The sequence below is a fragment of the Mytilus edulis genome, chromosome 12 (genome assembly GCF_963676685.1).
Source record: "Mytilus edulis chromosome 12, xbMytEdul2.2, whole genome shotgun sequence".
Lineage (NCBI taxonomy): Eukaryota > Metazoa > Mollusca > Bivalvia > Mytilida > Mytilidae > Mytilus > Mytilus edulis.
Window position 1 is genome coordinate 13134920 of NC_092355.1, and position 72089 is coordinate 13207008.

The 72089-nt window shown below is 31.4% G+C and overlaps 4 protein-coding genes across 9 annotated transcripts in view; 3 read left to right on the forward strand and 1 right to left on the reverse strand.

Moving 5' to 3' along the window:
* Window positions 1-1823, reverse strand: part of LOC139499185 (uncharacterized) — a 2060-nt gene extending 237 nt beyond the window's left edge. Inside the window, exons 1-3 of the mRNA XM_071287866.1 lie at window positions 1367-1823; window positions 608-856; window positions 1-46 (exon numbers count right to left, since the gene is read on the reverse strand). The exon at window positions 1-46 is cut by the window's left edge and continues 237 nt beyond it. Coding sequence (XP_071143967.1) covers window positions 1-46; window positions 608-856; window positions 1367-1522 — 451 coding nt within the window. The 5' untranslated portion in view covers window positions 1523-1823. The remainder of the gene's footprint in view (window positions 47-607; window positions 857-1366) is intronic.
* A 1920-nt stretch (window positions 1824-3743) lies between these two features.
* Window positions 3744-5829, forward strand: LOC139499186 (uncharacterized). The gene has a single exon (XM_071287867.1). It carries the CDS (start codon window positions 3994-3996, stop codon window positions 5746-5748), a length of 1755 nt encoding a protein of 584 aa, XP_071143968.1. The 5' UTR covers window positions 3744-3993; the 3' UTR covers window positions 5749-5829.
* A 23042-nt stretch (window positions 5830-28871) lies between these two features.
* LOC139497162 (fibrinogen-like protein A) lies at window positions 28872-57586 on the forward strand. Of its 2 annotated transcripts, none has more exons than XM_071285250.1 (9): window positions 28872-29152; window positions 30168-30236; window positions 33725-33796; window positions 39549-39620; window positions 45511-45570; window positions 45894-46036; window positions 53315-53411; window positions 56576-56740; window positions 57188-57586. In XM_071285250.1, the coding sequence occupies exons 1-9, from the start codon at window positions 29086-29088 to the stop codon at window positions 57400-57402; spliced, it is 960 nt and encodes a 319-aa protein (XP_071141351.1). In that variant the 5' UTR covers window positions 28872-29085; the 3' UTR covers window positions 57403-57586. The 2 variants fall into 2 exon arrangements, with proteins under 2 accessions (XP_071141351.1, XP_071141352.1); XM_071285251.1 differs by having other exon boundaries at window positions 28951-29152; window positions 30171-30236.
* Window positions 57587-68289: 10703 nt separating this feature from the next.
* Window positions 68290-72089, forward strand: part of LOC139497163 (fibrinogen-like protein A) — a 14029-nt gene continuing 10229 nt past the window's right edge. For 3 of the 5 annotated variants that reach the window (XM_071285253.1, XM_071285252.1, XM_071285257.1), the window contains exons 1-2: window positions 68346-68543; window positions 69698-69763. In XM_071285253.1, coding sequence (XP_071141354.1) covers window positions 68477-68543; window positions 69698-69763 — 133 coding nt within the window. In that variant the 5' untranslated portion in view covers window positions 68346-68476. Of the gene's footprint in view, window positions 68557-68813; window positions 68917-69697; window positions 69764-70610; window positions 70685-72089 lie in introns of those variants that run through there. The other 2 variants (XM_071285255.1, XM_071285256.1) reach the window with 2 other exon arrangements.

The window sequence follows — 72089 nt, forward strand, 5'->3', positions numbered from 1 at the left end:
TTGCCAGCTCCAAAACAAGTTCATCTAGGACACATTGCTGGAAATCCTAGAAATAAAGAAGATTATTTATTATTTAATGTATTTTTCAAAAAATACAAATATTGTAGCATAAATATTATACCAATACAGTGTCAAATGAGAAATGTCAAACCAACTACAATGAAAGCTTTACAGCACAAGAAAAGAAAACGGTGGAAAAAATGTAAATCATATAATGCAGACAGATTGTGCAACAAGAACAGTATGCCGACAGAGATGACACTAACAAAAAGAACAAGTGAAACTGCGAGCTACTGCTCACTGATGATACCCCCGCCGCAAGTGGATAATATTAATAGTGTAAAAATATGCAAGTGTTCGGTAAACAGGAAGTTGTCGAGTGATGAATCTGAAAACGCATCACATGGCATAGCTGACTTATATAAATCCTGAAACCAAATTTCAGAAATCCTTGTATTGTAGTTCCTGAGAAAATGTGATGAAAATTTTCACAGATCCTAACAAGAGTAACATCAAGGTGCAACAGAAAAGGAAGCAAGCTATATTTTTCTCTATTAATTCTATTTTTTCTACAAGTCAAATTGTATTTATGTTACTGTAATCTTACCGGTAACCTTGAATGGCAGTTCACAGGCTGTCTTTTGCAACAGAGCCTCTCCTGCTGTGTTGGCATCTCTCTGCAATTAGAGCAGGAGCACCATGATGGCTGGTCTGGTTTTGGTGGTTCTGGTCCAGCTGGCTGCCCATTGCCAACATTTGAATTGTCCAGGATATTGAGTATGAAACTGGGCTGTGCCTTTGCAATTTGTTTGAGAATAATGCGCATGTCATCAACGGACATTGAATTGACTCTATTCTGAAAAAAAAGCGATTAAAATTGAAAGTAGTACAGTCCAATGTTACAACTATTGAGGGTCACTATTTACAGATGATCAGACTTTGCTGATTTACCTCCATGAAAGTTTAAGCCGACGAATCACCAAAAAATAATGTTTTTGTTTCAAAATCATATTAAACACAATGTTTTTTTCGAAAATTTAAATGGTAAATGATTAACGAGCGTACGTAAAATGTTTCCTGGAATCCATAAAGATGCGTGAAACTAAACACATACACAGAAACATCAATATAGGATTTTACAGATGTAATAATTATAGATTGTATGTTTCTGATCACTTTGAAAATAACTTTGATATGACTTTTTTTTCCTTACAATATAAATAAGAAGATGTGGTATGAGTGCCAGTGCACATTTCAAATCCAATTATTATAAGTAGGAGCTGAGAAAGCTACAGGACATTGGTAAGGCGGGCACAATAATTTGAAGATAAAGATTTTGGTACTATTTTCTGTTGCTGATCAATACCTCAAGTTGAGCTATCCTGTTTTCTCTATTGACCTCTTGGAGCTGGCCTCTGTTTCCCTGTCCTCTGCCTCTTCTGCTGCCTCTCGCCTGACCTCTACCTCTTCCACGTCCACGTCCACTGCCCCTTCCACGACCTCTCTTTGGTTTTCTCTCCATAGGCTGACCATTGTCAGAGCTAAGGTCAGATGTTGGCGACCTGCTCCTGTTACTTGATGCATCTGAAAACTGTAAATAAGATATTTTATTCCATATGTATCTTATATATAAGGACAAACAATATTTGGTCAAGACAAAAATTCAAGCGCCCCCCTTATTGTTTGTTTTGTTAATAAATATTTTGATCCTGAACTTTGATAAAATAAATAATTTGACCAGCAAGAGGATAAAAAATATTCTGACAGGATATTTACCATAAAAAATTGTGAAATTTGAAAAAAAAGGTTGTCGCACCACTTACCAAAACAAAAAATTCTGACCAGAAAAAAAAAAACATCACCCCACCCCACCCCAAGTTAAATTATCCGTCCCTTAAGAGCATAAAGCTTAAAAACATATTCTGAGCTGCCTTACCTAAAATATATGTATACCGGTAAGAAAAGTAAAAAAAAAAACAACAACAAAAAATTAAATCATGTTACAGAAAAAGTTTCTGTTGCTTTGCGACTTTTTCCAAATCATTTTTCAATAAGGTAAAAGCACAAAACTTGTAGAAAAATATGCTGAGCTGTCTAGCAAAACTCACATCTTCAGAAAAAGATATGAAATAAAACTATTTACTAGAATTGCAATAATGCATTGCATACATATGCTTACATTTCCCCTTTATATTTGTGACTACATTATGACCATTTTCATACTAAATATATATAAGAGAGCTACCATTTAATTTTAGTTTTGATTAAAAAAAAAAGCAGGATGAGAAGCTGGGCCCACAATAACAGGATAAACTTATAAAAAAAAGGCAGGACTAAATATAGTGAAAAAAAAAGCAGAACACAGGTACAGCTAAAATCATCCAGGATTTTTTATCCACAATATCTACCACACAAAAACACACACCCCTCCCTAAATTGAATAGATTTTCCCTTCTGTTAAACCTGGAGGATATAATACAGCCCATGAAACCTTTGTGGCTAGTGTCAAACTTGAGAGTCGACTAAGGAGGGTTCAGTGGCGGCCTTGGATTAGTTGTAAAATACAATGCATTCCTGTCACTTCTCTATCCGAACTTTAAGCTGGCAGTTACTAATACTACAAGGAGACCTATTCCATCATTTAAAGTGTCTCAACATAAGAGGGACCCGTGCCTTCTTGCTCCGAGGTACACAACTTGCTGTTTTTGCAAAACGGCAATTTGATATCTGTTTGTTTGCCTTCGTGTTGAAATTTTGTTTATCTGACACTTTTTGGCAACTCCTTTACCTATTCATTCAAATATAATAAATTGTAGATAATTTTTACATGTGACACGGTAGACTCCGACGAGAAGTTTAGATAAATTGATAGATTCTATGTTCTATTTTCTTTTCCCCAATTGGGGCCCCTAGCAATGATTCTTCACGATTTTAACGTTTTCAGTCCAATTTTTGAATATATATCGAGGAAGTAAGGATGAAATATTACAACTGATATTCTTTTTTGATAAACAGTTAAAAGAATTTCTCTGTAAGGCACTTTAACGCTTGAAATTTAACTTCTTTCTGAACCAGTATAACGTGGACTTACCTCAGCATCTATCGTTGACGTCATCATTGTTTACGCTGGTGAAGATCGGCAATCATCGGAACAGTGCTTACGAAAGTTAATTAACCTCCATTGTTATGAAAAAACTCGTAGCAGATGGACTTGTTTTCTGGTTTGCATGCCATATAATCGCGATTTTCGTACTGAAACCGCCACGAATGGTTTAGTTTTTAGGGAATGTAAACATAACAAGTATATTTTTTAAGACATTTTTTTTACCCAAAACTCGTTTCATATTACTTTAAGTAGTTTGAATCAATATAGTTCCCATGTATACAAACTTGCATAATTTAATTACAATATAAATCTATTATTCTAAAACGTTTTGCAATATCTTGCTAAGGTAATCAATATATATTTGGTATATACAAACAATGAACTGTATGGAAATGACCGGCTGACACTTTGTGGTTTATCTACATTAAGTACAAACGTAAGGCCGATGTACAGTGTTACTAACTATACTCTAACCGAAATGTTCGTCTACTTAAAACATTTTTTTGGATATTATTTATATAAACGGACGTTAGTTTACTGTGTTATGATACATCAAAAAATAAATATATTTTCTTATATAAAATTGAGAATGGAAATGGGGAATGGTCAAAGAGACAACAATCCGACCATAGAGCAGACATGTAGAACACTCTCATATATACATTATATACATTGTAGATCACTCTCCTTGGTCTGAAAATGAACTAAAAGAAAAATACTTATTCGAACTTTTGGTAAAGACAGTCGGTACTGAAATAGATATACGTATTAGACAGAGATTATTTATCGTACAGGATACGATCTTTAATTCGACAAATAGTGATACACAAATATCGAGTGGAAGTTTGGCAGAGGGACTAGATTTACCTGGAAGTGACATAGATATAATGTCAGTATGCAATGACGTAGTTGTCAAACGAAATGTACGGGATACTAAATATATAAAGCAGTATAAACAACCGAAGCAACGAGCTATACTTGTTATGGAAACAGATAATGATTATCCAGGATTTACAAAACTGCGATTGATAGCCGCCGGAGATACTGTGGATGCAACTCACGAAAGTATTGAAATGACTACACAAGGTTTATATTTATCAGTTAATGGATTTTTGAAGGGTATGAAGGAACAAATTCAACACGTGCGCCTAATACCACACGGCCCTTGTCTAACATTTTCTGATCAAGATCGTGATATTGCATTCTGCTTTCGATGTACATATTTACCTTATAATGCAGCTTCATGGCCAATGCGTTATCGAAGGCAATGGCCCTCTAATTTCGTGATTGACAAGATTGAACAATACGGATGTTTGATAGTACCCATAGGACCTAAGAATAAGTCAGATTCTAATATTTTATGGAGACTGTCTTTCTCTATGGCAGAAAAACAACTTGTACATTCGTTTAATTTTACTCAACTCTTGTGTTACGGTCTTCTCAAATTAACATTAAAGCGTATTATAAACACACATGATGACCTCAAAGATTTATTGTGTTCCTATTTTCTTAAGACGGCGTTATTCTGGGTCTCAGAGGAAGTAGATATTGACACATTTCAATTGCTTAAATTGTTTCGTTGTTTTTTTCTCTGTTTGAAGAAATTGATATCATGGGTGGAAACATGTTACTGTCCAAATTATTTCATACCTGAACATAACATGTTCCTCGAAAAGATCACGCTAGATAACAATAAAATGCTACTATGTGTATTAAACAGCTTACTGGTTGACGGAATTGATAGATTAATTAGTGGTTTATTTCCGCCCACCAATAGACATTACATTTTAAAGAGTGAATGTTCGTTCATTAAACTAGACCTTCTATTTTATAGAATAAGTGTGAGTAGGGTTGTACGCCACATGTCAGAGTGTTATAATGTACAGATACTAACTGAATCTTTACAGAAGTCAGAAATGTCCACGTTCATTAGTGACGTATGTAAATATGAATACAACAGAATAAGTAAATTTGCAGTACAACTTCTACCACCACCAACCGTAATTAATAAAGAATTCAACATACTTAATATGTATCATAGACATTTACAAGACTATATCAAGACAGATGCCGTGTCGGGTTGGTTGTTTTACGCGTCGTTTTATTATGTGACGGGACAGTACAACGTAACACTCAAACTGATATATTATGTTCTATCAAGATGTTCACCTGATATGGTGAACATGGAATATATCTATTGTGAAGAACGCATCAATAGTTACACACAAAATATTCATTCTAAAATGACATTTCTTGAAAGGATGAAAACAGCCGTTGTAGATAGTGTTTTTTACTCGAAACACTCCTCATTAATCCCAGGTGAACTACAACTGGAGGTTGAATATAGTGATCTTGGTATTCTGCCAATTACAATGTGTCACTGCCTTAGATTCTTATGCTATAATCATCTTGGTGAAATTATTAATAGACAACAAGCTTTACGTGCTTTGTATTTGCGAGTGAGAGAAGATTGTCATAATGAATTTTACAGATCATCTGATGAATTAACAATACTTGGAGTATGTGTGGACTTATCAGGAGATAAAAATTTAGCGTATAAGTGTTTTCATGAGGCATTACAATGTGATTATGTAATATGTCCTTCAGCAAAAATCCGCGTTTCTCAACTTTTTGACGTCTAATATACGCTTCATCTTTTTACTGTCTAAGTTAAATGGAATATACTTTGAAATGATTGTTCCAATAAATAAATAAAAATAAATTTTGAAGAATTACAATTTGAGTCACATTAAGTTCCCGCTTAATACATGATGTGTACGTTTCCACATTGTAGTCAGCTTATAATATAATTTTTGCAATATGTTAATAACAAAACAAAGGAAAACAAACATACTATATGAATATACCATTGAAAAAGTTAAATCACAAAAATACTGAAAATCCAAAGCGGAAAGTCCTCGAACAGCAAAATCAAATGATAAAACACATTATGACAATGTTTCTATACAAAATCCGCAATGGCAAAATGATTAAAAATTGTAACAGTAACTCATTTATCTATAAAACAACTGTGATAAGGAAGCCAATATTGCCTCGTATTTTCACTTATTAGAAAATACCAAGATATACCAAATTCCAAGGTGAATTGATTTTAACAGTCGGTTGAGAACAAACTTTTGAGCATAGTACTGAAGTATTTTAAAAACTATCCTATCAGGCTTTTCTTGTCAAAGGAAAGGTTTTGATTTTCATTAACGATTCATAAGAGATTTTATAAAAACACAGATACATTTTTAAACATTGCATTTGACTACAGCAGTATCACAGTACTATAGTTTATGACAAACGAGACAATTTCCATTTTGTTAATATAAATTTTCCCACCTAAGCAGCAATTTTCAAAATTACCCGCATTTGAGTATACCTTCTAAACACATGCAATATTTGAGAGCTAGTTCGTTCTATATAAATCGTTATATATGCAAGGTCAATTAATCGGTCATTGTTTTGTCAGAAAATAAAAAAAAACCTTCTCGTTCTTTTTCTCTAATACAGCATGGAGTTTGAAATTGTTGGTGCTTAATTAGTTCATGCACTTAAGGAAGATAACTCTGTATAATCAGTTTAACGTTTTGAATACGTTGTGATGTTAAAGGGAATATTAAGCTTCTCAATGGTCAACATCAGTGTTTGTCAAACTGGTAAATAACACGTGTAATTTTCCAATAAATTGGTTGGTTCAAATTTTTTGAATTTTTATATTTTTGTTAAAGGGTCAAAGTAAATATTTTGTCAAAACTTTTGAAAATGAAACGAGCCAAATTAATTTTAGTTAAGGTGTTGGGTACCACCGTAAATGTTTCCTTTTATCTCGGTTGTCGTTCATAAAACATTTTTTTTGTTTTACTTAACGCGGTAAATGACGCATGCAGATTCGGGAAAGTCTTTGCACCTGATGTTGTATTTTGTATTTTGTTTTGCTTTTGTCTCAACCAAGGGGCATGCTGGGATGCTAATCCTTTTCAATTTAGTAATTAAACTTGCTGTTAATTGTTTAAAATAAACTTTTATTCGGCACATAAAATATCTGAATCAAACCAGCAGTATATTACCGATGTGTAACTATTGTAAATAGTTCCCTGAGGGATACACAAAGATATAAAACCAAAACCAGGTGACCTGAATGAACTCAAAAAGGAGAAAAACTTTGTGAATAAATAAAGTGATACGGTAGTTGTCTCCTGCTATGCTTAGAACAAAGGACATGCTTAATTTCACTCCGTCAAAACGTGGTTAGCTAAAACCAGTAGACGCTAGCATCGTTGTCAATATACTGGTATTTGTTACGACTGTCATACAAGTGAGAGGTTTAGCTAGCTATCGAACCAGGTTCAATCAACCATTTTCTACATGAAAAAATGTCTGTACCATTTCAGGAATATGACAGTTGTTACCATTCGTTTGATGTGTTTGGGCTTTTGATTTGGCCTTATGATTAGCTATAGGGAATTTCCTTTATATACCTTTCCTCGGAGTTCAGTATTTTTTATTTAACTTTTACAGAACAACATTTTATTATATCTAACGATCTAGGACCGCCATAAGTAAAAACAGACATATCGTATCGGTCAATGAATTCGTAATGTTTATTTCAAAGTTAATGCAGTCTCAATTCTGTCATTCGTTTAAATGATTTTGTTGGGGCATTTTGTTTAGGGAACTGATCTCTACTAGAACTGTTCGTTAAGTGCAAACATGAGTAACCGTATGTTAACATACTCTAATGGGACATGTACTTTTGGCATGATACGGCTAAACAATTTACAGTTGACATTTAAAAGTTTTGTCCTATGGCTTTATGAATAACTGATAGTTCTATAACATCGGAACAAAAAAAAAATCACATTTTGTTGATAAACAAAGTGGCTGAGTATACCAAGGATTATTAAAAATGGATAAGTAGTAGAAGAAGAACACAACTAAGGACATCGAAAATACTGACACGTCAACAAACCATCACATAATACAATCAAAATAATTTAACCTTGTCACAAATATGGATACTTCAAATTATGAAAATATTGAAACTGCAATTCAAACTAATGTGTCAAGAAGACAGGCACACGTTCATGTATATAAATTAAGATAATGTTATTTCACTAAGTAATTCAAAATGTGGTGACTATGTGGAACGCATCTATCCCATCGAACTAGAGATAAAGGATACTACAGATACATTTTGCCTCATATCTTGACTTACATCTAGAAATTGACAATGAGGGTCTGTTGAAAATAAAACTTTGCGACAAAAGAGATGATTTCAGCTTTCCAATTGTGAACTTTCCATTTCTAAGTAGCAAAATTCCAGCAGCACCTGCATACGGGGTATACATCTTCCAATTGATACGATATTCCCGTGCTTGCATTTCCTATCATGATTTTCGTGCTGCTCACAAGAAAGCTATCAAACCAAGAGTTCAAAATGGTGAAGTTGAAATCATCCCTTCATAAAATTTACGGACGCCATCACGAGTTGGTTGATCGTTATGGAATAACCGTTTCACAAATGATTTCGGATATGTTCCTTACGTCGTAACTACAATCCCCTTCCCTTTCATGAATGTGACATACCGAATTAGACTATTTAGCGGATTTGTTATCACATAAGCAACACGACGGGTGCCACATGTGTAGCAGGATCTGCTTACCCTTCCGGAGCACCCGAGATCACCCCTAGTTTTTTGTTGGGTTCGTGTCGTTTATTCTTTAGCTTTCTATGTTGTGTCATGTGTACTATTGTTTGTCTGTTTGTCTTTTTCATTTTTAGCCATGGTGTTGTCAGTTTATTTTAGATTCATGAGTTTGACTGTCCCTTTGGTATCTTTCGTCCCTCTTTTACTGATGTTTAATTATCACAAATCAATTAATATAATATAATCAAGAAACACAATCTACAAATTTCGCTTTTACGTCAAAAGGATCGAGATTGCGTCTTTTGACAAGAAAAGCGACTCTTGCTATCCATATATCAAAAGCATTAGAATTCATACGAAATATTACAATCTGAGGTAGAACACCATCGATAAGACATAATGAAAATACTTTTAGGGCTAGTTATAACTTTCAGGAAATGCTAGTTTTTGGTCAGAAGTATGACACTTCATTTTTGGAAATATCGAACAATTGTATGGACTTCCGCTTCTTAAATTTTCCATAAAATTTGGTATTTTGCTTATACTTTTATTCTGATATATGAAAATAGTGTCGCTTGTGCAATATTATATGACTGACACATCGTATTGGTCATCAAATGTGTAAGGGTGACTGTAAAAATTACTTAATGTCGATGTTTGTCATTCTGCCGTTTTCTGTGTGAAGAACTCATCTGTAAATGAGTGTGTATGCACATTCACGACCGTAGCGTATCAAAAATGTTGTAAACGTAAAATACCCTACAATGGAGAATAGGGTATGTAATTGATGATATTTCTTAAGGTTAAATTCAAGTTGAAGGCATCATGTTGTCTTTGATTTCCGTTTAGGTCGTCTATTTGTTTCGATGTTAAAGATAATATATTCGCATGATGCATAACCTTTTTTGTAGCATCTTTTATCTCATGTTCACAAACGTATAAGACATGTAACATGTAAAAGCTCACATTGTAATGTTTGTAATGGATTACAAAACAGCGTCAATATTTATGTAAGTTCAATTAAACAACTCCACAAGAGGCCTTTCAGATTAACTATTTCCGGCGATACATATCTTTTAAAAAGTAAAATCACAAAAATACTGAACTACAAAGAAAACTCATAACTAAAAGTCCATAATCAAATGGCTAAATCAAATGATAAAACACATCAAACGAATGAACAACTTTCATATTCCTGATTTGGTACAGGTTGAAATTGTAGAGATTGGTGGATTGAACCTGGCTTTATAGTTCTAAACCTCTCACTTGTGTGACAGTCCCATTCCATTATATTTACAACGATGCGTAAACAAAACATACATAATAGGTACAATTGTCAAAATATGAGTACAGCATTTATCACTAAGTCACGATCTCAAAACGAACAAATATTTAGCAAAAAAGCACAAAAAGCTCCTATCAAATTTAACAACCACATTTATTGTTTACTTATTTTAAATCAACCAATAAAAGATTGAAGTATTTGAAGTCCTGTGACTGCATGCACGTCAACTCTTAGTGTAGACTCGCGCGTTTGACTTTAGAAAATGTAAACGTCACACAGGAAGAAATATAAATATTTTTGTCTTTTGAAGTGTTTTCAAGATATCATTTCACATTGAGAATGGTGGTATACAGGGTTGAAAAATTAAAAGTTTTGATAGAAATTATTTCAGAAAAATACCGGGATTCAAAATTATCAAGAAGTTCTTAAATTTTTTAAAGAATCCACATATGATTAATACCACTAAGGGAGTAAACTGTTTCAAGTCTTTCTGAAGATCCTCTTTCACTACGGACAGAGATTAAGTCAATCTAATGGACAATTCGTTAGTGGAACATGCAGGTGAGCCGACAATGTACAGTTGTTTGTACGGAATTTTGTGATGCTTAGGTATCCAATACAAACAATGTAAGTAGTCCGATTTGTTGTTCAATGTAATGTTCATTGAAGCAATGAAGGACTAATGATTGCTAAAATCTCATCCTTGTCAAATGATGTCTTTGTGTGTGTGATTACCTGAGTGCTCATTTATTCCTAATTCTTTTACAAGACATTCGAAGTAATACGATCTATATACAAAGGTAATATTATTTGAAGCTTTGTCCGCAGGAGCAACAACATACTAATCACAAAGGGAAAATATACATTTCACGGCCTCTTTGTCTCTAAAAACTGATTTTGGTCAATCATTTACACAGTTTTTCATCTTATGAATGCGACGTTTGGTCAGAGACCTGATAGTTTTGACCCATTCTGACAAAGTGTCCAGTACAACCTCTTTTCGTTCAGCCCATGCTCTGGCGTAGTCTTCAGTTGAATCCATAATTATTTTAAAGTTATAGTTCCAATTGATGTGTTTGGTTTCGGAGATTTCCATGTTGAATTTTGTTTAGATCCCAAGTAATAATATGACTAGATGGGCTGCTATTATAAGGCGATTTAGAGCAGTCACATGTCGAAGGGTTTTTAGGTGTTGTTCTAAGTCAAGGTCCTGCAATGCCTGTTTATAGTTAAATACTGTGGTAGCAATGGTTTTGATTTAATTGTAGGATAAAACAGGAGCAGACTGATTTTGAAAATAAAAAGGAATTTTAGATGTTACCTCCTTGCGATGAGGAACATGGCAGATATTGATTGTATCCTCTATTGGAAAATTTAACAGGAAGGAATTTCTTCTTTAAAATCAAAGTTCGTAACTGATATTAGCGAGCATTCTTTTTTGTACTTTGTTTGCTCGTTCAGTCTTTGTTTCAATTTTGTGTTTTGTAGACTGCTGTTTGTCTTGTCGTTTTTCGTTTCTTTTTTCATGAATTTGCTATTGACTTTTAATTGCCCTTTTGGTATATTTCGGTTCTCTGATTAAAACAAATGGTGATTCAGATAAACTGAAAAATGTCTTTATAATCGTATAAGCAGAAGCATTGCATTGTTTGATATTTATTTTGTACAGGCAGTTTATTCTAATTCATCTCAGAAATAGAACCAGTAGGGCAATTGATTTTAATGACGGAAATACGTGCAAAGACAATATTTATTGTTTGTATTGATGCATTGTAAATGTTCATATATGTTTTGGATAGCTTGCGTTGTGAAAATTAACATTTCAAAAGTGGATAGTCATTTGGCTGTGAAGAATGTATAAGTACTTCAGGGCAGAATTAGGCATACCCCATATAAAGACAGCACCATGATCACTGAACGTTGAGAACACTAAAATTATAGAATATATCTAATGCTGCATCACCCTGTATTGAATAGTTTTAATTTGTTCTTGTTCTGAACATGTATAAGCGATTTGCCATTAGGCGTAAAGTAACCAACAACTAAATATCTGATGTTGTAAAAAACATACTTTAAACCTTACCGGCTAAATTTTTTTATTCACACATTTTTTTAAATATATAATCTCGTAAAATGGCCAAAATGAAAAATGCTTGTCGACTCAGGAAAGCATTATTTTTCTTTGTAAATGCGGTAAGAGATTATTTTTATTCATTTGAAAATTGTTGACACTAATTTTAGGGGTTATCGTAGTGGGTAATAGATTTTAAAAGTGCTACGAGAAAATAGTTACTTCCGATAAGACTTAGTGGTACAACAAGTCGAAAGCAAACGTAAAGAACCTACATAGGCTTATGTTATAGGGTTACGTGAAAGGTTTGCTGGTATTTTCATTCGAAACAAACTATGATTAAAATCATTAAATACCATCAAAAACATAAGGATAAACTATGTTAATTAACTGCAACTAATGTATATTCAACCAGAGACATATACAATGTACAACCCAAGATAAATTATCAAATAATTTTTAAAACAGTTATTTTGATATGAGAGTAACTGATGAGTCTTATGTAGACAAAACGCTGGTCTGGCGTAATTAATTACAAACCTGGTACCTTTGATAACTATTTAAATACGTTTGATAACTGATTGACGATTGATAAGTTTCAGATACTCGTACATTAAATTATTATCCTCAAGTGTGCTTAATCATAAGTTGAGCTTTGATATTAGTTAATCCTGGTAACAATTTTCCTGGTTATTAAACGTCAGTTTATATGTGTAGTTCAGGAGTTTGTTTGGTGTTTTACCCGAGCATGTTTAGTTTAGATAAACGCCATGCCATTCTTAAATAATGTCTTTAGTTACCAAAGATACCAGGATTATAATTTAATACGCTTTTCTTTTTTCTGTCTTAATAAATGACGCTTTTACCCATTTGCACTTCTTCGGATGACGCCTTGGTTTCTTCAATGATTGAACACAAGAAAGTGAATGTATAAAGTCCAACTTTGCCTTGGGCGTGTTTTTCTACTCCTCATCATATTTCTCAGAACAGCCGATTATCAATTTCACCTGCTTTATTATAGACCGACACTGTTTGAATGTAGTTGCTGTATCTATGCATATCCATATATGATGATTATATATCTTATCTCCATGCCCTCTTTGCGATAGACAATAACAATCAAAACCAAGGAGTAAACAAAGACTCACAAAACCAAAGGACATTTACATCAACAGTTATAAATGATATATAAGAAACAACACGAAGCCCTTGGATAAATTCTGCTTCATATGAATATAAAAACAAATCTGCAAGTAGAGGAGAGCAATTAGTACCCATTGGAATTCAAATTCAACACATGTAATTGACGTATATTTGAATGACGTATAGTGAATAATTGACAAAATAAGGTATTTGAGGACAGGACATTTGTTTAGTCCCCTGTTTTCTTTTCTTCAAATTCCCCTTTTGCTTGTTGTCCACCAATTTCAATTATTTCTGGTTTTTCAGTATTACATGTACATATTTATATAAGAATTACATTGTATTTACTATTTAATACCAATTCCAAGCTTATTATACACAGCGGTCACTGAAACATAGAACACATATACATCTACATTTATATATGTTTTTATATAAAAAAAATGTATGTATTTACATTAACCTTTCTAATTTTCTTAGTGCCCATACGTTAAAAAAAAGTAAACAAAAGCGATACCTTACGCCGAACGATTGTATGATTTTGTAAGCTGAACAGATATATGTTCATATAACTGATTTTTTTTACATTTACATACTAGTAGATGAATGGTTGTTCCTTTAACTGATTTTTTAACATATTAATTAATGAATGTAATACATCTTATAATCCAATGGTGGTATATTGTTCGCTATTAGATTGATCTGGAAATTTTCATCGTCATCATCATCCCCTACACACATTTCGTCTCTTATTTTCTACAAAAGAATATTATAAAGAGTACATTCAATGCTCACTACTAATTATCTGTTGAGAATTGTTTTCGGAAAATCTTTGTTATTTAGTTTAGCGTTGTAACATATTAAGCTACGTGTAACAGTTGAGAATTGAAAAGAAAAATACTATAATAGTATGTCAAAGAGACAACAACCCGACCAAAGACCAGATAACAGGAGGCCACCAATCCATGTAGATCTTCAACTCAACGAGAAAATATCGCACCCTGATGTGGTCCTCAGCTGGCCCCTTAAAAAATTTGTGTTCTAGTTCAGTGAAAATATACGTCACACTAAACACATTCACTTTTGATAAATATTCTGTCGAATACAATAGAACATTTATTCTTTAATCAAATGAAGAAAGAAAAAAAAAACAACACATACAAATACTGATCATTAAGAGGAGATAAATGTTACCTAAGTATCTGATTATATAAAATAACACATGCTCGACCTTAGGTGCGAGTGTTAATTGAAGATAATTACCTCATTTATTTTATTTCTAGTAAAACACTCTATACTTCAAATATATATATTAAGGTTAAAGTGGACTCTTTGGCTACAATATTTGTGTTTACACTATTCAAATTACTCTGGGAACAGACAAGTTTGTTCATCTTGAAACATTATTATTAGACATAGCATGACGTAGGTATGAAACTAATTTTATAATTAAGAAATTTTACAACTTAATTGAATAAATAGTGCTGTACACGTTTTTCTTCATTCCTGGAAAAGGTGGCATCATAAAAAAAGTTTTTGTTTGAGAAATTCCCCTTGTGTTCAAATAAAGTTAAACTAAATCCATTGACATGGACAATAAAAAGGTAATAGGTGTTGGACACTAAGAGTTTTGAACTGTAACTGAGTAGCTCGTATCAAACGACATTCTAGTGTTTGTGGATATCATCATCTTCTGAATTACATAGAAAATGTGGACAACAACATATAGTTACGATTTTTATTTCTGAAGCATCAAATGTATTTTAATTTTATATATCTCGTGCATTATATATACTTTTAAATGTTTCAAAATGCACAGTTTTGTCTACACGAAGAGTAAATTTTGAGATGTGACATTGTAGCCAGAGGACATATTTGAACCTACATAAACAGAATCATATCAGAAGAATGTTATTGTAGGTCTACGTTTACGGTCATGACTGAATGTATAGGGTGCAAATATGTTCCTGTATATAACTGTTAAGAACTGATAAAACTGTCGGTATTTTTGTAGAAACGTCTATACAAAAGGCAAACTTTTTAATTGAAGTCTATATGAAATAATGTAATATTATATACGCTATTTAGAACAATAAAATATGACTTTTAACCATAGCATCGACGTGGAAAGTTATTCATTTCTTCAAGACAAAATTAAATGGATTATAAAAAAGGAACGGATAAACCAATTTGACAACATTTGTTATTCATTACTCGAGTCTAACTAAATACCATTATTAAATGATACGATTAAAACAGCCCTAATACTACCAACACCATACAGGTAACGTCGTCCTGGTCATGTAAATCACGTGATCTCTATTGCTTTTCGACCCGGTCCAATATTTCCAATACAGACTGGCAATGCATCCTGAATTACATGTAAACATATATTGTGCAATTAATTCAGGATTCATTGCCAGTCTGTATTGGAAGTATTGGCCCTATATTTACATCATTGCCAGTCCATTTTAGAAATATTGGCCCTAAATTCAAATTTGATGTATGTAATACATGTACAGCATTCAGAACAAGTCTGTATGGAAAAAGTTGGATTATTTAATAAAAATTTTATGAACTAACTGTTTCTGTTTTGGCACTGGTATAGATTCGCGGTCAGCTGTCTCCAGGCTAATACAGTAAGCCTTGAATCTATACCAGTGCCAATACAGTAAGCCTTGAATCTATACCAGTGCCAATACAGAAACAGCCAGTTAATAACACTATAATATGACATGTCAATACCAATTATATTACAATTGAAAATTCTGTTATTGCCATTCTTTCTTACCTTGGCTGTATAGTAAAAGTTGTCTACGTCGTTACAATCAATTTCTTTTTTTCTACTACTGTTTTGAAATACTTTGAACATTTTCACCGTAGCTATGGTCATAGCTACTACTCCACATAATGCTCCGATTACTACTTGAATTACAGTTACTATGATTCCTTTAAATATAGAAATTATGATATTTTTCAGTTTCTCTTTATTGTGCCATGGTAAATATCTATTTGTTTGTGTTAAAAGATAATAACACAATGTTTACTGCTGTACCCTTTTTTGACATTTATAACTATTGTGTATGTTTATTTTATTCACACATCATTGTTAATGTGATGGAATTGAATTCGACTGTCATACAAGAATGACAAGTTCGAGCTATAAAACAAGATTAAATCCCCATTTTCTACATAAGACATAGCCTGCAACAAGTTAGGAATATGACAGTTGTTATCCTTGCGTTTGATGTGTTTGAGCTTTTGATTTTGCCATTTGATTAGGAACTTCCATTTTTGAATTTTCCTCGGAGTTCAGTATTTTTGTGATTTTACTTTTTTCCATTATGTATAATGCTACAACTACCAGATATAAAACAAAGTACTTTGATGTGGTAAAATTGTAATTGTGACAACTCTCTAACAAAGACCAAATGACATAGAAGTTTACATCTATTGGTCAACGGAAGGCGTTCAACAATTGGCAAAATTTTAAACGCCAATTGAGCTTTGAAAGGCGACCACGAAATGAAAAAAGTAAATCAATTCAAACGAGAAAACTTAAGATCTGACTTATAAAAATAAACAACAATGACCAAAATACAAAGACAATATACAGAAACAAATGAAAACCACTAAATTACAAGCTCTTGACTTATATTTGGTGAGTCTCTTTACATACAGAAACAGGTATTTGGAACAATAACACGTTCTGATCAGCAGTAGATAACATCTAAATATGAAAATTACAAATTAAAAACAACTATTTGATAATAGTTATCAAAGGTACAAGGCGTATAATTTGATACGCCAGACGCGCGTTTCGTGTACATAACACTAATTAGTGGCGCTCATATCAAGATAGTTAGAAAGCCAAACAAATATAAAGTTGAAGAGCAGTGATGATAAAAATTGAACTACAGGTCCTTTATAGGTAACGAAGTTAATGTTTTACATAATAATGTCATTTTCACGACACACCTTTTAATTAGGACATTATCTTTAACGTCAAGTTCATTTGGATAAATGATATGGAAAACTGAATGATAGGTCACCTCGATATATTTCGACATTGAACAGTAGATCTTTTTTTTAATTCAGGATTGTTTTCTATTCGTTGTTATGTTTAGATAAAACATATCTTAATCTTTAATAAGTACAAAACTAAACATGCTAAATGTGAAAAAAAACATGTTAGGTTTTCAATTGGAATAAAGGATATAATGCATAGCTTGCAAACAAGAAATGATGATAAAAAAACGTAGTTCATAAAGTCGATTGTTTCCATTCTTTGGTCACATAATTAGAACAAAGGGACATCAAATGTAGTGGTTCGTATTTACATGGGAAGCAAGACGAATAAGACACGAAGAGCTGCATGGATACACATACCCTTAAATATATAAAATTTTGTCTATATGTTTCAAAAATATGTAAATATTACAATATGTTAATTTACTTATACCTGATATTGATGATATAACATCTGTTGCGTCATCCGGCGCTTCATTTGTGAGGACTAGATAAAATAAATATTTTAAAGTCTACCAAACACATTGACTTAAATTAATTTGTCTCGTTTAATTTTCATAAAAGTATTAACTTTGAACCTTTGACAAAAATATAAAAAAAATTGAACTAACCAATTTATCAGAAAAATTACACTATTATTATAGCAGTTTGACAAACACTAATTTTGATCATTGAGAAGCTGAATATTCCCTTTACAACACAACGTATTTAAAACGTTAAGCTGATTTTACAGAGGTATCTCCAAGTAGTGTTAGGTACCACCTTTAAATGTATAGTCTCGACGAAAAAATGAGGCTTACTTGATACACCAAAAACATATTGGTCTGTGAATACAATATAAAAAAAATTAATATTCATTTTGAATGTATATAGTTTCTAAATCTTATCATCTGTGTTCAACATGTTCAAGGAAAACAGAAAATATTTCAATTGTATCTCATACTTTACTGCTACCAAACCATATTCAATCCGCCATATTCTTCATTTGAGAATGCCTGTACCAAGGCAGGAATATGACTATTGTTGTCCAGTTGTTTTATGTGTATTATCATTTGATTTTGGACTTTCCATTTTGAATTTTCTTCGAAGTTCGGCCCTTTTTTATTTTACTTTTTTCTTAATGATAGTCTTGATGAATGTTCTTCATTTCTGTATTTGTTTTATATTTTCAGATATTTCTCTTTTTTTTAAAACATTTTGCCCATTATTCTCTATTCTTTATATTCGACCATTTGTATTCCTTCTTTATATATTAATACCTATTTTGTAAACCATTCGTCATACCCTTATATAGTATTATTAATATCCTCTATACTTTTAGTTCAAAATAACAAAAAACACAACGAAAATGTGTCTTATAGATGTATATCAGATGTTTTATGGAAGTCAAGTATGTTCCAGTTAAACATCTTATATAGAGTCCCGAAATGCAAAGAAAATTTCTATAAACCTGTTGATAAACGCAATTTATATAAACTCAAAATATCATGTAATTTTAAGGTGGCAGTCCAGTGTTAATAGTTAATCGTAAAAGGACATACAAATATGGAACTGAACAGTTTTTATAAAGTGTAAATTGCATTTAGATATGATTATTCAGTTTAGAATAACGTTGACCTTTTTTGTCAAAATATAATAAATGTGAGCCAAACATAAATCATTAGTACAATTCATATACCAGATAGTGTAGATTTGTCTGTCGTTGGATCTATTTTATCCGTTACTGTAAGGTCTAAAATCGTAACAAGTGAAAATAACATAGATATAGGAAGATGTGGTGTGAGTGCCAATGACACAACTCTCCATCCAAATAACAATTTATAAAAGTAAACCATTATACATATTTATATAAAGCAGACAGAAATAGACTTAATAAATACATCAATTATTCAATCAAACTGTGCGGTTTGTCTTGTCAGACGTATACTGAACCTGCTTTATAAATTATTGATAACTGCTCGATAACAAGTGAACCCCGCCGCAATTTTGCGACCTTCCCATGTCAGGAGCCTCTGGTCTTTGTTAGTCTTGTATGATTTTTAGTTTTAGTTTCATATAGTTTTATAAATTGACCATAAACCCACTTATTCATGGTATGGTATCAATATTTCTGACCTGACAATACGTACTTTTTATTGCTTAATTCTTTAGAATTTAATATGCAATGTTTCGGTTTTTTTCGGGAGAATAATCCCAGGTAAACCCTCATCAGAGGTCGACCTTTATATATTTATTTCATATCTAGTATCATAGATAGTCGTGTGTCTGTTTCATAACAGTTTTTTTTCAAATTTACTACACGTGCATATAGGTCTACGTTGTAGCTAGTCTTTTTACAGACTCTATTTTATAAAACTATTTTATAAAACTACGTACTAGGAAAACCGAATGGTTCCTGTTATATTCATGTATAGACCCGACATGGTATCTACACAAACCTCTTCAATTGTTAAACATGGAGACATTTGTATATTATCAAATAGGTGTTAAAACGTACACGACAGTCTGCTGTTGATTTCCACAGTATAGCACTGATAACTAATATCTCTATTAGATCTCGTGTATATTTAGGATAGATTAGATCACGTGAATAAAGACAATATAAACTTTGAGACATTAGAAAAAAATCAAGCCTGGCTTGCTTCATAGGATTACTCCATGTAAATCGTTTCTTGTCTGGGTAGTATTCTCGTAAGGGATCAATTTGATCAAACGTATCAATAAGTTTAAAGAATTTTTATTTTGCTTGTGGATTGTTTATATTTAGGTAGTTGTATGTATCGCATGCCTGATTCTGAACTAGGTTAAAATCTCCTCTCAGAATAACTTGTTGGTAGTTACAGCAGATTCCAACGAGTATGAAGCTATATATAGATTCTTTGGCAAGCTTCCTTGCTAGCTCAACCATGAAATCATTATTAGGTAAGGTACACAAGCCTGTGGGTGGAGTCAATAGTTAAACAGAGAACCAATCAGAACTAGTGACAACATATAAACATTGTAAAACTAGTTTTACAAGTCAGTTTAAAAATCTAAATTTAAAATTTATTGATTCACAAACATGTGTAGGTGTGTTTGAATTGCCAATTTTATTTCAATCAATTACTAAGTTCATTTATAAATACAGTTATGTGTATATACTTTACAATGGTATAATCATGGCGTAAATATCCTTTTGTTGCCTTTGAATTACGAATTTTTCAAAATGCAATAGTATAAAAACAGCAAAGATAATGAATAATAGAGATGGGCCATTTTGTACATATACAAAGGGGAAACTTCAATCAAGCATTATTATTTATAGTTTCATTGCATTTTAAAGGTAAACGGGATTTTGTGGCAAAAAAACCCAAAATTAAGCATAGATTACTCTTTTGATTTTCTATGATGAGCTAGCGTTTAAAGTTTACAAAAAGTCTTATCACAACCTTTAAATTAAAAGAATCGTGCAAAGTCACGAAAGTCGAGCGCATCCTAGAAGGTGTACTTGAATTGGTCCATATTTATATATATTTGTTTAAACCAATATCTAAATTTCTAAACTTGTTTTTAGGCAATCATTGCTAGCACTGCTTGCAATAATCCTCCATCTATCAAGTACTAAATTACCAACTATGAGAGTACAACGGGGAAATAATGTGGTCTATAAAATTTCTACGTGTTTAGCATTGAATCAACACTAAATATTATCATCCTTGAACAAAACATACACCGTAACTCCGCTTCTAATTTATTGTAATACAAAGATTTTTTTAATTCAATTAAAGACTATAAAAAATAAAATTTAATTTGCAAAGTTATTTAGGTAAACCTGTTTGTATGAAACATACATTATTATTATAAACAGGCCATTGATATGAGTGTTTTCATTGGATGACGAATTAGTGTTATGCTCCTCCCAATTATAAGGTAATAATCATTTCATGGTTGAGCTAGCAAGGAAGCTAACAAAAGAATCTACCTGTAGTTTCATACTCGTTGGAATCTGCTGTAAAGTTTTATATTATTTCATTTACTTTATTATAAAAAGATGGTGAGTCCATATAAATTAACAAGTGTTATATTTTTACCTTCAATTGTAATATCTACACCAAGGAAATTTCCATTATCATCTTTTTTTATCTTATTTATTTTATATTAAAGATTACTTACAAATAAAATGGCAACTCCTCTTTGATTGGAAGCAAAAGAATTGAAAAATGCATTCTCCTCCCCATTGGTTTCTAATAAATGATTCATCTTTTTCAGTTAAGTGTGTGTCTTGCCGACAGTAAATATGACAGAGTTTTGATTTCAAGTATTCGAACACATCTCTCCGTTTCTCTCTAGAATTTAAACCTTGACAGTTGCATGAGAAATTTTTTAATGAATCCTTAGTCATTTAAATAGCTTAGATATAGCATAATTTTTCCATTGATGGTTTCTTTCTTTTAATTACACTTTGACTCATACAACTGTCTATGAAAATACAAAGCTGTAATATTATATCAGAATAAACAAGTTGAAATATAAATCAACTTTCATGCATAAATAAATCTTTATAAAACATTGTGCAAACATCATAAGAATTGAAACAAATAAAAAAAGGCAAGAGTAACAACAATCATTATTGTTATTTAATGATATGTATTCTGATTTTTATAAATAAAAACAAATTTTGGATTACCTGTTTCCAAAGAAAGGGGTTTATGGGGAAAAAACATAACAAATTTATATCCACTCAAACTAAATTTCAACAATCAAGGAGAGACAATCCAAAATATTATCTCCCCTTAATTGTAAGATTGCAAACCATATGTGTTTGTCAAGGTTTTAATCAGTATATTATGGTTATTTTCAAAGTCTTATTTTGATTTCATTTTTTTCCTATTGTCAAAAGAAAGACATTGATCTCATAACCTTAAAATGGACACATATGTTAACACTTTAAAATGTTTTTCTTATATATGTTGGTTAGTTATAAGGAGGATGCAAACTACATGAATAAAATGTACTACAATAACAACACACAAATAAACAACCAATTGAACAAAGCAACACACAAATAAACAACCAATTGAACAAAGCAACACAAAAAATCCATTTAGTATAAAGTAGCATGCACTTTCATATAAATGAACACAAGCAATTGCAAATATGTTTCAACAGTTACAATTTAAGCATTCCAAGCCTAAAGCAAATAAAATGAAATGGCTGTAGCCAATAGTTAAAACATGGGTTCAACCCTAAACTATAACTATTTTCTCAGAAGTAATTTATCAATTAAGACATTAACATTTCAGCCCGTGGTTAAATATCCAAATGAAAAATAAATGTATAATAAAATTAAAGGTACCAATTTTCTTGCACCAGATGCGCATTTAAATGCATATTAAGAAAGTTGTCTGAAAAAGAGAACTGATTCCCTTTTCTTTTTTCTTTCTTTAAAATTATTTTTCCTTGATTCATTAATATTTGATTATTTATCTAAAGGTAATATGAGAGAGATATTCTGTATTTTTGATTATTTAAATGAGAGTTACATGTATAAAGTAGATAGTTTTATGATTGTATCCATTGTTCATTTGCATTATTATTAACAAATGCCAGCTCATAAGCTAAATGCACATAGAAGCACTTGTAAGAACAATTCAACACACATATACTTACACTCCTTGTAGTATTCGAAAGTGTATAAAAGGAATAACAAGTACATTAGTTGTAGATGTGTACAAATGTGCATGCATAGTATATGTATTTTACTAGAGACAAAAAAGCAGATATCTGAGGCAAAGTCAGTAAACTTATCAATAGTGATAACAGTATGTGACGGAGTATTTGAAGGTTCTATGCAGGTTAGCATCAACGAAATTGCTTGCGAATATGCCACTGGTCTCTTGAATTAGTGCGTGTTTCAAGGATTACAGTGATTTCCTAAGTGACGAATGCGTGTTTTTAGTTTTTCATCTGACCTAATCTTGTATGCAATTTTTGCAAGTTCATTTCGGGTTTCCTTCATGCATGGAGAAAGATCATCTACAATGCGGATATTCTTTCCGGCTAAATGTGACCCATGTGATAAGAATAGCTCTTTATTGGCATAATGTATGAATCTAATTATTATGGGATTTGGTCGTTTTCTCTCTCCTGAATTCTGCCTAGCTGGTATTCTATGAGCATTTGCAAATGGGAAGCTCTCTACTTTAGGTTTTTCCATTTTTAAATAATTTACAATCAGGTCATCATTTACTTTCCAGATGTTTTCATCACTCTTTTCATGCATGCCATACACTAAAGCGTTATATTTGCGGTCATGTTTTTCAAGAAGTAACTGCTTTTCTTCTAAATGTTTTAGGTCAGTCTCAAAACTCTGCCTCATTGACTCTAACTTCTCTACCTCTAGACATTGAACATTGAGTTGCATAGCCTCAACCCCTCTGTGTAGCTCATCGTGATCTTGTCTTAATTCTTTTAATGCTTGACCTGTTTTTGAGACCTCTAATTTTACTTGTATTACATCCTGTTTTACCTCCTGTGCTAGATTTGAAAATTTATTTTGAATTGTATCTAATTTCTCATTAAATTTATTTACTTTTGAGTCTACTGCCAAAATAAGAGTTTTCAGATCTTCCATAGTTGTTTTTTAAGGGCTTGCCATGATGATAGCAGTAAATTGTATGTCAATTTCAATATAACCTTTATGATTGACATGTACATGTATGACGTAACAGGTAAACAATATCAACGATGAAGCGATGAATTTATGTCATAGTACCATGATTGAAAATGCGTAATAAATGTCTTTGAACTATGTAAAACCTCTAGACAATTGTTTGTTTTTGATTTTTACAATTTTTAAAGTATTTCTATTACATATTCATGGAGTATTTTGTTGTTTTGTTGTTTCCCCGGACTTCAAACAATAACATGGTGGCTGCCATTACAGGGGAGGTAATATTGTCTTTCAATGGTTTTCAGTTCATGGATAATGCCTTCAGTTGGTTGAATTACGACATTTGAAACCAAAATTGTTCATATCTTTCATACCTTCAAGGATATCAGCTTTCTCTATTTATGCTTTAAAAAATCATCTTTGGAGGATTATGAGGACTTGTCAGCAGCTTAAGCGATATCAGACTAGTTCACATAATTGTTTACCTCTAGATGCGGGGTTTCGAGCTGTATTGAAGACTTATTGATGGCCTTGGTCTGTGTTTTGGTCAAGGCAATGCTCCATTTCCATTCTCTATTCAAATATCCTTAAAGTATCTACCCTTGTATACAAGTAATCAATTATAGTTATTTCAGACCATCAAATACACCGATAATCATTACACTCTAGTTATAATCAAACATTAGCATCAATGATATTTACGGAAGGTGACCGATGGCAGTTATATATATTTGTATGAAGAATACGCTTGTTTAAATATGTGTAATCATCGTTTGCAGCTTTATGTCAAAGTTATACATTTGATATATTCAGCGCGGATTGATAACGCATTTTCTACTACCTCTCTTGTTATATTAATTTGGGTAATAATGGTTAAAGTTAAATAAAATCAAGGCTTATAATAAAATGACTAATTGCTAAATATTTTATATCCTCCAAGTATTATGATAGAGAGCTCAGACTACACCGAATTGTAATGTTAACATAATCTCAAGGATGACATTAAAACTTGTCTTTGTTAAAAACTTGTACCAAAAGTTAAGATAATCCCAAGATGGTTGCCACATACAGTTGTCAAGTATCTGTCACCATTCAACCTTTGTAATTATATTAATAAAAAGATCTGAACTCAATGCTTTGTGTCTTTTCCGTTTGCCCTTATCATTCCATCAAACGTCTTGAAATAGAATCATAAAGGTTTGTTATGAATTCTAAAGATATTATTGTCCATATGTTCCGAATTGCTTTCTCCATTTGATCATTTGAACAGTGATGGTATGTGCATCTGGTGTAAATAAAAAAAAATCAATTCTGATACCTATGATGAGTTTATGTACAACCACTGAGTTGATGCCACTGCTGGTGGAGTTTTAGTTCCATGAGGGATTTTACCAGCCAAGTAGTCGTCACTTCTGTGTTGACTTGAGCTATCATTGATATGTTGATATAAATTAACTATTAACAAAACTTTGCATTTTTGACATACTAAGACTTTTCTACATCAGGAATATATTACCTTAGCTGTCTTTGGCAAAACTTTTAGAATTTTTGGTCTTCAATGCTCTTCAACTTCGTACTTTATTTTGTTTTTTAACATTTTATTATTCGAGAGTCATTGATGAGTCTTTTGTAGACGAATCGCGCGTCTGGCGTAAATGAAAAGTTTCAGTCCTGGTATCTATGATGAGTTTATTTAAAGCATTAATATTACCAGTTACAACAGTAAATAAACACCACCATAGGTAATGCTGCCCAAGATTATTAAGCAAGAAGGAGTCCATTCCTAACCGGACCGTCTCCAGACTAAAAGACGATTAACCATTCTAATTTTCACCTTACATTCATCATTATATATGACCCTTCTTCAATAATCTTCCACAGTTTTGTGCCTGTTCAATTAACACCATGCCGGCTTTTCTTTTACATCTTCCACAGTTTTGTACCTGTTCAGAATATACCATGTCGGCTTTTTTTACATTTGCAGTACGAATTCGAATGGATTTTATTTACAACACGCGTTTCAAACTCTTCTGCATACAAATTATGCTTAACAGTACGCTTACCACTTGTGATACCCTACATATATTAAAAACACAACTTTTTTGCAGGCAGTTGACGTTTTCTATCCGACTTGACAGTGTTGCAAAAAAATTTGCGAGTATCCCGTGGTGTTAGCAGATCTGGCATTCCCATTCTGTCATTGTTTTTTCCAAACTCACCAACCTTTAAAACGATTCAAACCAAATGAATAGTTTGAAGTAGATGTCTTGTTTGTGGTGCAATATTAGGTTCTCTCAAGAGCGTTATGTAATGCTTCATTGCCATTGGTCTGCGACAATCACAGTTCCTAGCGTTTTGGGGCCATTTTCAAAACTATACGAAATGTACACAAAGTCAAACTTCCGGTGACGTATCGGTACACTGACCAACCTAATAACTTTCATATTGTGCAAATGAGAGACAACTTATAGGTTACAATGTACCAAATAAAATTATATGGGCGCAGCCATTTTATGAAGGGAACATGACATAGAGATAAAAATAGATGGCTCTCTGTGATTGGTTGTTATATCTTTTATATATTTTTCTTCTAGAAAGCATTATGAATGAAGTTTCATGCAAGCACAAATTTGTCCTTAAATTTATAGTATGAAATGCCGAAAATATTTTTTTTATGTTGCTCAAAATTAGGGAAAATTTTCTGCGAAATCGTCAGGTATCGTGAAAAAACCCAAAATTCACCAAGAAAAGCCATGGGACCATATATATTTGAGTGCGGTAAAATCACAAATAGATATCGAGCTTCAATTAGACAACAACAGATTTTCAATAATTAGTTTAATGAAAACGCCTTTTAAGGAGATAATTGCTAAAAATAGCATTGCCGGCAACGGGACCACCATTTAGTACTTTATATCCTATAATGGTCTCAAAATATGTCAAAAATTGTATTTACAGAAAGATTTAGACATCAAAAACGCTTTACTAGTGTTGTGATTTGTGTGAATATTTCCGTTTTCATGCTATAGTCTGTTTCTTATTTGCATTCAAACTACGGGTAGGTACAGGATTTCATCGCCTTGGTGTGTCTTTTCTGTTTTTATCCAAAATTTGTCTTACAGGCTTGATAGCCATACATAGGCCTAACTTTTGGCGATACTTGTTTGATCTTGTCACATCACATGACACAGAAATCTTCGGATTTAACCCTCCCCCTTTTTTGGTAAAAACGGCTCCAAGGGTATTTGCATACGCTAAACGATTTCACATCATTCAAAACATTTACCAGACTACTTGTATAGCTAATATAGACCACCAGAAGCTGTTTTTTACGAAAAGAAGCTGAAATATGCACATGTATCCGATTTATAAAGCTATAGTCCGTTTCAAAATAGTGAATTTATTTCATATTGAACTTGTCCGAATTTTTAATTTGTTTTTCAGTACAGTGTCACTCAAATTAAATTTTCTGTTGATCAATATCAGAAGCACATGATTACTTTGAAAAGGCAATACTAACAAAGAGACAAAATATTACACCTGCAACAAACAGAACCGTAATGTCTATACAAATCAGTGTAATTTTTTACCAATTTTTAAACAGGGGTAGGCTCCAGAAATTAATTCCTGTGTATTATACAGTTTACAATGAGATATTTTGCATAGTAGAATGAAGTCAAGCAATGTTCAAGTAACTAATGCGGCAAAAAAAATCAAATTTCAAAAATTGTTTATTACCGTATAGGTTACAATGTACCAAATAAAATTACATGGGCGCAGCCATTTTATGAAGGGAACATGACATAGAGATAAAAATAGATGGCTCTCTGTGATTGGTTGTTATATCTTTTATATATTTTTCTTCTAGAAAGCATTATGAATGAAGTTTCATGCAAGCACAAATTTGTCCTTAAATTTATAGTATGAAATGCCGAAAATATTTTTTTTATGTTGCTCAAAATTAGGGAAAATTTTCTGCGAAATCGTCAGGTATCGTGAAAAAACCCAAAATTCACCAAGAAAAGCCATGGGACCATATATATTTGAGTGCGGTAAAATCACAAATAGATATCGAGCTTCAATTAGACAACAACATATTTTCAATAATTAGTTTAATGAAAACGCCTTTTAAGGAGATAATTGCTAAAAATAGCATTGCCGGCAACGGGACCACCATTTAGTACTTTATATCCTAAACTTATCTACAGAGAAAACGGTTATTATAGTTGTCAATTGCAAAACGCAATTGACATGACGTCGTTCAAGTATCTTATCTTTTGGCATGATAGCGTTTATTTGCATTTACATGTCTTTTGATTTTCTTTGTAGTTTTGTTGCTGCCTGCTGTAAATATACATCGCAATTTATTGTATTAAAATATTATTTACTATATTTACTGAGAAAAATCGCAGTAATTTAACATAGATAAATCAATGACGTTCTCTTTTATGACATAACTTTTTTAAAATTATGTTCAGTAATAGATTAACAGACAATCAACCATTCAAGGAAACATTGCTATTTTATGTGATATACATTGTTTATATTTTAAGGATTTATCACTACAGAAGCTGTTAACTGAGAGGAACAAAATTAAAATCATTCACGATCAGATTTACAAAAGAGTAAATATTTTATTTTAGATAAAACGTGATGGATAACCTTGACTATAAGTTCCTTTACGTCAGAAGTAATCATTTACATCATTTCGATGCAAAATACTTTATAAAAATCTAACTTTATAAACTTAACTTTTAATCTGACACACATCAGTATCATATATTTAATTTTGACATATGTATGTTTGACTCTATAGATATATGATAAGATGATTCATATTCAAGATAAAAGAAAAAAAAACAACTTAAAAGCTGTTTTATTGTATCTGTTTCATGTCAAATGTGCCGGATGACACTTAATGGTCATAATCGTGGAAATTGGCACGTAACACAGTTTAAGATAAAAAAAACTAATAATTTATTATTGCAGGATGGTAACATATAAGCTTGAGAATTTAGAAGTTTTATGTATTCGTATATTTAAGAACAGTTGGCCGTAAGCAAAGCTTTTAGCAGACATCAACCGAAAAATCATCGATATTCAGTGTGTTTCAATTTGAAATTAAGAAACTTTGGGATACAGATAATGCATTGGATATTACCCTGTGCCTTGTTTGTGGCAGTTAATAGTTTCTCAGTCAAAGGAAATATCGGTGAGTTATCTATTTTTATTTCATAAATATCTCGATCGTTAACTCTAAAACTACGGAAGCGTATTACGGACATAGAAAAAACAAAAAAATTCACAGTGAACTTTTTTTTTCAAAATCGAAAATTTGACATTCAAATCTTAAATTTTCGACTTTAACTCGAGATTTTAACTTTTCTAATCTAGAAATTTTGACTTTCTAAAATCTTGAATTTTCTACTTTTTATAAAGCGATTATTTCAAATAGAAAATCCTATTTTTGTGGAGGAATAATGAAATATGTTTCACGTGAAAATATATATTTTAAGTCTGGACTTCAGATATGTGTATCAACCTAAAGACAAGTTCTTTCCGTATGAAACTCTTCAATATCAACTGCTAATCCATTTCTTAATTTAAGAATAAAACCAATTTCATAATATAAATTGCCAAAATGTGTGAATGACACTTTAATTGTTTGCGTTTATGTCTACTACTTCTAAAAATGTAAAAACTGTGTCTGAATACTAACAAAACAGTTTTAAAATACTTTAAAAAAAGTCGAAATTTCGAGATTTCAAAATAACAAAATTTATTTCTTTAATATAACATTTCCGAGATTTAGAATAATAATTTTTTGAGTTCAAAGTCGAAATTTCGGGTTTAAAACAAGTCGAAATTTTGAGTTTACAAAATGTCGAAATTTAAAGTTAAAAAAAAAGTCGAAACTTGAGTTTAAAATAAGTCAATACCTCTAGCTTTTATAAAGTAAAAATTTCGAGTTTTTAAAAAGTCAAAATTTAAAGTTTAAGTAAAAATTTTCGAGATTGACAACATTTTGTCAATGAAAAAAAAGGTCATTGCCAATTTTGTATTTACTATGTCCCTAATACGCTTCCGTAGTAAACAGTTAAAACTAATTCTAGTAAATATTATCAGAAAAACACCAAGCAAAGTAGAAGAAAATTATTCGTAAAGCTATATCCTACTGTCAATGCTTACCAGTTAAACGTGAACTAATTGATTTCATTACATTGTAGTAGTTCGGAATCCTCAAAATTCGTCAAGAGAGGAATCTATGTTAGACGGTACTATGAAGGAATTACAAGGTAAAATTCAATCGATACTTAGTTTATTTGTACTGTTTTTGTCTTTTTTTATATTCTTCATTATTCTTGCTAGGTAACTTTACAAATAGAGTAGTTGAATAATTCATTTTTTTGTGTTATTTTTTCGAAAAAAGCTATATTGTTATTTACCAATTAATTTTTTTTTACTAAAACTTGATTCACAATTTCATGTTATTTTAGCTTACAATTACATGTGTGTGAAATGTAAACAGTTTATTGATCATTTAATTAGCTCATAATAGAGCTTTCGCAACATGTTACGAACGAAAGAAACTCTACGAACGTATCGTTAAGGAGCAGTAATTTTGTTATAATAAAATCAACGATAAATGTCTACCGTTATTGCAGTGTGTTTAAAGACAACAGTCAATATTCCATAGTCATTTTGCAACCTTGCAATTTATTTTTTTGTTACACATCGCTGTTCCAGTTCTATTTTCTGTCATTGAATGTTACGTTTGGTTTCGTTCGTTTACATGTCGAATATATGCGTTCGATTTATCTCCTTTATCCATTTTTAAAGAACATTGTCAGTTTGTTATGTTGTTACTAACAATCTCGCGCGTCTGGTTTGCATTTCATTTGATTGAGTGTTGGATGTTTGACGTTCTATGGAAAGCATTTCATTCTTTTCACGACGAGATAAGCGTTTGTAAAAGGATTAAAAGAGAATGTGGACACATCTTTTATAAATACGGAACAAATAAAGGAGGGTCAGTTTGGGTAAATTCTGTCTACTGGAATAACGCACCAAACATGAAAGTCTCATTGTGCGCTAGGTGCAATTGGTTCGACTTACTGTTTTATTATTTTTAGGAATAATATACAGATATATAAAGGTACACTCGACAAATCGTAAAGTTAAAGTTTTGTGTATCCTTGTTAAAAGTATGAGTGCTACAGCATCAACAAAACTGATGGTTACATAGTTTTTGAAACGTATATTTTCTTTAAATTCCATTCTTAAATTAAACAAAAATAAAGAGAAAATTAAAAACCGAAGAAAACACATACAGTATGCCATAAAAACGAAAAAAAAAAATTAATATTATATCTATTAGACAATGTGTGCGATTATAAAACATACACAAAGAGAATATGAACTGCCATGACAACAAAACAATCCAAAAAAAAAAAAAAAAAAAAATCATTACAGAACATCTTTTGAAAGTGTTAACTGGGTGTTTTTTCAAATATTTATTTCAGTGTTTCCCTTCTTCAGTTTATCAGTTTAAAGGGTCACTAGCCGTCAAATTCATGGACACTGATTTGACTCAAATTCTCATATCCTATTGATAACGTTGTAAAAAATTTATCCAAACTATCAAAAGTCTAAAGTAAACAATTTACAGGGCATAGGGTCGATAATATATAGTTTCGTTTCATGTGTATTTTAACCTAGACTCCATCTAATAACTATCGAGTTGATCTCAGATGACGATATATACGATGTTAACAAATATGTAGATATAAAAAGATTAAGCTAACTCGTGCAATCGGATTTTTATAGGTCTGTTTAATTTTATTTCATAGATTTAAAATATATGTTTCTCAGTCATCGTTTTAACCTGTATAAGAAAGATTATTTGTGTATCGGATCAGTCATCAAATGATTTACCTTTGTTTCACTTTCAATGTGGATATTCGTTTCCTTTAAATAATCAGTACATGTACAATGCATGCGTTTTCCATCTCTAGTTAAGAGGTTAAAATGAAATTCACATGAATACGGATTTAATGAGGTCGAATTATTCACTTGCAAGTGAATATTTCATTATCAATATTATTTAGCTTAATTTGACAAAACTGAACCATTTTGGCTGCTAAAAGCGAATTCTTATTTCACTGTTTCACTTTCAGCATTGATTGAACAAAAACAAATCATACTTTAGATTGTTTATATATAAATATATGTGTGTCGTAACTAGTGGCCCTTGAAGCTAGATTATAAATCAGGTATAATCATTTAAGGTCAAGAAGTGGTAATTTGAATTTTAGAGTTAGGGCAACAAAGTTATTCCGGATCCGAGGATGTTTTGTTTTTCAATTAGAGACTAAAGACGTTAACGCCTAAATTAGGTTAAACTCCTATATGCGAAAGACCGACCCTCTTCCATTGATTTAATAAAATTCAAAAAGATTCATACCCCCTTCCAGTCCAAAGTTCTATATTTACCTTATTTTATGTATGTACTAAAGAATTCGAAATGATGTTGTCATGTTTATCAACATCTCTTGCACGATTGCTGTCTTAAGTCTAAACATTTTATATTCTTTTATCTTCTTCGACATAATTTATTGATCAATTAAATTTTTAACTGTTTGAATAAACCGTATCTTGTACGTCATTTATTATGTATACATGTATATATCAATTCAAAATAATATATCTACGACACAAAATTGTCTTACAAAATCCAGAATTTATATATTTTTTTATGTAAAAGAAATTTCAAAGGGAAAAAGATCACAGCGGATAGTCTAAAATTACTGAATAAATTAAATGAATCCGCACTGTTTTCTCGTTACGGCAAGTTACGTCAAGTTAGGTAAATTTTCGTTCCTTCGTAAGATGTTGAGAAACCTTATTTGGCTGATTTTGTTGTTGTTTTCATTTGATAAAGAATGCAATTGTACGAACGCTAAACGACATAAACGTGCAAGTTGCCAAGTATGCATATATTTTATTCAGTTTTAATAAGCCTATACTTAGACAATATGATTCTCTGGTCATATTACTCATTTGTGTTTCAATTATAATGAGCAATGCATGTTATATCAAGATAAAAATAACTTAACAAATAGAATGTGACAATGCTTGAGCAGTAAAGTGTTAAAACTAAATGAATAATATTGGGCAAAAGTTGAAATATATCAAAAGCCATTCATGGACGTGGGAATAGGACAAGTAAAATGTAATGCTATCGCAACCCTACCCGATACACAAGATTCACTATAAAAATCCCGAATCAGATTTTGATATTGCAGGTTAAAACAAACTGTTTCTATTGTTAAGACATGATACCATTAAAATCCTGCCTCGCTGCAGTAGAGAGCAATGGTAAGAACTACAGTGTAACCTGCCTAATCCAATATACTGCTTTAACCGACACATTTTCATGGTCTCAAAATATGCCGTTCCTTGTATAAATTACCTGAGTATTCCGACAACCTTCTTAGTCCGACATTTTTTTCTGGTTCTACAGTGAGTCAGATTACACAGGTTACACTGTATATAGAAATTATACATCCTGGACGACCGTTTGTTGTAGTATTTTTTTGTATGATAAAACTTACAAATACTTAAAACAAACATTTAAAAAAAATATTTTAAATTTGTGATATTCTATTTTATTTCTTTTTTGCATTTTTTACAGAGTTTTTATGTATGAAAATAATCTTATAATGGGTACGAAACTTGAGCATGTTGAGGTAATACAATAAACATGGACATATTTTGATTAAAGGAGTATGTTTACAAGACAATAACAACAAAACAGCCAATCAGATGAAACGGGACGCAGTGAAAATAGTCCAAAGTGAGTAAACTGAGAACATTTTGTATGAATATATATATTGAGAGCAACAAGAAAATCATTTGCATCTGCACTTTAATAACATTTCTAATGGATGAGGTTGGAAGTTGGATTTTTGGATTTCTATTATTTAGGTTAACCTTACCATGCTTACGTAGTTTTATGCATTTCAAACTGAAACTCAAAGATTTTTTTTAAATATTATGTTTGTTAAGTATGATTAATATTGACTGCATTTTACCATTCAAGTCTGATTATATTCTGTGTATTTAATCATAAAAAAAATCATGTATAAAGCATCATCACAAATATTTCCTCAAATATACAGTCCGCCAAAGTTAAGCACCACCGATATATAACTGGCAATATTTTTTCAACTATTGAGAAAGAAATATTTGTGTTTGGTGTTATGAATTGCCCTAAACATACACAAAGAAAATTCATTACGACCAAAAAAATTGAACTCCGATAAAGCAGTCAAGGAAATTTCTTGTTAATGGGTATCTGCGCGTTTTCAAATACACTGTTTCTCCAGGTGGTCATGTTAGTGTGCTAACATTGATCCGTCGACTTCAACCGAACATCAAGTCGTGTTGTCAAAAGACATGCCCTTACAAGCAGGCACTGTACAGGCATGTTCAATAGAAGAATCACGATCTATGCTCGAACATGAGAAGCTGACAAAACAGTCATTGGTCAGATGAGAGTCGGTTTATGTTTCGACCAGCAGACGCCATAATACGAATTTCGCGGGGAAATAATACGGCCTTTGACCAATGCAACATTTGCCCAATGATTTCATTCGGTCCTGGTGGTGTTACAGTACGGGGTTGCTTCTTATATCGTTGTAAGCCGGGTATGCATATCTTGCAGGGTCACATAAATGGACAGACATACAGAGATTTAGTGCCTAAAAACATTGTAGTCCTTCATTTTGATAATCCCCCAGTTGTGTCAACGTGGTCACGACCCTGGTACATGGACGACAACGCTAGACCACACAGGGCAAGGATTGTAACCGAGTCCAAAGAGCAGAAGGCCATTTACACTATAGTTTTGCCTTTCATGTTTCCATACATAAACCCTATCGAACATGTCTGGGATGTCATTGGCAGAAATCTCAACCGCAGAGACCAACCTTCACAAAATTTTGTCGATTTAAAAGTGGTAATTGTTGATGAATGGCTTAGATTTCCTCAACTAAAGTCTTGAATGCGTGTTACGTGTTTCAGACGTCGTGTTTTGGAACTGTACCGGAAGTGAGGTTGTTACACATGCTTTTGACTCAAATATTGACATTAAACTTTGCGAACATACCAAAGATTATTTCTAGAAAATTTTAATGATATTGGGTGATTAATTGATGTAAAAAAATAAAATCACAGTGAAACTTAAATTCCGTTTCTGATTTGTGTAATTTACACTATTTCTATGAATGTAAAACCTAAAAGCATAGAACCTTCATAAGTGACCCAAATTATATTTGTGGTTTGTTTATGGTATATGTTAGCAAAATTGCTACATGAACGTTTTCTTTTTTTCGAGGATTAATTGATTTTTTTAAATTGGAAAACATTTCGATGCGACAAAAATAGATGGTGCTTAACTTTTGGCGGACTATATATGTTATAGATAATGCATATTTTAAGGTTTTTCTTGTCGTAGAACACACCTCGGGGTGTCAGGATTGATCAAATGAAAGACCGACCGGAGGGAGGTCTTTCTTTGAACAATTCTGACACCCCGAGGTGTGTTCTACGACAAGAAAAACCTTAAAATATGCATTATCTGACTTATATACCGTCAAAAAATATTAATTTTATAAAGATTTGTAAAATTTAGTATCCTATTTTACCAACAACACTAAAGTGGGATATTCCTTTCTAATGCGTTCAGGTTTTAATACGCCCTGCGGCTCATTTAGAATGTGAAATAAAACTCACTAAATAATTTAGATATAAACCTTTTAAAAATTATTATCCATACACAATAAAAATATTACTGTAACTGCATGAAGTAAGACACAAGTGTACTGTTACCATCCGATAACGGTGTATGACAAATACAAGACACATTGTAAGTAATTTATTGTACCACTTAGCTTATGGAAAGGGGGAGGGGGTATGTTTTTTTTTCTATTTGTTATGTTATTTCTATCGCGGAAAAGTTGTTATTTTTTTAACAATTTTACTTGAATCGAATGAAAAATTCAGAAAGATTGTCTTTTGAATAGCAACACATTTTATTAAAAGATAATCAGGATATAATTATATACCCTCCGCGCACCCGACCCTTTCGTGAGTTACGTTAATGTTATTCAATAGAATAAAAGATTATCTTATTAGTTGATCATTTGATAGAGTAAAAGGTATACATAAATTTTAAAAAGTTAAGAACTGACACGAAGACGAATATAAATACATGTAGGTCACAGTATGATTTCCTATTCAGTGTGTATCGTTCTAAACATGCATGAAATATTTGCCACTGGACGTCAAGCAAGCAACCAAAAATCAATCAACCTATTCAGTTTGACCCAATAAGATTTTCAAAATCTTACACACGATTATGTTAAATCTGGATTTATTTTATGAAAGTCTACATTAAAATTCATCTGACATATATGATAATGTATCTTTATTGTAGCGATAAATTAACAAAACTCCATGTTATTTGTTTCTAAAATTAAAATGCGGGACTACAATGACGGTTTCTTTTACACCTATCATCGATTGAACTTTAAAAAATAAATTTCCAAATCGGCAACAAAAAACTATTAGACGAATAAAGTTTTGAAGTAAATCATAGATTGCATGTTTATCAAGGACACTAATGACCTCACACAGGTCATTATTTAATGCCTTGAAGCATATATCATTGAAACGTGGTATCGTCCAGGTTGATTCTGAAAAAGAATGACCTGTTGTTCTGAAAGAAAATAACTCCATATAGGTATATAAAACAAATGTAATATGTGTAAATAAGTGAAACCTCCCGTTTTTTGGTATAAATCCGGACACTTTGCTGTTATGTGTTTAAATTAAAGTTACTTTGAGTGTATTAGGCACACTATTAGTAAACGAAAGCCCCACTTTTTTAAACACATACGCGCACAAGATGAATTGTGGTGTCCAAAAGGGACACATGATCACATAAAACTGCCTCGATTCACCCATTTAAGTTAAGCAAATTTGACTGGCAGTTTTTTGAACGGCAAACATATCAATGCTTATTGTCAGTAACTTTGACATATTTTCCAAGTGAAAACAATTAATTAACCATTTAATAGAAATGAATCAGAATTAAACTACACCGGGGGCATTCTAAATATTCCCACTTAGGTGCACCTAAAGGGTATCTTACTTTACGAAATTAATCGTTTATTCTTCACATTTTGTTGAGCGATTTTAAAAATGAGTATATAACAGCAATTGGAAGTCATTAACAATGCAGAATATGTCTGTAGACACTCCAGGCAAAATTTGTACTGTTGCGATAGTGTCAAGACATATTTAAGACCGTCAATAATTGTGTTGAGATATATTCAGACAGCTTTAAGACGGTCAAGAACGTGTCAACACATATTCAGAAATTATTAAGAAAATCAAGAATATGTGAAGACTGATCGAGACAAATTCAAGACAGTCAATAATTGGTTGAGACTTATAACGACTCTTATCAGATGATACAGAAAGTGTCGAGAAATATTAAGATAATATTCATACTGTCAAGACACGTGTGCAGAAAAATCAAGAACCTTATTAGACAAATTCATACAATGTTAAGAATTTTAAAATATAATTCAAACAAATTAAGAATGATGAGTAAAATTTCATGCAAATTCAGACAAAAATTGGTCTTCTCAGACTTTTTGTAGTGATATCAACCTAGAGACTAAAAAAATACGAGCTGTGATCTGTGTTAACAGAAAACGTCAAACGTTAAATCTTCACGTTAATGTGCGGCTTTATATGAGACCCAAAAAGAGTTATCAACAATACAAGTTTTTGTTTTAAATTAAGGAACGCCACTTGAGGGTGTCCTCTACATAAGACTTATCAGTGGCACTCGAATTAAAACGGTTCCAAACCCAAGTCAAAGTACAAAGAAAATTTCAAAAGCGTAATTAAACGACAACATCAAATATGTAAAAGATGTGGCATGATTGCCACTGACAAGTATACACAAAAGACAAAATGACACAAAGAAAGACATCAATAGATCACCGTACAGCGTTCAACAATGAACAAAGTCTTTACATCATAGTCAGCTATTACAAGCCGTGGATTTTACAATGTTAAACTTTCACACGAGAAAACATCAGCATTATTTACCGGAAATGCCTAAAATGTAAGCAAAATACGGCTACACAATTCATATAATGTATCCACGAGTTAAGTTTTGTTAGCATGATACATAAGTGTTGAAACAATCGTACAGTAGAAATCTTCCCTATAATTCGTGTAAAGCAATTTTCTTGTACGCATGATTAACATGATTGTTTTATCAAGTTCAGGGAAACTCCTATGAAATTGATAACGGGTTGGTATTAACTCTTCATTAAACTTGGTGTAGTTGTTTTTATTCATTTTTTTTTCCGTATACTCTCTATGGTTTTTAAGGTAGCATAATACAAAGATTTTATACCTCCAAATTCCCCAGTTTAAAAATGCTGTAACTTTCTTAAAATGCTTGTAATTTTATAAAAGTGGTAGTTATGGATAGCTAACAGATTACTATTTCAAATTAATTCAATGATAGTATTATACAACAATCACGTAATCAATTATTATGTTTACTGTGTCTACAAACTTTTACAAGCAACTTCCACTTTCAATTGAAATTAGCTTCTTCATTGATAGCCCGAGAGGATTGATTTTATTATATGTTGTTCCTAGAGGCATTATCTACAAAAGATGTCTCAGATTTCGGATAGAATGTATAGATCAAATTTTACACATAATCAATCATTATCTACTTTTATGTGGTAAGGATGTTTACACCAATTGCATATTTAAAATAGAATGGAATACGATAGCTATAATTTGAGACATCCTTTTGTAGCTCCTGCTGTGTTGATTAAGATGTCAATAAAATTTCTTGTATAGTTATAAAGATGATACAGCTAAATTCATTCAAGCAAACATTAATGGCATAATAATTGATTACCAAATGATTGCATGACAAAAATATTGCATTCATTTAAAAGATTAATATTTTAACTATCTATATATACATCTTTAATAATTTATAATCAGTCTTTAGAAAGTAAGGGCATTTTGAAGGTTGGAGATTGGAAGTAAAATAATTGATATTGATAATTTTGATATAAACAGGAAAATAAAAAAAAATGAATGACTGAATAATTGATTTATAGTTGCTTTATGCAGCATTATCACAAAAGAAAAATATTTGGCGGTAATTTTAAAAGTTTTGAAGTTCAATTTTACGTTAATATTTTTTTACAGCCAAAAATATTGTGAAGTTGAAAAGTAACTCTGAACTATTCATAATGTCGAAATATTTGTACTATGGTTCTCGGCAAGTGTGTTAATTCAGTGGTTTGAATAGCCTCATACACACGCAAGTAATAACGGATAAACAGTAGTAATAAAATATTTGGTATTCAAGATAAAACTTCAATCTAAATGTTTGAAAGGAAACAATAGGCATTAATTTACTATTTTATATGCTGTTTTTATTACTTTCTATTTGGTGGTCAAGTATTTCAAGTTCTTATTTCTTTCCTTTCTAGATGTGGGAACGTACAAGAATATTGTTAAATTGTATAAACAGATAAAGGATGATACTGAATGGATTTTGAAAGGTATTTTTATTATGTTGAAAAGAAATTTATCCATATAGTAATTCATATTCTATTCAGACTCTGGAAAATGTCACCAGTGTCAGAGCAGAAAGTTGACGAACCAGGAATATGTCATGGAACGTCTCGTAATTTTTCTAAAAGAGTTCATCGAAAGGTTCCAATACCTTGTTGATAAATACTCGGTTTCAACTCACAAATAATACACGATAGATTCTGGGTACTGCAGTTGTTTATCATGTTAATAACGTGTTAAACTTTTCTTTCATTTGTCCTGATGAATATAACATGTATTACTTGTACTGTCTAATCTGTCTAGTTTGTTCAATATTCATTTGACGTGACTCGGTACTTGTACATCCCATGATTGTGTTATTGTGCTATGATAATTTTTATAGTCTTTTTTTATAATCTTCGTTGTCTATGTTCATTTTGATGTTTCTTTGATACAATTGATTTGACTCTGTACTTATACATCCCGTTGTTGTGCTTTTGTAAAAATGAATGTTTTTGTCTTTCTGTTTTGCGTATGTGCTTTGTATATATATGCCTTTGATGTTTCTTTAATACACACATGACATGGCTCTGTACTTATAAAGTCAGTCATTGTGTTATTGTGCTATGGTAAATTTGTGTATTCCTGTCTTTATCTTTTGCCCATATGCTTGGTCAATGCGTCATTTGGTCAGGAATATGACAGTTGTTATTCATTCGTCTGATTGAGATTGTGACACGGTGACTGTTGTGCCCATAATTTGGTAATTTAAAATATTATGACTGTTTTGTGAACGAATTGTTGTAAGTATAAAGGAATTTGGTGCAGTTATCATACACGTGAGAGATTAAGCGCTAAAAAAAATAGGTTCAGTCCATCATTTTCTATATTTGAAAATGCCTGTACCAAGTCAGAAATATGACAATTGTTCATTCGTTTGATGTGTTTTATCATTTAAATTAAGAAATTTCCGTTTTGAACGTTCCTCGGATCTGTTTTAGCTTGAGATTTTTTACATTTGATTAGGGACTTTACATTTTGAATTTTCTTCGGAGTTCATTATTTCTTTTTAATTTTACTTTTTAAAACATACATGTCTTAAAATAGCTATCGAAGGTACCAGGATTATAATTTAGTACGCCAGACGCGCGTTTCGTCTAGTTAAGACTCATCAGTGACGCTCATATCAAAATATTTATAAAGCCAAACACGTACAAAGTTGAAGAGCATTGAGGATCCAAAACTCCAAAAAGTTTTGCCAAAATTTTAAAACATTGGACAAGGTCAAAACAGATGGGTCATAATGGTAAATACACATCTATGTGTTATTTTGAGTTAAGGAGATACTTGTTACTAAAGCCAAGTTCACACTGCCGATCAGATCAACTCGACGAAGACTGATTAAGTGATCGGTAGACTGGTCTGCCTCAATCAACAAGAACGTTCGGGGTTGCCTACCTTGATCTGACTTTCTACTCGAAAATTTTTGGCATGTTACTCGAGAAGAGATCGGGAATTTGTCGAATATCAGTCGCATTGATCGGCAAAGGATCATGTAGAGATCGATTTTGGTCGGAATACAAATATCGTACTGATCATTACTCGATCATCTCAACCTTTTTGATCAACTACTGTCTGATCATTTCCCTATCGACACGATCTGTATTACAGATTAGCTCGACTGATGCCCAATTGCTTCCATATTATTGCGGCTTCTTTTTTTTTTTTTATCCTACACCACATCGACAAATATCTGACCCCTACTTGACCACATACGACCAACCTTCAATCTCTACTGGGTCATACACGAGTACACATGACTGCTACTCGATTCTCTAAAAGGATTTGCAGATCCGCAAAAATATAGCGTCACTGTATTTTTAAGTGTACAAAAGATTAACTCCGAAAAATTCCACCATCATGTTTATGTACAGTACTTCTCTGTACTTTTGGAAGGAAATTTGAAATTTTGAAAGAGAGAAAAATATACAAAAGGAATAATCAAACTGAAAGGTTGAAAACAAATCGACACATCAATGGCAAAAAACGAAAACCGATGAAAAGACGGAGAGAATAAATTACACATAACACAACATAGAAAACTAAAACCTTAGCAACACGAACCCAACAAAAACCAGAATTGATCTCAGGTTTTCTAAAAGAGAAGTAGATTCTGCATTTCAGGCCCGAAGTATTTTTTAAATATGAAAGTTTTTGTGCAATAACATTCATTTTCTGAAAGTTAAGGAGCTAAGGTCCAACAATTTTGTAGTATAAAAGATGTGGTATAATTGACAATGAGACAACTCGCCACAAGACAGCAAATGACACGAAAAATATTAACTATTATACTAGATCACCTTTATCTTTGGATAAATGTTTACACACTTTGTTTCATATGATTTTTACTAGATCTCTTGATAGATATATGTAAACAGTTTCAGAAAAGGTATCATTTCAATGGATTGAAATTTTACTTTTGGCCACTATTAGGGAAATAGGTGACCGCCCTTTCTGCAATATATTTTAGCAAATACATGCACGTTATTGTCATGGACATGAACACCAACATGAAATTATCTTTAACCATTCATTATTGAACTGGATATTAAATCTATGGTTAATACTGATTACATACATGTGCACATATATGAAAAAAAACTGTAAGCTTAATTTGTAAATAAGGAAAAGGAGGTGGTAAAATTTATGTATATGTATATCTAACATAAGAACCAATCCGTTGAAACATCTCATTTTGTGTTTTCCTTTTTCAAAAAAGCAATACACCTACCATTGATAACATATCAGCTTCCTACTCTACGTTTTTATACGCCCGTCAAAATTTTGACGAGAAGTATTATGTTATACAAATGTCCGTCCGTCTGTCTGTCCGTCTGTCTATCCGGCGTAAATATGTCGCACTGTAACTTGAGAACGACTTATTCAAATGTCATGAAACTTATTATAGTTGTTTTTATGATGGTCAAATGATCTGTATACTTTTTGGTGAAAATAAGATTAAAACTTTTTAAGTTACGGCACTTTGTAACTAAAATAGGGGTGTGTTTTTTACACGTGTAGCACCGTATATTAAAAATAATTTTTGATTATTGCTTAAAACTTTAAACATTTCTTAGTTATATTAATCTTACGATCTGTATACTTTTTGGGGAAAAAAGGGGAGGGGGGTTTTACATGTCGCGCCGTATATCAAAAACGATTTATGATTATGGCTTAAAACTTTACACACTTCTTAGCTAGATTAATTTTAAGATCTGTCTACTTTTTGGTGATGATTCAAAATTTCATTTTGAGATATTGAGTATTTTGTAAAAAAGGGGGAGGGTTTTTTTTAAATGTCGCGTCGTATTCCAAAAACGGTTTATGATTCTGGCTTAAAACTTTACATACTTTTTTGTTACATTAATCTTAAGATCTGCATACGTTTTGGTGATGATTCAAAATTTTATTTTTGAGTTATTGAGGATTTTGTAAAAAAGGGGGATGTTTTTTTTTACATGTGGCGCAGTATCTCAAAAACAATTTATGACTATTGCTCAAAACTTTACACACTTCTTTGTTATAGTAATCTAAAGATCTGTATCCTTTATGGTTTTGATTCAAACTTGTATTTTAGTGATATTTAGATTTTTTGTAAAAAAAAAAAAGAGAGGGGGGAGGGGGTCATATGTCCCGTCCTATCTTAAAAACAAAATATGGTTATTGCTTAAAACTTTCTCAGAAACTATTTATGATTGTTCCATAAAACTTTCACACAAGACGACGGGCGTATCATGCGCTCATGGCGCAGCTGTTTATTATAACTATTGAGGTTATCTTTGCTGAGCTGCTGTAAGTTTCTCATTCTGCTAATACTGGGGTCGACGTGTCGGCCAATGCCTTACCTAGAATTTTCGGCGCAGTTCGCTGTCTACGCCTTCGTGTTAGTCTTCTATCCTATTTTCAATCCCCGTCACACCTATTAAACTTTTTCTCTGGAGCTCTGACATCCTTGTCCACAAATCCAACTGCGTTATCTCCATGTAGATATCTTATAAATGTATAATTTAACTCAGACCCTCTGTGAACTACTGACTCTTACCAAATAAATGAAGAATGTGTCAATGGAACACAGATACTGTTCTCGCTTGCAAAGGGTCATTACCAAAGAACGGTAAAGATGACGCCACTCTAATTCGCACATAATCAGTTTTTTTATGGTAATAAGCATAGTCTATATGTTTCATACATTTGGTTGCGGTAATATAAAGTTAGACAACGGAAACAAGTTGCTGGGACGTATATATACGTACGTACAGACAAGGGTATATAACACTAAATAACGCATTCGCTGTGGCGGGGCATTTCAATTTCGGACGTTTTCTTATACTGTACATAACTGACCAATGCTCGACTATCCCATACGAGCCCTTTACTGTCAGGTCGATCGGGTCTTATCGAGATCAAGCTGAGATCAAGAAAAGTTGATTCGGTCTAGCTAGTCGAGTAAAGATCGTGTAGATATTGTGTACTGGTCAGAATAATTGAATATGTAATCAATTAGTGGTCGGGTTGGAGTCGTGATGAAGTCTTTAAGGAGTCGTAATATATCGAGTATAAGTCGTCCGCAGTCGGATAGCGGATTGTGTATCGTTAACAGATCCGATCAAGAATTTGACTACTCCAGGTCGCGGACATTTGGACAATCGGGATCATCGAGTTGATCTGATCGGCAGTGTAAACAAAGCTTTAGTTTCAAGTATGAATCTTAACTATTCCACTAAATATTCTATGTGAAATCAACAAATGAACATTATTTAAATAATCTGATATTTTGAATGCATGACAATTACAGGTCAATACCCTAATTGTCTTCTCCTAATAGTCTTTGTTAAATTTGCACTTTTCAAAAAAATAGCTTAGAATGTATCTTTGTTTAAAAAAAAGAAATACTTGGCTTGAGCAAAGTTTTATCCTGTCAAATACATAACACAAAATATCACATGACATTTCATTGCGTTTAAGAAAATAATCAGAACATGCAAGTTATCCAATCAAATTTCACCGCTTTTTCTGCCTTGAAACACCAAAGACATATGTTTTTGACTCAGAATGTTTGTATTGCAATAAAATTAGGACTACAACTGTCAAGTTCTAGGGAATATATTTTTCGAACTATTTTTTGTATGCATCCAGATGTGACTTTTTATAATTTGGCGGTATTACACGTAAAGAAAACTTTTTGATGAATAACTGAATGCGATTTGTTTTCTTTGTGATACTCTCAACCTTACTGTCAAGTTTTGTCATATTCATTTCAATGGTTTGAGAAAAATCTAGTATAATGTAAGACGATGTCTACGGCGATTTGATCAAAATGTATTCGAAAATTAAAATCTAACCCCTCATGAGAGAATATTGTGTGGACCAATTAAAGATCAAAGATTTATCTCATCTGCCTACAATCAGTTGAATGTGTTACAAAAATAATCTCTAGGATGATAAATACACAAGGACTCTTTGTCTTCATCAAAACTTTCTCATAAACATTTCATTGCATATAAGAAAATAATCATCACTGGAAGTAAACCAATCAAACTTTCAACCCTTTTTTATTTACACAAGCTTTAGTAACCATGTAACCTTAAGTTTCACCACGTTTCACCACATACAAAATAATGGTGCTTTGACACACCAAACATATACATGATATGTTGATGACAATGACGGCGACGAAATGTATGACTTATTGCCTTCAAGGGAATGGTTTTACGACAATTTGTGTATGCAACAGATATTACGTACTATGATTTGGTAGTATTACACCAACAGTTGTTAAATCATAGTTAATATCTTGATTCACATATGTAAATAAAAATATATATATATTTGATACAGAATCAGATGATGAACAGCTAGTCTCGAAAATACTGAGTTTGATGAAACGTGATGCAAAAGGCAAGTGTTATAATGTTTTGATGTATCTACAGTTAAATTGAAAGGGTATAACTTACACATTTCATCAATGTATGCATGCGCAAAGAATGAATCATTTTTTTTTAAATTATTCAGTTATTTGATAGGGTAGTGCAACATTTCTATTGTTAAGCAATATAAATAGCCTGGTAAATAATTAGTAAATTACAAATGATTTCACATGAAAAAAATATTTGAACTACATTACACTTCTAAATGTCATAAGAGTCAGGTTATATGGCTATCGAGAAATACATATCAAATGGTTTACATATTAAAAGGTTACTATAATTATTATTATGCAGGAATATGTGAAGACGAAAACGAAAATGCAAGGGACTGTACAGACCTTCAGAAATACGATTTTAATTTAGTGTCTGGTGTATACAAAATATATCCCAAACAAAACGTGTATTGTGAAATGACAACAGATGGGGGAGGTTGGACTGTGAGTATCAATCAGTTATAATAGAATTAAAGTGTTTTCTTAAACATGTTAAATACGGATCCTGCTTTATAAAGACCTTATATTTCATAATTTCTTTTTACACAAGTAACACATTCAATCAATGTTTGTCTTATATAACTGCTATCATATTTAAATTGTCGAATTGCAATCTGTACTCATGTCGCGTTTTTTTTTCCTAATTATCTTTAGCGACTTGAACAGATTAGTATTTCTTAATAACACGAATGTGGTCAAATAATAAGCAGGAACTACAAACCCTGCCGGGAAATATGCGTTAATCTACCGTGTCTTGGTTGTTGATTCTCTGTTTTGTACAGCATATACACATATATTTTTTGCGTGTGTATACTGGTATGACGATGTTGTTGTCTGAAGACATTTGATTTCAAGACAATATAACTTGTGTTCATGTGAACGGATCTCTGTGAAATAGATTTGTACCATAATATTCCATATCATAAAGGAAAGTTGGGATCGATTCGGAAGTAATGACTTAACTTTTCAGACCTTATTGGGCTTAAACAAATAAGGATTTTCTGGTTTCCAGACAATGTATAAGTGTATGGATCTCTATGACATTTTATCTCAAGGCTGCAAAGTAAAAAAAAGATGGATGGAAATCATCGGATTATTTGAGTGTTGTCCAAATTGTATGTGAATAAGGGGCCGAAACAAGAATTTAACTTGTTTCAGGAAGGACAATGCTATTTGTATAATTCGGGAGTGATTTGGGTGATAATGGTTCAAACTTTCTAGGTTTTCTTATAAATTAAGTAGTTAATTTTCCCAATTGAATTTTTTCTTATTTTTCATGTCGGGCTTTAACAGCCGACTACGTGATATTGGTTTTCTTATTTTTGAAGGTCGTACGATTGCCTCTAATTGCTTACACCCGCTTCATTTGAACTTTGGTGAATAGTCATCGCATTGGCAATCATACCCATCTACAATTTTTTTGAGAAATAAGGGACATCAAAATAATAATTTCTGATTTCCAGACAATGAATTGAGTTAATTTCAAGTTTCTCTTTGAACAGGGTTTCATATAAAAAAGTAAGATTTGGATTGATTTTTATACGACCGCAAACAAATTCTGCGTTCGTATAATGGTAGGATGTCAACGTCGTCGGCAGCATCTGTGTCGGCGGCGTCCAAAGACATATTTACTTTCCAGAAAATAACTTTAGTTTCAGTTAATTGATCTCTATAAACTTTTATCAGAAGGTTAAATACCACAAAAGCAAGGTTGGGATAGTTTTTTTTTTAATTATTTTTTTTGGGGTACCAACAATTTAGGAATTCAGGCCAAAACCGAACAATATTTTTGTGGTTTCTAGACATAAACTTGTAAGTAAGTAAATGGATATCTCTTAAATTGTACCACAAGGTTACAAATCACAAAGGGAGGGCTTAAATTGAGTTTTGGGGTAAGTGCCTTAAACGTTCAGGAGTTGGGGGTAAAAAAGAAGCATTTTTCTAGTTTCCAGACAATAATTTGTGTTTAAGTGCATGGATCTCTCTTAAATTGTACTACAAGGTGCTATACCACAAAGGGAAGGCTGTGTTAAGGTTACATATTTGTTTTAATGTGTTTTTCATAAACATTTTCCATTTTTCTATGATTATTTTTTATTTATACTTAAAAGCAACAAATACTGATAAAGTAGGCCATACACACCATAACAGGATGTGTAAATTATTATATATATAAGATTGGGTAAGTATTGTACAAAAGCAAGAAATCTTTTATTGCACAGTAATATGTAATTGCACAATATTGCGCATTAACACATTATTGTGCAAACGCACAGTATTGCGCAAAAGTAAGAAATGTTAAATTTCTCAGTATTACATAATAGCACAATATATCACAAGCGTACATAATTTAGCAATAGCAAGAAATCTTCAATTGCACAGTACTGTGTGATAGCAAGAAATCTTCAATTGCACAGTATTGCTCGCTAGCGAGAAAGTCTTGCACAATTTATATTTTTTGGTGTTTTTAAACATGCCGAATCTTACCATGTTGTTTGATTTTTGATATAAGCCTAAACTAAAGAAATTAAATGTCCCCTATTTTGTTTTACCAATTTCATCAGTATCTTATTCACAGTCTTGAATTATATTGTTTCTCCAATAACCTGAATCTAACCGTGTATTGAAATTTTGGATTTTTTGGCCTCGTATTTCAGTAGGTCCACATTATGGTCCAAAGGATCCAAAATTTACCCTTTTTTTTTTTTATCAAATATTGATTTACTGGGGTTGTATAATATGATAAATATATCCGTGTAATAGTATTTAGATCTTGAATGTTTGGCTCTGTTTGTTTTTTAATTCTTCAACATTGATGTCCATCGGGATCCAACATCTACTATTATGGTTTCATCAGAGATTGAATCATTTTGGTTAGTTGATGTCCCGAATCGAGCCATCAATTTTAATTTTAAATATTTTAACAGTTTTTAAATTGGTCGACATTAAGGTCCAACTTGTACAAAATTAAAATCAATTTATTGTTTCCTTGATATGCTGAATGTAGTCGTACATGTAGATTTTTTTTTATTCACATTTATGTCAAAAGTTCTGCGTTCGATTAATAAATAAGGAATATAATTGATTCCTTGATATGCTGAATCTTACCATACCTGATTTAGGAGATTGATTTAGCTCCTTGGTGTCGCGTGCCTAGCAGAGACACAGTTTTAAATTTCAAAGTTTTTTGTTTAACACAGCAAGGGTTCTAACCCACGATCTCTCGCACTCGTTTCAAACATTGTCCCTGATCCACGAGACCATGGAGTTAACACGTGCTGTAAATTCATGACCATATGTGTATAGGCCGGGTAAATATACGACTAACGCTCTGATAGATTATTTTACTGTTAATTGAATAAGTTATAAAACTAGGCGTTTTTTGTTTAAATTTGATTTTGACTTATTTAATCATATGGTGATCATAATTAGTTGATTTTAAGATAAAATGAATCTTTTTCACCAGTTGAAACTACTCAAATATAATAAAAGCATTTTACAAAATTCATTATTGACCATTTACTAAGGCATTACATTATTTCAGCTTTTGAAAATAACTTTTAAAAATCTAATAGTTTAACAAAAAATCAGTTGTTTTAATAATAGGCAGTTGGTAATTCGAATACTTTTTTCCCCCTTTATTTTAACTTAGTTTTTAGTTATCAAATGTGGTTTTGTCCATATTAATATGATCTTATATTTATGTAACCGTAGTAACTCCATACTGTCCCATTTTTTATGTGCAAAAACCGATAATGATTAAAGTAACTGCTAAAAAAAACCAATCCCTCAAATACTTGTGGCTGTTAACGACAGATTAACCAAGATTCAGACAATAATTAGAATTTCACGGATTTTAGTCAGTAAACTTGTGCAAATTTTGGCTCTTAGAACGAGTACAGTATGTTCCTGAGAAGAAAATCTAAATCTATTTCATAATGCATATTTGGTCTAAATCTTGAAATTCAGACTGTTAATAAACGAATATATGCCCTTAAGTTATGGTCCTAGGACTCGTATGGTACGAAACATAACCACAAATAAAATACCTTTATGTGTGCCAGTATCAAGTCCCACTATGAGCAAGATGAGTTAATGTTGTCTTGCCAAAAGGCATCCTTTTTGAAATTACATTCTATAAATGTATTTTTTTAATGATTTCGTTATCCTTATACAATATTCAAAACAATGCATTTTATTTGATTAAACCCTCCCCCCCCCCCCGCTTTTTCCAATAAAAATTAACAGTCAGTCCCCTTCCACCTTAAATAAAAAGTGAAACAAATTCAAAAATTATATCTATTTACCATACAAAAAATGACTGATGATAAAAAAACAACTTAATGCTGATTTGAAAATAATCTGTGGTGATAATTTTCTTACGGGTTTACAAATTTTCATTTTTTTTAGACATTAACGAGGTAGTGTTAGAGCGCACCTTTTTATTGTAATAACATTTACGGTACTAATTTTCCTGCACCAGATACGCATTTCGACAATACATGTCTCTTCAATGATGCTCGTGGCCAATATATTTGAAATCCAAAATTTATATAAACAGAAGAGCTATAATCCAAAAGGTCAAAAAAGTATAGCAAAATACGTGAAAGGAATCAGAGCTTTACATTAGGGAGAAACATTCCTTAATTTATAATAATTTCTAACATTTTGTAACAGCAAATTTTAATAACACAAAACATCCGTATTTTCATGCCAGTACCGAAGTACTAGCTACTAGGCTCGTTATACCCTCGGGAGCTAACATTCCACCAGCAGAGGTATCTACCAAGTGGTAGTAATAACAGTAACGGTACCAATTTTCCTGCACCAGAAGCGCATTTCGACAATACATGTCTCTTCAATGATGCTCGTGGCCAATATATTTGAAATCGAAAGCTTATATAAAAGATGCAGAGCTATAATCCAAAAGGTAAAAAAAGTATAGCCAAATCCGTGAAAGGAATCAGAGCTTTGCATGAGGGAGATACATTCTTGTACCTAAGGTTAGGGACACTCGCAGTTGCAATCTTTAGTTGAAAGGACGGTTATATACCATTTACGGATTATTGTTGATTACTACAGATAACGCGGAAATTATAGTTAAATGAGATTAGTATAAAGTGGCTGCTATCCACTGTTTAAATTACCTTAACCAGTAGCTAACTTACCATACTTCATTTTGCTTTTGAGCAATTGAAAAATAGCAATGAGACAGTTTGTCACTGGATAAGATTATATATATCTTACTTTGGAACTCTATAAGGATGTTGAATACGTAAACACGTGATGAGCTTAATGACGAAATGGGATCAAATTGATCAAAGGTCAACTTTGACAGAGAGACAGGCACATACAACTGATGGGATATTATTCATCGGGGAGAAAAAAACCAAGCATTGTTATCGACCTAGTGCTGATATAGCTTTTATTATTATCAAAGCACAATAACATGCTATTAATTTACTGCGTACAATGCGCTTTTCTGAAAACGTACACAAAAATGGAGAAATAGTTTCATATTATGATGGTAAAATATTATAAAAGCAATTACTACGAATTAAGACGAACAAGTCATGTTGTCCAGGTATTAATTTTTCTCGTTCATGTGCCTGAATTTGTTTTTGTAAGGAATTTGAGAAATATTTTTTTTTATATAATTTTCGAAATAAGTGTACAGCATGTACTACGAAAATCGTAATTATAGAAATAAAAAGATGCGGTCTGATTGATAATGAAATAATTATCGACGTGAGACCAATAACGTCAATTTAAGTAACTACATCTATAGACTACCGTTTGCCTTCAACAATGAGGAAATTATACATTAATTAATAATTTGGAAAAGACTTAACATAAAATTCAGTCATATTTAAACTGGTAAACCTGATTTATTTAAAAGTTAACAAATAACAAATATGGTAGACAGGAACTTGTGACAACCAATAAATGTCAGGCTTCTTACGAAGTACAGGCACATACATAATGTTGTAGGATTTAACATGATGGTTGGCGCTTAAACCTCGAAAGCCTTTCATTCTCTTGCTGTGTTGTGTGAAAGTACATACTATAAAAATCATTTGAAAATGGATGGACACAAATAACAAAAAAAAACCAAAACAAACAACCTAGTTACCAAAAAATAGTATTCGTGTGGTGACAGTCAGTTTATAGAAAATTAATGAACAAAATCAAAAATGGCAGCCTAAACTATTCAGGATTTAGTTAGAATACGGCATAAAAGGACCTGACAACACCTGTTTTAAATAATTATAGTTGAAATATATACAATTTTTTGTTAAGGGTTTTGGGTTTTAAATTCAGATTGATATAACATATTCTGATGTTTTTCCAACTGGAAATAATTATTACTTTACCGTTAAGCTAATGACCATTTTTTTACATTGAATTTCTTCCTGATAATTACTATTGTGTAAATGATAGATAAGTTATTATGCAATGGTTGATAAAATTTCAAACCCTTATCAATAAACGCTTTGAAACAAACGTATCAATCATTATATGTTTGGAGGCCTCGATATTCCTTACCAACAGAAAATCAATATAAATGCTTTAATATATTTGAAAAAAACTTCAAAATTGCAATACTATTACATTGAACTGGTAACCCCAGATGACAAACACATGCATCACTTTTTAGATGAAATATGAAAATAAATACAAATTATTGAAAATCTGAAAATATAGGAGACATTTCCAAAATTAAAATAAGATAATTGAAGCATTTTCTTTGTAATCACTACATTAACAGTTTACAAACAAATATATATCAAATGCATTTCCCTTGTTTAGTCATTTTTTATAACAGGATTGTATCGATACCACTGCTGCTTCAATATATGTTGCAATGCGTATAATCTCCTCGTCTCCTCGTCAACTTTAAATGACACAAACATAAGATGTTTTGACGATGTTTTCGAAATTACGTAAATAACTGCAAAATATTTAGGTACACAATATCATATGTAATAAAACTACTATTTTCAGTATTTAAACTTATAGTCATATTTAGCGGAGTATCCCACACTCAAACTTGGATTTTGTTTTAACATATATATATATATATATATATAATTTGTAGGATCCTTTACTATAGATAATTTAGCTGATCTATAACAGTTACATCTTCATGCCTTATATATCATGTACTGTAGTACGCCGCTAGATTAAAACTGACGAGAAAAGGTAACACACGTCCAGCGAAAGCTCTTTTTTTGAGAGCCCAGGTGGTCGTGTGGTCTAGCGGAACGGCTGCAGTGCAGGCGATTTGGTGTCACGATATCACAGTAGCATGGATTCGAATCTCGGCTAGGGAAGAACCAAAAATTTGCTAAAGCAAATTTACAGATCTAACATTGTTGGGTTGATGTTTAGACGAGTTGTATATATATATATACAAAAATTTTAACATCATTTACTACTCATGAATATAAATTGTGTCTTTAATGTCGAATTTAATTTAATATTTCAAACTAAATAAAACACTGGAAATAATTGTGAATACATATATAATAACATTTTGATTGAACAAGTCGAAACTATTTTTTTTATACTTAAAGTTCATTCTTGTTTCGAGCGTGCTTCATAGGTTTTTCGAATAAACGTATGTTATAAGCAAGTAGATAGATATTATGAAGTTGTGACATATAAGATTTTATTTCTGAAATGAGATACTAGAAAGCTGTTGTTGCTTTTTGATTTTAGATTATCCAGAGAAGGATAGATGGAACTGTTAATTTTCAGAGAACATGGACTGATTACGAAAATGGATTTGGGAATGTAAATGGTGAATACTGGCTAGGTATGTACAAAAGGGTAATACTTTTATAAAATAAGGCAACAGTAGTATACCGCTGGTAAAAATTCATCAATCGATTGAGAAAAAGAATCTGGTTACAAATTAAAACTGAGGGAAACACATCAAATATATGAGAAGAAAAACGACACAACAGAAACACTAAAATGCAACACACACAGAAACGAACTGTAAGATAACAACAGCCTTTTCCTGAGTTGGAAGAGTACATTCTAAGACAAAATTGTGGGTTGAACCTGTTTTTTTTGTATTAAGCCAAACCTCCCACTTAAATTGCAATGTGTAATATAACACTAAAATGTCAACATTATATGTCAATACTACAATACAAATAAATTGAAGAACATACAGGACAGAATAACACACAAATAAACAATACAATAGAACATTACGACAAGCTAATAGTTAGTACAGGTACTTGGCTTATAATTTATACGTCAGACACGTATTTCGTTTACATATGACTCATCAGTGACGCTCAGGTCAAAATAGCAAAGAAATCCAAACAAAGATGAAGAGCTTTGCTGACATACAATCACCCAAATATTGCTAACGTTATTTGCCTGGGATCAGAAAACCCTTAGTATTTAGAATAATTCATATGTTTGCAAACAGTAAATTAATAAAATTTACCATATAATTGATGTACATGTAAACATCGAGGTGATGGCTTACTATAGAAAAAAAAACGAATACGCAAAACCACCTAGATCAGCACATCAAAACAGCACATCCGAACAACGCATTGTATGTCAGCCAATAGATCGACGCATAAAATGACATCTTAGGTATATTACTAACAATTTTCCAAACAATTTGATAGAGTTCAAGATAAGGTTTGTAATATTGATATTACATGTATTTAAGGATGTACTTAGATGAGGTAGGAATTTGTATCAAACTCTCGGACTCCTTGTTTTTTTTTCATGTTTTAAAATTTAAAATATTTGATCCCATAACACCCATTTATCTTTTCATACAATACTTAATATTTCATAAAAGGTCAATTGCCAAAACTAATACAGATTATTAATTTCTATTCTTTTGACTTGAGACCCTCATAATACCAATGCAAATATAAGTTAAAAGTCCGAGTTAACTTTTTCCCGCCATATTTTAAAAACAAAATATCTCGAAAAGGAGCTCCATGACCTATCGATATTTTTATCTTATTTTGTTTCTTTACTAATGCTCTACCAACTTAAATAGGAATTTTAAATTCTTAATTCTTTGAATTTCACTTAAATACAATCCTAAATAACAAATAAAATTACAATACTTATTAATATAAAATTGTGCAAGTAACTAGATAAGTTGTATTATCTAGCTATGTCGGTACTTCTAGTAAATCAAAAACCAAATACATAGTGTAAGGTTAAAAGTTTTTAAATAATCTTATAAATGAACTGGGTGATAAATTACATTAACCCTCACACACGAATAGAACAGACAAAAGTTAGAATTACAAGTACAAACGATTTCAAAATAACAAATATAACATCAAAACTAAACACATGAATGTTGGATAGCAAAATACCGTGACGAGTCTTATAGTTATGTGAATTTCCACTCATCAAAACAGTCACAACCGTAAATAGGTCACATATGGTACTTAAACGTTCAGACGTTATAATGGCGACCTACAATCTAAGACGTGGTAAAAATATCCTTAGTAGTTCAGACACAGACACATCGTATGGATCAACCAAGTATTGATAGTATCCATAACATTCCCGGAGTGTCATTTTTAATCTGAAATATGGGTTATACAATGATAGGATATCATCAATATATCTGAAAGTAGAATTAAGCTTAAAAGGGAGTTCAAAACTAAATCTACCAGTAGGGGTGCACAATTAGTACCCATAGGAATACCGATTGTCTGATGAACACATCAATCCTTAAAATTCAACAAATATATTGTCGATCCAAAAATCCAGTATTTTGATGATAACATCCTCAATATATTTTCTGGTAATTCAGTGCGGTTTTTTGATAAAGGAAAAACTATCATAACCCAAAACATGAAAATCGTATCTACGAATTCCATTTTTATAGAAAAAGCTTTGTTTATTGAGATGGTTTAGTCGATCTTTCAACTGAGCATGTGAAATAGTCGTGTAAAACGTAGAAAAATCAAAAGTCTTTATGTTGCTGCAAAATTGCATAGATTGTGATCGATGATTAAGCAGTAGATCTTTCAAATGTTTGAGAATCCATATCTGGTTAACACCACTGGTAGAATATATCTCATCACAATATTTTTGAAGGCCATCTTTAACTGTAGAAACGTATAGTAATCAGTACTTTAGAAAAATGATTAGTCGAACATTTTGATGATCAAACTATGTATCGTTTTTCATATGGAGTTTTGTGAAGTTTTGGTATCCAGTATAATGACGGTAAATTTTCGTCGTTTTCTTTGATGTTGATACTGAAAGAAAGGAGAACAGATTTTGATTTTTTTTTAATTTCATCCTTGGTAAATGATGTTAAAGAATATTAAGTCATTGTTAGAAAGAATAATCGAATAGTACAGTAGGAACCTCTAACCGTTCAAGGACCCATAGATTCACTAGGGTGTGTTTGCTATGTGAAGATATATGATACTGCTAACTTCTTTCTCTTTTCCAAGAAAATGCTTTCATTAAGTCAGCCTCATAAGAATAAACAAATACGTGGTCAAGAAGATCACAGTTGGCGATCAAGGGAATGGCAACTGTTTGTTGAAAAACACGTCCACCAAACGTTACAAATATGCTGTAAACAAAGAAATCAGATTCTTGATAATGCCAGGTTTTGATTTGTTTGTTTGTTTTAATAAGATTGATTTTCGCTAATTATGATTTATCGATCATCGAATTCACTTCAAATGTCTGAGTGTATCAGTAAACATGTTTTAAGAAAATCATTGCTAACATTGCAAACAATAATTATCTATATACTGGCATCAAATTGTCAAATATCAGAGTACAGGAGGAAAGGCTGTGAATTTTTTATAAAATTAACAGATGTTTAGCATTGAATCAACACAAGGGTACATAATCCTTAATTTTCTAGAGCTAGCAATAACTGTATATATGTATATTGATATAAACATGTGAATAATTATTCTGAAAAAAAACACAACTATTTTATATACAATATAGGAAACGAACACATTCACAGCCTGACATCAAGTGGTAAATATGAACTCAGAATAAACCTAACAGACATGTCCAATACGGAGAAGTATGCTGTGTATAAAACATTTGTAGTTGGAGATGCTGCGTCTAAGTACCAACTGACCGTTGGGGATTATAGTGGAAATGCAGGTAAATAATAATACATATATATGTGTGTAACTTGATACAAATTACTATATACAGTGAAGTATTGTTAGGTTTTGGCGTGATTTGATGCACAATATTATTCAACGTACAGTACCTTGAATGAATATGGTTAGGACATCAACGAACAAAAGTATATCTTCATTTGACATGTTTGAGGTGGAAGTTGTTGACTGATGCTAAAAATAAAATACCACTTTGAATAACCCAACCAAGATAAAATACACATAATAAATGATATATAGGGAAGACGAACTTAGACTCGATTTAAAATCAATAGAGAATAAAAAAAAATTGCTAAAACAGAATTGTTTTTCATGATTGGAAGATATGAACAAAATAAAAAGATGTTTGTTTCTCTATATGTAAGTGGCAACAAACTCAATATCAGTGGTTGTGATTAATCAATAACATTTTTTTAAATTTATATAGGTGATCAAATGACTTATCATAATGGGATGAAGTTCTCAACTACTGACCAGGATAATGACCGAAATAGTGGTAAATGTGTAGACTCCCGCGGGCCATGGTGGCATAACAGCTGTTATAACAGTGGTCTTAACAAGGCATTCAAAAGCAATCTGTACTGGATGAATTTCAGTAGCCACTCAGCCAAAACGTCAGTTATGATGATAAGAAAACTATAGTAGCTAAATTGAGCTTAAATTTAACTTTGAAATAATATCCATTTGTTGAATAATGTTTTGGATAGATATAAAAAAAAAATAATTACATTTCGGATAAAAGACATTGTATTAATTGTTTCCTTAAAATATCGCTCTTTAATATCATGCATTATGTACAGGTTTGTTGGTAAATAATTCAAAATTATCTTTGTTTTTTTGCGTTTTGTCCAACAAATCAAAGTAAATTTGGGTCGATTCAAGTCCTGGTGGACAAAATAAGATGTGCCTGTCAGATCTCAGTCTCACAAAGCCCAATTGCATTAGTATGTGTAGGTGTGTGTGTTAGTGTGTCTTTGTCAACATATAGGTAATTTAACACTTGTACGCTACATTGTGTACATTGTTTACAAACTTTGGCAGGTAAAGGTACAACACGGTACTTATCTGGGTTGAATCAATAACAAAATTAATTAAGATTGAAAGTGCAACTATGAAAAAGACATTTACACTCCAACTTACGTTTTCGCATTATTATTACAAGCTTTCAAAACTACATCTAAATTAATAATCCAAATTCCTGAAACACATAAAAAAAAATGTTCAATTACAAGGATCAGAAAAGTCATGCGAGGTCACTGACCTCAATTCGTTTCTGATTAAACAATAAAAGGACCCCAAAAGTCATTCCGGATAAATGATCAGTTTCCGTAAAAAAAATATTGTGTTGATATTTTTTATGAATATATCCGAAAATACGTTTTGTGAAGTAGCAAAGACTATTTGTAACAACTATAATAATAGTTTAATGTTTTTACTTTTTAATGTATTCAGATAATTAAACCAACATATTTTTAAGTTAATTTTACTAAATATTATTCCTAGGTATTCAGTGGTAATTTAACAGTGAAACTTGATGAAATGCTGTACACCTAGTTTAATTGTTAAACAGCAATGTGTGCAATACAAAATCAATTAGAGTGTTAAAAAAATTAAAATAAATATGCCATTTCTTTAGGATAACAAAAACGTCATCTCGAATGAATGCTGAACATAAGGTTCCTGACATGACGGACATGTGCAACCAAATGCAACGTTTGAACATTTTAACAACCTTCATCTAAACCTGAAACAGTAGTGACATCATAACATAGAACGAAATACTATGGAATTGAAAAACTCGACCAAAAATGAATATTAACACAACAAGTAAATATATACTGAACGAATTATTTTTGATCAATGGCAGTTTATTTACTACTAGTCTGAAGTCTACTCATTATAGTAAGAAACATATTTAAAATCAGAGGAAGTGTACTTGTGATTTAATTCACAAATGACATGATTGAAAATAATTGAACGGCATCACTTTATATGTATTTGTTTTTAGTCTATTGTAATTTACTGCTACCTTGCATTAAAATAAACACAATAAAAACATATTGCAATAGAATGACTAAAAAAGGACTATGTCGTTATGTTTACAATAGTGTTAAATGTCCATTCGTAACATTCTCTTTGCTTTATATGTCTCACATAAGCGACTGATCAACAGCTTTCGAATAGTTATTTTACAAGTTTAGAGCAATTTGATAAAAAAAAATGTAGCACTATCAATATCTCCGAATAATGTGTGTCTTAAGGGGGCTCGCGGGTCTAAATCATTTTTTTTTATTTGATATAGGATTTCGGTATATTTTTCTATAAAATAACTTTATCTTATACTTGATAGAAAAATGAAATAAAAATAGGGGTCACCGTTCATTTACGCTCACAATCTGCCTTTGAAAAAAAGCATACATTTTTGTTAATGTCCTTTTTTCTGTTGAACTAATAGGCGAAATAGCTGTCATATCGAACTAAAAAAGAACTAAATGACAGAAATCGCTTAAATTTTACAATTATTAAATTGATGTACAGCGTATTCGATAACAATAATAAAAAATATAGGTCACCGATGAGTTAAAAAAGATATTTCAATTTTAATGCCAAAAAATGGCATTTTTGCACCAAAGGGAGATAGTTTGGAGCTTTTTCAAAGATATTTACATTTTAATTGTCACTTGGGCCAACACGAATTGATTTCTTGGAATGATTTTTCTACCATATGATAAAGTAACAACTACTACTTCGTAGTGATACCATATGAACAGAGAAGTATAGTCAAGCGTCATAATAATATAGATAATTTGCCTAATGGTTTATCTCAACCCTTCATGATATGGTTATCATTATCATGAGGCAGATGTGGTCTCCATAGTGATTTTGTAATGTGCGATGCATCCCAAGGCTCAAAGACAATTGTTATTAAAAATTATATGCATAACTGTTATTCGAATTCTTAAGCTCAACAACCAAAACACCGCATCAGAATTAATGCACATGAAAGCATTCCAAAAGAGAGTTGTATATTACTGTTTTTCCAGAAGTACATTTGCCCTAGATTTTAATATTCCTTGTTAAGCTCACAAAACGAAGCATCAGAAGCATCAGAATGATAATATTATAATTTAACAGTCTAACGAAATCTGTAAAGATATATGTTGATGCAAGTTAAATCAACGAAATTTTGAACATTGTGAAATTTTCCATTTAACTTCGTTTTCAGTTGTTTCATTTGATGGGAAAAGCGACATAACTCATAACTACTATAGGGATACAAACTGTATGTGATTTACAGTGGTTAATTTCCCTTTGTTACAGACACTACAAACCATTAAAGTCTGAAATGGCCTATATCTGTACTAGACTGTACTGATTTTTACTCGACCAGTCTGAATTAGTCTGACTTTACTTGACATTACTCGACACCAGTTTGAACCTTACTCGACTGTACTGAATCGTACTTGATCCTTATCTTTGCTGTTGAAAATAGTCTGAACTATTACTCGACCAGTCTGAAACAGTCTTAACCCGTTCTCGACCTGTACTCGACCTATTTTTCCAGTCTTAACCATACTTAACCAAAGGTCTGAAAAATACTTGACCAGTCTGATCCATACTAGACCAAATTACCTCTACTTTTTTAACTGTTAAAATATAATTCTGTTTAACTGACATATATAACAACAGCCAACAAAATTGATAAATTGTTTAACCTTATATTAATAATATATCTATTATTATATTTAGGATGAAAAAAAAATATATTATATATAATTTATATCAAAAAGGGATAAAATTAAAAGAAATAAATAAAATTGTTTTTCTGATTAGTAGAGAAATATTAAGTATTACCTCTGCTTTTTTAAATAGGTTTTATCAAGGATTGCATGAAATACTTCAGGAATATTCATAAAATTTTAAATAATATTGAAAATATTAGTCAAAATTCATTTTTTAGATTATTTGATCAGCTTGTTTTATTTATACTTTAAATATGATATATATTATTATTATGTAGGTGTTGATTAATATTGTGTTAAAGTTATACTATGATTGATTATTGTGAAATTTTAATTACAATACTATATCGAATACATTTTTAATTTCAGGTTGTTGAAATATCATTTTTTTTTTTAAATATTTCCTAAATTGATCAAATTCAGTCGAAAGATACATAGTATAGGTCTAGGTCGGTTAAAACTTGGTCGAGTACGGTTCAGACTAGGTCGCGCATGGTTCAGACTCATATAAATGATTAAGTACTTGTCAAGTACAAATTCAGACTGTTAAGTATGGTTCAGACTACAGTCGAGTATTATCAAGTAAATTTCAGACCAATTAAGACTGGTCGAGTAATAATCAGTACAGTCGAGTACAGATATAGGCCATTTCAGACTTTTACTGGTTTGTAGTGAGATATCAACTAAAAAAATACCTCAAAAATGAAAAAAAAGTATGCCCGAACAGGTGTGTTTTTATTTGCAAATATTTTGTATTTGAAGGTTAAAGTAATGGATACAACCTGTTTGAAGCATACTCTTAGGTCTGTTGTTCTTAAACTTTGCTGGCATCAAAATAAAACAGCATTGCAGAACCAATATAATGTCTACACCTTACATCTGATTTAACTACTAGAGTTTTCTATTCCTGCAATGTATCTTTTCATGTGTTCGTGTCTATGACAACATTGACCTTAAAATATTTTTGGTTGAGTTCTACTGATGAAGGAAAATCCATTTCAATAGTTCAAATGCACATAAGTTATAAAAAAGAATTCTTTTATTATAGAATTTCTGATGCACAAAATCATATCCAAAAAAAGTTAACATTAAACAAACCATTCTAAAATCAACAGAAATATTCTCTCAAAAGCGTAACATTAACATGATTAAGTAAAACTATTGATAGGTCATGACAAAACCTGCTATCATTTCAACATTATATTTTAGTTTAATTACAAGTTTTATTTTGTATCAGTTGATATTTTTTTGGAGCCTTTTATTCATAGATTAATTGTAGCTTGTTGTTGTGGTTCATGGATATTTTTCGTTTCACGATTATTATACAAATTAAACCGGTGATTTTCCATGTTGAAATGTTGAAAGTCTGCAATAATATCGTCCTCGTATGTAAAATCATTATATCCAATGTCTCACAAGAGCTTAGAATAAACAGCAAAAAATGGTAATCCTACATATTCTTTAACATCATTTACAAAGGATAAAATGTTACAAAATTACAATTGCAAATCTCTCTTTCTTTCAATTGATATTAACATAAAAGAAAACGAAGAAAATATACCGTCATTATACTAAATACAAAAAACATTCAGCAGAGAAAGCCTCCAAAAATATTGTCTACTTATGTACACAAGTACATGTTTTTTTCAATGTCTCACACAACAGCTTTGAAGAAATAGCACAACTGGTTGTCCGACATATTCTTTAATATCATTTACATAAGATGAAATTGAAAAAAATCACAAATCTTTCCTTCTCTCATTTGGTATTTCCATCAAGGAAACAACGAAAATAAACCGTCAGTATACTGGATAGTAAGACATGAAAACAGTCCGTGTAAAGAACGGTAAATAGCTGAATTATCATGATTTACGACTGACTATGTTTTTAAAGTGTTGACTAGTATATCTGTATATGTTTTACAGTTAAAGATGGCCTTCGAAAATATTGTGATGAGATATATTAAACTTATGGTGTCATTCAGATGTGGATAGTCTTTTCAATATTGCAGCAATATTAAGACATTTTAATTTTTCTATACTTTACATTACTATTCCCACATGATCAATTGAAAGATCAACTTCACAATCTCAATAGACATATATTTCAGTGAACTTGAAATAAGGAATACTACAGAAATAAGATATTTTTTTAATTATTTCATTGCCAATGAATACAAAGAAAAACACGCTTAAAATGTACCTCTGTATCTTGAGTTTGATGCAGTTCTTTGAGTAATAACTTAATGACATAGTGTCTGCAAATCTCTTATAACCAATCAAAGAATGGTAAACTCAATGGGAAATACAATTTGAATATTGTTTCGTAATCTATTTTGTCTTGTTAATAATTCATTTCACGTTTTTCATATAGATTACAATAATAATAGATATATATATTTCTTGATATCTTTTAATTCTATGCGTAGAGTTAGTTGTATGTATGTTTGTCGTTAGATATGATGCAATACGACCTAATTTAACCGATAATTCATTCCAAATAAATGACAAATTTAATGCTTGAGGACACTGCTTACTTTTCATATAACACGTAAAACTATGGAGTTTGCATTCGATCAATGCAAGTGTATAATGATATTTATCGTATAGCATAAATAGAGACAGTTAAATTTTAATATTTAAAGCCCGATGCTTGTCTAGCTTTTTGTATAATCAAAATTTAACTGTTGAGAGTAAAGAAATATCGTTATACACGAGTTATGGTGGTATAATCTGTTTCTCCTATGATTTTTCTCCTTCTTTTTCAAAGATTTCCAGAAAATTGTATAATTTCCATGTGATGAAACCAGTCATTGTCGCCTTTTTTCATGACATCACAATAAGAAATTCCTAAGAAATCAAGAAAAAATAAATGTCATAATTAAAATCATTTGCTAAGAACAGATAGTTCATTAGTGATGAAAAAGTGTTTTCTAGCACCGCTGAAGAAATTTGCAAACACACAAAAATAGAGAACGAATATTCAATACGATTTTATGTTATATCAAATACATATTCATAGTATAAAAATAAGAAAAAAACCTATCAAGTGCTGATCCTTTAATCAAGAAACATTCTAAAAAATTGAAATGATCTAAAAATACAAAACGAAGTCCAATTACAATGTGTTAAACTGATTAAATAAGTACAAAAAGTCAAATGTAAACAATAGCACAGTCAGGTGAACGTGACATTTAAAATTTCCAGCAATGAACGGAAAATGAGAGATTCGAAGATAACAAACAAAAAGATATTAATATAAATTAGTTTTACTCACACTGTGGTCAGCTACCTATTTTACTCTGGATGATATTTGTCCTAAAATGTTCCTCGGATAGCTGATGAGATTTAAGTTCAACTCGAAACACGCATGAGAAAGGGAAAATGTAACAGTAATTACGACATTCGAAGTTATCATACGACATTAGGATAAACAATCGACTTGGATCATGATAATATAAGTAAAATGTGAAAATAATCAAACCATATAAATACAAAAATATGGTTCCATAATGCTAACAGCTATTTTTATATTTAAATACAAAAGAGGGAGAACCAAAAAATGTTTTTAGGTAGATTAAAAATGTTATGTTTTTGTAAATTGTTGGAAAATGTGATGGCCACAGAAATACGAATTCTTAAAAACGGATAATCTCAGTTATTTCTCGATTGACCGACAAAGAATATCGTTATATATTCACGAACACAACATTTTTAGTCGTTATAAATGAATAGTAATTCCAATCCAAACGATTAATAAACAATTGATTGTGACAGACATCAGCGAAAAAAATGAATAATTATGAAAAATAATGGGCAACAAAAGGAGCATGTTAATTATGAAATTTAAATGTTGATAATTGATTTATTATGTACGATTGTATTATTTGTCATGAGATAAACAAATTTATATACAAATAATTCTATACATTGAAAACATTATTTACATCTGGTTGAATCGGTCTTTCAGGGCGTCCTCTTTTCAGGGTTATCTTAGAGTTCGATATTTTTGTTAATGATACAGGCTAAGAATGACAAAATAATGTAGAATGTAATATACAGTTCTTTACAATAGAATGTAATATACAGTTCTTTACAATAGAAATGAGAAAAGGGAAAATGTAACAGTTATTACGACATTCGAAGTTATCATACGACATTAGGATAAACAATCGACTTGGATCATGATAATATAAGTAAAATGTGAAAATAATCAAACCATATAAATACAAAAAGATGGTTCCATAATGCTAACAGCTATTTGTATATTTAAATACAAAAGAGGGAGAACCAAAAAATGTTTTTAGGTAGATTAAAAATGTTATGTTTTTGTAAATTGTTGGAAAATGTGATGGCCACAGAAATACGAATTCTTAAAAACGGATTATCTCAGTTATTTCTCGATTGACCGACAAAGAATATCGTTATATATTCACGAACACAACATTTTTAGTCGTTATAAATGAATAGTAATTCCAATCCAAACGATTAATAAACAATTGATTGTGACAGATATCAGCGAAAAAAATGAATAATTATGAAAAATAATGGGCAACAAAAGGAGCATGTTAATTATGAAATTGATTTATTATGTACGATTGTATTATTTGTCATGAGATAAACAAATTTATATACAAATAATTCTATACATTGAAAACATTATTTACATCTGGTTGAATCGGTCTTTCAGGGCGTCCTCTTTTCAGGGTTATCTTAGAGTTCGATATTTTTGTTAATGATACAGGCTAAGAATGACAAAATAATGTAGAATGTAATATACAGTTCTTTACAATAGAATGTAATATACAGTTCTTTACAATGGCAAAATTTGTAAGGTTTAATAAGTTTCGAATGTATGAGGTTGGATCAATTATATAAGCATCTTCATTGATTAATCGTACCAAAATAAACGATGTAGAATAGGGTAAATACAGTTTGTTATCTGTATTAACATTTTTTAACATCGTGGCATGAGTTTATTAAAAATATTATACCATCCAAAATAAAGTGACGTATTTAAGATAATAGATCTGCTTTTAAAATTGTGACTAGATGCATTGAGCTCCTGCTTTGCCTTTAATGATAATAACTGATATTTTCGGTAAATACATTTTGTTATTGTCCATTACAACATGACTTTGCATTAGTTAAACAAACATTTATAATGGTAATGATTATGCTATTTTATTCATGTGTATTTGAATAATTGCATCTTGAATTTAGGTCAACAAACGTCAGTAAGGTCATCTATACCAGTTATAGTTAGTTTTATACATGAGATATTTTTCTGGATAGCATGTTTGCATCTGAATGTATTTTCATAGTTTAATTGCCGTCTCAAGCTCTTAGACAGATACATCGGATCTCATTCTACATGTTCTATTGATAATGACAGTATGATTGTATACAATGATATTGGCTACGCAATGCAAGTCGTATCGTGGTAAAATAGAAAAGAGAATGACTGCGTTATCGTTCTTCATTAAAAGAGGAACGAAAGATACCAAAGGGACAGTCAAACTCATAAATTTAAAATAAACTGACAAACGCCATGGCTACAAATGAAAAAGACAAACAGACAAACAATAGTACACATGACACAACATAGAAAACTAAAGAATAAACAACACGAACCCCACCAAAAACTAGGGGTGATCTCAGGTGCTCTGGAAGGGTAAAGAGATCCTGCTCCACATGTGGCACCCGTCGTGTTGCTTATGTGATAACAAATCCGGTAAATAGTCTAATTCGGTAGGTCACATTCATGAAAGGGAAGGGGATTGTAGTTACGACGTAAGGAATATATCCGATATCACTTGTGAAACGGTTATTCCATAACGGTCAACCAACTCGTGATGGCGTGTCCGTAAAATTTACGAAGGGATGATTTCATTTTGAACTCTTGGTTTAATAGCTTCCTTGCGATGCAGCAACCCTCTATCAAGAAAATCATGATAGGAAATGCAAGCACGGAATATCTTATCAATTGGGCGTTATATACCCCGTATGTAGGTGCTGCTGGAATGTTGCTACTTAGAAATGGAAAGTTCACAATTCGAAAGCTGAAATCATCTTTTTTGTCGTAAAGTTTTGTTTTCAACATACCCTCATTGTCAATTTCTAGATGTAAGTCAGGAAATGAGGCCGACTTAACTGTATCTGTAGTATCCTTTATCTCTAGTTCGATGGAATAGATGCGTTCCACATAGTCACCAAATTTTGAATTATTTAGTGAAAGAAAATCATCTATATAGCGGAAAGTAGAGTTGAAGAAAAAAGTAAAATCACAAAAATACTGAACTCAGAGGAAAATCAATTCGGAAAGTCCATAATCACATGGCAAAATCAAATAACAAAACGCATCAAAAACGAATGGACAAGAACTGTCATATTCCTGACTTGGTACAGGATATTGCTAACTTCTTATCTTTCTTCCTAAGAAGTTCCTGCATGAGGTCAGCCTTATAATAATAAAGAAACAAGTCGTCAAGTAGAGGGGCACATTTTGTTTCCATTGGGATGCCGACAGTCTGTTGAAAAGCACGTCCTCCGAACGTAACAAATATGTTGTCAATCAAGAAATCAAGCATCTTGATAATATCAGTTTCAGTTTCACTAATATAGTGTCGGGTCCTGACTGGTATTTTGGAATACGCGGTTAATTGATGACATAATTAATTGTCCGTTTCTATTTTTTATAACTTCTTTCAAAGTCTCGCTGTTAATTATGTATATCCGTTCGTACTTCTGCCTACAGGTTTATTCTATTATTGTTTTGTATATGCCCGATTGCTGATCCATTCATATAGCATTTTTCGCTTGAAGAATATATTTTCACTATAAACTATTGAAACCCGATTTGACCTTTCTTTGGTAAATCGGCTTGTGTTAAATAACAAAATCTTACACAACTATATTTGAAAAGACTTTCCAAGAAAAAAGGATCTTTGGTGAATTAACAGTCTACTAGAAATTTCCATGATTTGATGATAGTGTCTGGTCCTGTCATGCATTATGGGACTAAAACGTAAAACATTCAAATATGACGGTTGACCCCTGATGATGTCATATCTGTCATACTATCTATTGATGAAGAATTAAAAGATAAATATATAAAGACAACAGTAGTATACCGCTGTTCAAAAGTCATAATATCCATGTTAACATGCATGACTTTTATATTATATGTTATCAAAGTAAAACATCTTAAAAAACCTTCCAAAGGTTTAAATGACGAAAGACTAATATAGTGTCGAGTCCTGTCAGGTATTTTGGGATACGCGGTTGCATGGCTGTTTCACATTAACAAAAAAGTCGCGCTAAAAAATAGATGTTAGCATTAGCAAACAATCAAAGCTTAGTTTTCCATTTCAACTTCATAGAAATTTTTTGATGTGTACAAAAATAAAGCAGGAATACATCCTTCGGTAGCACGAAAGTAAGACATAAAAAACCTTTTATGATTAACTGAGAAATTATTTGTGTATATACTAATTGATGATTAGCCTTGAAGTTTAGTTCCTACTCAACATTCATAAGCACCCACTCGGTGCGACAACTTTACTATTATATAACTTTTCAAATTAAACCTTTAATCTGACACTTATCATACTATCTATTAAGAAACATGTATGCTTCATTTTGTAGAAATATGATAAGTTAATTCATACATCATATAAAAAAACATCAAAAAGATGTAATATCTACATAATGTTACATACTTTAGATGAAATTTAATGATCGCTTTGATAATTTGATGGCAATTGAACGTAGGTCAAGTTTAAGAAAAAACAAATCATCACCATTTGATATCGCAGGATTGTAACATATCTGATTGAGAAATTGGAAGTGTTAAGTATATATATGTTGGAGAAGATTTGTTCGTAAATAAAAATTTTGGAAGAGAATAATCGAAAAATTAACTATATTCAGTGTGGTCAATTCTGACATCTAGAAACTAAGGACTAGAAGATAATGCATTGGATATTACCCTGTACCTTGTTTGTGGCAGTTAATAGTTATTCAGTCACGGGAAATATAGGTGAGATAGAATAGTATTCACATTGCAAGCTATCATGTTTCATTTATATCAAAGTCGTTAAATTGGATATATTTACATAATTCTTGTTGTTTTTTTTATAAATAATTTAAACTTATTTTATTCAATATTATCAAGATCATTATACATATAAGTCTTGCATTATTTGTTGAAACACATCTTAGTGTCAAACCTGATCACAAAATTTCGTGTAAAAAAGTATGAGACATGTGATCATCATTTCAAAGAACAACTAATTGTTTCTTTTTACAGAAATTCGGAATCCTCAAAACTCGTCAGGGGAGGAATCCATGTGAACGATATTCTGAACGAACTACAAGATAAAATTCAATTTATATAAAGTTTATTTGAACTTGTAATTTGCTGAATTGAATCTGATTTGAATTCTCTAATATATTCTTAATTATCCTAAGGTATCTATAATGTAGGAGTCAAATAGTTATTGTTTTACGTAATATGTAAATATGCTATTAACCAATTTATTATTTTTTATAAAAAGTTGATTTACAGCTGTATTTACAAAACGCTACCTATAAAGAATTTTACAAGGTGTTTCTTATTCTAGTTTAGTAAAATAAGTATCCTTGATATGGATATAAAAAAAGTAAAATCACAAAAATACTGAACTTAGAGGAAAATCAATTCGGAAAGTCCATAATCACATGACAAAATCAAATAACAAAACGCATCAAAAACGAATGGACAAGAACTGTCATATTCCTGACTTGGTACAGGCATTCTCAAATGTAGAAAATGGTGGATTAAACCTGGTTCTATAGCACTAACCCTCTCACTTTAATGGCAGTCTCATAAAATTCCGTTATATTTACATTGATGCGTTAAATAAACAGACACAATAAATAAAATAGTCAAAATATGGGTACATCAGTCATCATCGTATAACAGTTTTAAAAGGAACAATTTAACAGAACACAAAAACATCTACTATCTACGAACACATTCATTGATTTGAGTGTCTGACGTCAGAAATAAAAGATTACGAGTATATAGTAGCAACATATTTGTTAATATGAATTTCATGCATATTAGTCATGTAGTTGCATGAACAATATACATACAATTACAATTTCACATAAAACGACACACTAACCATAACTTGTCCTTGTCTTTTGTAGAAGTTAGTCATGGTCGAAAAACACCTGTCGATTTAAGGGTTGATGGTATAATGTACGAATTACAAGGTATGTTTATGAAATTAATATTTCTTATTATCTGGTTTTACGAATTTGTACTTATATTTATCTTTTGCTTCATTTCTTTTTGTATGTGCTGCAATTCAATTTATAATTAAAAACATTTACGCTTGTAAGTTCAACCCACAGATACAATTTCAAACTACTTTCGTGCTAGTGTTGTTTGATGTCGTTTTTTGTTAATATTTAACTAAGTGAAAGTGGATCTTCAGGTTCACCTAATTGACTCAATTTCGTACATTTGATAAATAACATACTTAAAAATAGTGTTCGAATAACAAATCAATATAAGAAACAATTTACAATGTATATACTAGTTATTCTGAATCAGAACTTTGTGTTTATCTACGCCAAGACGTCATTTACTTAATCATAAAGATCACGTTCGAAGATTGCCAATGATTTGATAAACCGTCCTAAATAGGTATATATATGTTTAACATGTTTGAATAAATAAATAACCACTGTATTTGTTGACTCATTGTCTAGTTCTGACTGATTTCCTGAGTTTCCATTTCGACAAACTCTTCTTTTCAATACGTGAACATTACCAAACCTGTTCAACCATTTGCCAATTAAACTTTAAGTTCCAGGTCAACGGATTAATTGAACTATTGAATTTCAAGCCAACATTACATTTACTATGTTTTTATCTTTTTTTTTTGCAAAATTGATTCAAAGAACTGATCACAGCAAAATACTTTTTTTTCAATTTCCACTGTTAGAAATGTTTGAAACCAAATTGAAAAAAGGTTGTTCTAAATAGATGCTGATGTCTATTTAAAACAGTTGATATGTTAAATGGAATCGAGAATGGAAACGAGCAATGGGTCATAGAGACATTAACAAAAAAAGAGCAGAATACAGCCTAAGGCCACCGGTGGTATTTCAACGTTGCAATGAACTCCGGTACTAGTAAGCGGTCACCAGATGTCTCTTAAATACGTATTGATCATGTTTCAGTACAATGGACGCCCCATCAAACTCCGAAGCATAGATATGAACCAAATAAATAAAGCTAAAACAAAAACAAAAGGTTAGAGGTTTCTGATATGAAACAGGCTGCAAAATTCGACGGGTTAAAGGTTTCATTTCTGTAAATATTGACAATGCAATGTACCATAAGAACTCCTTTTACGGCTCAAACTGTACCACTTTTACTATGAAGTTTTGAATTATATATCTTATCCTAGAATGGAAAGTTCATTTGCACTACAATTTTTTTCAAAGGTCAAAATATAGGGCTGTGCGGCATATTTTCAACGTTTATATGCCCTGAACTTCTCAGAGTTTAAACTAACACTTATTTTCTTAACTACCCATACCTCGAATGAAAGGTTACCACAGATCTCAATGTAAACAATATGCACATGTAAATGCATGTAATAGTATCTATTAGCTTATATGACCGAGTTGTTTTTATCAGAATGCAAACATAACATGTAAGATAAAGAACATGAAGTCATCATGATGTAATTTTTTGTGCCTGACATTAATTTATATTCCAATTAACAGAAATAAATAATAGAGAAAACTATAACTGCTGATGATACATATAAAAAGTAAAATCACAAATATATTGAACTCCGAGGAAAATTCAAAACGGAAAGTCCCTAATCAAATGGCTAAATCAAATGATAAAACTGATCAAACGAATAGACAACAACTATCATATTCCTGACTTGATATAGGTATTTTAAAATGTAGAAAATGTTGAAATTGAAGCGATAAACAAATAAATATTGTACAGACAGTATCCTTAATCATGGTCTATCACAATCTTTTATACATAATCTGGCTGATAAGAAATCAAACCTGAACCAAAATGTATATAGTTTGTGATATGGAAGTCTTGATCTATTTTGAAAATATATCTGAAAAAGGCTACACGGTTTTATCTTTATATACTTTTTTTGTATACATATCATATGTCTGACTAGAACTGTGGTAACAAATATTGTATTAACATTACACCAGGCTTCGACTCTGTTGTATAATTGAGCTTTGGCAATTTTTTGTACAGCTTTTTGTTGTTGTTTTATGAGGCATATTTATTTGTTTTATATAGCTAAAGTTTATAACATACTGATGATTGCAATACACCTATTCTTATCTTTTTTACCGATTATGTCTGTTTGTTTACACGTTCTAATGGAATTTGATGGAACTGTCGTACAAGTAGGAGCTTTAATTAACCATAACACAAGGTTTAATCCACATAGGCGGAACCAGTGGGGACCTACCCACCCCATCCCTTTCGTGGGAAAATTTGGTTGATAATATATGTCAAGATCGAAATGTACATTGATACATG

Coding starts and splice junctions, on each gene's coding strand:
- LOC139499186 (XM_071287867.1), top strand. CDS start 3,994: ATGTCAGTATGCAATGACGTAGTTGTCAAACGAAATGTACGGGATACT.
- LOC139497162 (XM_071285250.1), top strand. CDS start 29,086: ATGCATTGGATATTACCCTGTGCCTTGTTTGTGGCAGTTAATAGTTTC. Junction 33,797..39,548: donor CGCAGTGAAAATAGTCCAAA/GTGAGTAAACTG, acceptor TTTCCTTTCTAG/ATGTGGGAACGTACAAGAAT. Junction 56,741..57,187: donor GGATTATAGTGGAAATGCAG/GTAAATAATAAT, acceptor AAATTTATATAG/GTGATCAAATGACTTATCAT.